At 39.2% G+C, this 72,089-nt stretch overlaps 2 protein-coding genes and 1 long non-coding RNA gene across 4 annotated transcripts; 2 read left to right on the forward strand and 1 right to left on the reverse strand.

The window, feature by feature from the left end:
* Window positions 1-21,793: 21,793 nt before the first annotated feature.
* Window positions 21,794-26,766, reverse strand: LOC132636277 (uncharacterized). Of its 2 annotated transcripts, XR_009581167.1 has the most exons (4): window positions 25,754-26,766; window positions 24,796-24,871; window positions 23,133-23,202; window positions 21,794-22,501 (listed from the first exon to the last, which is right to left on the reverse strand). It is a non-coding gene; the product is annotated as an uncharacterized LOC132636277 (long non-coding RNA). The 2 variants fall into 2 exon arrangements; XR_009581166.1 differs by lacking the exon at window positions 21,794-22,501 and having other exon boundaries at window positions 22,914-23,202.
* A 14,952-nt stretch (window positions 26,767-41,718) lies between these two features.
* LOC132637704 (uncharacterized) lies at window positions 41,719-52,670 on the forward strand. The gene is made up of 5 exons (XM_060354756.1): window positions 41,719-41,983; window positions 42,375-42,670; window positions 42,714-42,782; window positions 42,840-42,989; window positions 52,107-52,670. Exons 1-5 carry the CDS (start codon window positions 41,719-41,721, stop codon window positions 52,668-52,670), a joined length of 1,344 nt encoding a protein of 447 aa, XP_060210739.1.
* A 54-nt stretch (window positions 52,671-52,724) lies between these two features.
* LOC132637705 (uncharacterized) lies at window positions 52,725-53,434 on the forward strand. Its single transcript, XM_060354757.1, has 2 exons — window positions 52,725-53,137; window positions 53,185-53,434. The coding sequence occupies exons 1-2, from the start codon at window positions 52,725-52,727 to the stop codon at window positions 53,432-53,434; spliced, it is 663 nt and encodes a 220-aa protein (XP_060210740.1).
* Window positions 53,435-72,089: the final 18,655 nt, after the last annotated feature.

Below are 72,089 nucleotides of genomic sequence, written 5' to 3' on the forward strand. Positions count from 1 at the left end.
CTGTTTATAGATGTGGTGCACAACACACCGATAAACAAGACTCTACTAGACACGGTCTGTAGACACTCCGAGGATGAATTGCTCTGATACCACTTTTGTCACGACCCAACCTCGTGGGCCATGACTAGTGTCCGACCTGGACACCCGTATACGTACCTGTTAGATATAGTCAAACTGAAACCACGAACAATATGGAAACTTACGAAGAACTCCGAAGGTCCATAACGTCATCATATATATATATATATTCAGATAAACTGTCTCCTGAGGAGTCACAACTGATCAAATCATAAAATGATACGGAACAACGGAGCTCTCCAAAACAGCTGAGTAGAAGTCCTATGCTGAAGGGCACCAAACCAACTATCTGTACCTGCGGGCATGAAACGCAGCCCCCCGAAGAAAGGGGGTCAGTACGGAATATGTACTGAGTATATAAAGCATCAAATACGGTAAAAAGGATCATAACTGAAATAAGGAGTACAGAAACAAGTACAATGTCCAGAATACCAAAAACACTTGCCCTTTTGAAACATAAATCATGCATGTCAATATCATGTATCATATCCGGCCCATTATGGGACTCGGTGAATAAGGTCGCCACCCCATTTTTGGCGCCATAACACCATAAACACAGCATAACGCCATAACACAACATAACTCCATAACACAGCATAACTCCATAATATATTTATGTATCATATTCCGGCCCTCCAGTGAGGGACTCGGCGAACAATGCAGTGAGACTGCGCACGATAACATACCCGGCCCGGGACTCGGTGAAAGACATATTGAGGCATGCACGAGCAGAGTAGTCAGCAACCATATGCAATTTAAAACATTATCAAGACTCAAACAGAATAAGAAGGGATTAACACCTGAGTATCAATAGCGACAATCATATCAAATATCCCTCGAATGTCATCATAAATAATCTCAAAGAGCCTTAGGAATCATAGACATATGTCAATATAGTATGAAACAGCTTATAGAAGTCAAAGACATTAGTTATCGTAGAGTTTCTAGGAATAGGAGCTTATATATGTCGACTATTATCCAACGTATAGAAAACTGAAGAGGGAAGCTCAATCACTTAAGAGCTCTAACATCAAGAAGTGAATAAGAATCATGAATCACACTCAAGACTTATGATACGATTACCCCAAATCTCATATCTTTCATCACTTAAATCTAAGACATGCCAAAAGAAAGAAGGGACAGCTTTACATACCTGTTAAAGGTTATTCGTAATCTCGTTCGCTTCGTCGCCTCTTTAGCCTATTTCATATAAAGGTAACGCTATCGTCAGTAACTATACTTCCTAGCTCATAAATCTGTAACCAATCGCCTATAGAACTTATTCCTTAACCTATACTTTCTCGATTAGGGTTTTTCATTAGTTAAGGACTTAACGGAAATCGGGCAGCATTTCCCCTATATATTCGCCTAACCCGAATTTCCAATTATTCTCCTGTTATCACAGAAATACCAACAATAGAGATATACATACAAAATTCTTACAATTCATCCCATAACAATTCCAACAACCCAACAATCCTTCTTAATCCATTTCAACCCACAATTTCGCATAACATCGATTTCATGCAATTTCTTACTTCCAATTTCATCCAATCCAATTTTAATCCTTCCATTACAACACTATTAATACAATTATACTATAAAACAAGAAAATCTTACCAAATTTTTCTCGGAGGAATTTCTACGCTCAATTGCTCCAATTTTACAATTTCGTCTTCTCCAACTTAATTTCCAATGTTGCTATCACCTCCTTGAACATGTAATGCACTTGAAACTTGATTAAAACATTCAAGGATCAAATTTTTTTCTCAACACCATGGCTGGCCAAGAGCATCCATGGAGGAATTAATTTCTTTCTCTTTGATTTTTTTTGGAAAATGAATGAAAATTATGAATTGTGTTCATCAAACTTTCTATATGTATGGTGGCTTCTAGGAGGACACGTGCCCCCTCCCTTGTTAGTCACTAATCCACTTCTTGGATTTTATTATTATTATTTTTTTAATTTCGGGTGGGGCCCACTTAGTAATTAAGCTTAATTAATTTAATTAATCACTAATTCTTACTTAGTAACCTAATCATAATTAATTAATTCCTAATCTCCAATAATATTCCTACACTAAATAAAATTTATAAACAATTTATGTTCTAATTAAAATTGAAAATTAAAGGTTCCTATTTCATGTCCGAAAATAATTCCGCCTTTAACTTGAGTCGATTTGCTTGCGAATAATTCAACGTACAAATATACGGGGTATAACACAATCCAAACACATCCGAAACTCATCGGAATCTAACCAAAATTTGTGGACAAGTCCAAAATCATCATATGAACCTGCTCGAATGCCCAAAGCATCTGAACAGGACCGTCTGGACCCGATTTTGACCGTGGTCAACTCTAAATCATCTCAAAAGCTAGCTTCTCAACCAACCACCCAAATCACACCCGAACCTCTCGAGAACCGAACCAACGACTCAACCAAGTCATAAATCACATTATGGATCTAAAGAAACTTTCAAAATTTGATAATGGGCACGTTTACCTAAAAGTCAACTTTTTGTCACACTTCTCAAAAACTTAAATTTTCTTCTCCGATCACGTCGGGAATGGTGCCACCCATCCTGACAAGTCATAAACATCAAACAAAACTCTACAAAAGCTGACAGCAGCTAAGGAATCTCTAATATTACAACACGAAAGCCTCCACAGCACAACGTACGCCAAAATCACTGCCCGTTCATCTTATCAGTTAAAACTTTTTCTAACTTAGCTAAAAGATCCAATTTCTAGAGTTCCATACTCGAGTTTCTCTCACAACTGATCCCCAAAATAAAGAACTGCTTTTGCTGGAATTCTCTAATTCGATAAAACCATTATATCTGTCCGAATAGCTGCTCTCGGTAAAATATCGTTAAGTCCACTCGCAAACCCGGATAAAGCTCTGTAAACCTGTCATACCTCAAATCTGAACTGAAACTCATCGAATCCATGGCGGTGATTTATTAGAAACCTATAAGCCTTAACATGTCGGTTACTTGAATTTTTTTTCTCACTAGTCACTGATCACGAAACCTCACAGAACTTCGTCATATCACTTAATCCATTATATCACTTAGTCCTTTTCTGAAAACACCCTTTTTAAAGTGTACTCATGATCACACCTCGTTTGAAATATGTAAGACAACATCTCCACAACCTATACTGATCCAAGAAATCTCGAAGATATACCTTATTTTTACCGATTCTCGTTCAACTATACTTTTTCCTGACTCTTCAATTCCATAATTCCAATCAAATCACAATAATCATCACCGTCTAACCATTTCTCGACCCCACTCAATAGAATACCGCATAATCATAAGTCTTGAAAACTAGCCGAGTCAATCCTGGAGATAGTAGTATGCCACGCACTATACACTCTAGAGTTCCCTTAACTCACTAAACTCTAAAACTGCTAAGTCTAGCGTATCTCATTCGCAGTCCTATTAATATCCCCACGTACCTCCACCAAGGTACCTTTGCTCAAATTCGCATAACTCAAATCCTGAAATGTTCTCTACAACTCGAATTAATTCAAACCTCATCATGGATTTACCACTTTGAATGTCCCAATTGCCGAACCAGAACACCCCTAGCCATTCGCGCGATTATCCTTTTTATTCGATCAACTCAACCGAATAGTAACACTAGTAGTAGGAACTAGCTGAACTTACACAATAGGTAAAAGGCTCTCAACCCTAATTCAATATTATATGCAACACCCGGTAGTTCCTTGAGTACTAGAACTTTGCACTTGACCAACACTAAAGTCTTTTTTATTAGTCAACCACCGTCTCCCATTGGCCCACGACATAACCAAACATATAACCTCGACATTGAGCCTTTATGTCTATTCTACCATGCATGACCGCAACATAATCCTCAAGTCAACTAGCTTTCGATTCCACGATATCCTTATCATTCCTCTAAACATGAAGCCCCGATGGACATACCCTTTACTGAAGGACCAGAACCATAGCTGCTCAATATTTTAAGTCTCTACTCGTCAAAAGTAACATTTCTTTCCGATCTAAAACTAACAACCACCTTCCTGAAAGAACCCACAAACCATTATCATATAGCGACATTGTAGCTCAACTTAACTTTCAGGACCGAATATGAAATCCACTCCTACATAAATTGCAACCTTAACCTGACGAGCATGTCAGATACCAATTGTTCCCTTTCTAATAGCGGAGATTAATCTATCCAAATCCTATTTCTTATGCCTCCATCCCATTAACACAAAGGCACTCAAACCCAAATATCCTAATAAATCTTACTTTGCTACGTGTTTCCCACAAAATTCGTCATTCATGTCCTTATTCTCAACATCTCTTCTTTTTACACGCGGTCACTATACTTTTGCCCAAATCCGATGATCCTTACCTAAATTACACTCCTGCCACACGCCATTATAATACCCCGATGAAGTTTAAACTCATGCCCAAAACCAATCATATCACTAACACATCATACTTGTTAAGTCGTAAATGCACTTCTGCGACTTCCGAGAAACCCATCGCTGAGAACATGGAGATCATGTAACCCTTTGTACCATCTCTCCCATTTCACAAGAAACCCACACAATGACCGAGTCTCAACCACCATCCCACACAATGGAAGCCTCAAATCATAACTAAATACTGAACTTAGTCCCACGTCCGAATTAGGAAGACACATCTAGTATCATACCAAGCCATGTCATCACAAGGCCTGCTCGCATAAGAGTTTAGGAAATGATTTTGCACCATTCATGGAAGAATGAGACAAGAAAGTGAAAATACCAATTGGAATCGACTAGATACCAATTTAAATGAAGTAGCATGAAAGAATGAAAAAAGATGAAGTTTCCTAAATGTTATGTAGCCTCTCTCAGATAAGTACAGAGCTCTTCATACCGATCCACAAGACTCTATTAGACATGCTCTTGTACTTGTAAGACCGGTAATCTAGGGCTCTGATACAAACTTGTCATGACCAAATTTGTAAATCGTAATGGCACCTACACTATCCCCCTAGGTAGACGAACCATTCCTAAATCATTTTAGCCATTTATAAGAATTATGTGGAAATAAAGAATAATCTAGCTAACAGATTAATATTATACAAATGATAGTCCAGAAGTAATAATAATCCAAAAATATGGTCTGGACTAGTACAAGAGCCACTATTACATAGATATAAGTAAGTACAAATCTCAAATATCAATACTGTCTCAGAAATACAAAGTAGAAAGTTAATTACAAAGAAGAATCTTCGGGTTGCGGTCTAGCCAAAAATCCCACCTTGGAATCTCTATCAAGTAGACTCGGATCACTCTCGAGGATGGGAACTGGAACTTGTAACTGACTCTGCACTCAAAGAAGAGTACAGTAAGAGTAACATCAGTACAAACACCAAGTACTGGTAGGTATCATAGGCCAACAATAATTAGTTCACATATATGAAGAAAGAAATCAACAAGTGGGCAGATAAGCAATCAAGCATACTCACAAATCACATTATCATAATAATCAAGGACTTCCGCCCACACATGCGTCATACAGAAACTCACTTTCCAAGTCATAAGCCTAGGTGAAGATTCTAAACCTCAAGTCTGTCGATTCTCAATAATCTCAAATTGACAATCACAAATCCAAGTTCTAAACATAGGCAGACTCAGTAATCTACATCTGGTCCAGTCTAAAATAAGATTTATGCCACAACAATGGTACAAACAAACCATACCAACTCAGAATAAAAGATCCACATGATGATGCAGGATAAAATGTAACGATATGCAATGCAAAGCACAGGCCAAATACCTCAAACCTGTACACACATGCTAAAGGTATTGATCGCACAATAGTCATGACCAGTGGGGGACCTACGGTGTCCACGCACCACTCGCTCTGGAACAGACCTCGAATCACGAGTTCACACAATAGGTCACATCCTCACCCCCTGTCAAATGTGCCTTATACATATCACAAGATATGCCACATCCTCACCCCTAGCAGATGTTCCTTATGTATATATATAGTATACAAGATGAGTATTCAAAATATGGTTTAGGTATAGAAACCCCAATTTGGAACATCAACACAACTGTAAGCATGAGGAATGACAATGAATGCATAATAAGCAACTATGGAATAAATCGACGAACTAGTTCAATCAGCATAGAGAGTCTATGACACCCATTACTTCCAAATACAAGTACACCTCACAACTAAGTCTTGTGTCACCAAGGTGCTCCATTTTCTCATTTATCATCATCAGTACCAAGTCATAATTTGATATCAATATACATGTGAAATGAGAATATATGCCATGCATGATATCATTATCAATAGTAAATCATAATGAACATTTCAACCGTGTATTATCATAATTATATAACACGATTCAGGCCTAATCTCATTATCCTTCCTTTTTCTAATAATAAATGACACAACTAGAGAGAAATGAGTGCAACACATATCACAACACAACAACTAAGGCAACAAGCCCAATCACAATAACATGGCAACAAACTACAATCAGCAACAACTAACCTAATAGAATTCCATCCCAACTCCATATTCGAAGGCCTAGTATTCTTTCCCCGTCAATATCTAACTCCCACATATGTTTTACTAATTGGAGTCTAACCGAAAGGTAAGCCGTAACCTACCTCATTGCCGAGCTGGAGCCATAAACAAATCAAGTTGAGCCTTTCCGTTCCTCTTCGGTGAGCCTCAAAACGATTAACGTCTATCAAATCTGAATTCTACGTTAGAATATGAATCCAAGGATACCTATATTGCCATAGTTTTATCCAACACCCAAAAATGGACCCAAAATAACCAAATCCGAGCGACAAGGACAAAACTGGGAATTTATTTCAAAATTAGTTTACCCATAGATTAATTAGTCTAGATCCAGAAAACCCATTCAAAAAACCATCATCTTGATCATCAAAATCATGATTTTCCACTTTTCAACTTTTAGGTTCAAACCCTACTTTTCCCCAATCAAATCAGATAAAATCGAAAACCAACGAAAATAATCATGGGGAAACACCAAAACAAAGGTTAGATACTTACTCACTCATTGAGACAAGAACAACACCGCAAAAATCACCTCAATCTATGTCACGCCCCAACTAGGGGAATCGTGTGGGTACCTACCATCTCCCATCTCGGTAGGCGAACGCTTTCCCAAATCATTCATTCAACCACCATAAATTAATCAAGGCAATCGAATATAAGTCTCAAACATAGATAATAATAAGGGTAGTGAGTAAGTGCAGAAATAATACAGCAATCCCAAGGAATCTGGTCTAAGGCCGTACAAGAGTCACTACTACAAATACTATAAGTCTTACTATGAATACATGTCTGATAATGGAATACTGTCTCAGAATATCAAAATAAGACAAGTAACTAAGAAGAGGCATCCGGGTAGTGAATCCATCCAATGCTCACCATGGAATACTCGTCAGAAGGCCTCGGGACTCAGTCACGAGGCGCAGAAGTCGATCCGGTCACAAACTCTGCACTCAGAAAAAATGCAGTAAGGTAGAATCAATATAACAACATATACTTAGTAGGCATCATAGGCGGACAATAGTTAGAAAATCATATATAGTAGAAAGTGACTGAAAAAGTAGGCATGCTCACAATCCGATAAAACTCAAGTCAAACCAATTACCGAATCCAGTATCAAACCACCAAGTCTAGTAAATCACCTCTAGTCCACTATAAATCCAATCCATATCTCAAGAACTACTATCAAGTACGTGTATCACCAAGAATCAATCAACAAGTCCAAAAATAATGCCAACAATAAATATGAGATGAATGCAATGCATATGCAAGAATACACACACGCTTCGGGCGGAATATCTCGTCGCCTTGACAATCATGACCCATGGGGGACCGCTAGGTCCATGTACCTGCTGCGGAATGCATAGACCGATCCAATAGTCAGTGTTGCGGAACGTGTAACTCGATCCCAATTGGTGTTGCGGTACGTGCAACCCGATCCTAGTTAATGTTGCGGCGTGCAACCCGATCCCATTATTCATATATATATATGTGTGTGTGTGTGTGTGTGTGTGTGTGTGTGTGTGTGTGTGAATGAGTGAATGCATGATAACAATGCAAACAAGATTATATAATCAATGGTGCCACACATGGACACAAATCTCACTCACTATAACAATGTCATAATCCTTACTTCCTTTCCGACAACCTCATTAATGATAAATATGTTTTCTGACACACAAGTAATCACTAAGTATCACCTCTCTAGAATCAATCACGTGGCAGCAAGCCAACAATTCATAATAAGTAATAACACAATGGAACACAATAAGGCGACAAGCCATAAATCACAACAGTACCAACCTAAGTCTTCCATCCCAACTTCATACCCGAAGGTTTACATGCTTTCTCCAACAATCACTATCTATACATATAATCCCTTAACCGAAGTCTAACCAAAAGGTAAGTCGTAACCTACCTGGAAAGCCGAACATGAGTCTTGAACAGTCACACCTTGGCTTTGCCTTTCCGTAATGCCTCCAAGTACTCAAAGTCTACATAATCGAATTCTATATTAAAAACCATGAATAATGACGCCCATATTGCTATACTTCTAGCTAGGTCAAATTCTAACCCAAGAAAATTGGGGAAACTGGCCCATAAGGGTAAAACGGGGAAATTGAAAGATGGAACATGAAATTCAAACTCTAGGTGATCAAACCCACTAATTATTTGCTAAAACAACTCAAGATTAAACCTAATTCGGATTTAAAGCAAAACCCCCAAATTTTGGTGTGAACCCTAATACTTCAATCCTCAAATTAACTATTAATAAGGGAAGAAATAAGCTTAACAACAAGGAATTCATCCAATTCTATGGTTATTCTAGTCAATTTCACCATCAATTTCTATTTTAGAAGTCTAAACCCGTTTTAAGAATTTCAACACAAGATTGATCTTCTCTATCTAGATTCCAATGATTCTATGCATGGAATAGGAATCTAGGAAGGCAAATGACAAGGGCTAGGGTCATAGATCTTACCTCCAAGAAGAATCAGTCCACAAGTTGTTCTATTCCCCCAAAGAGTGCTTAGAAAAGTGATGAGAAGAAGTGATAGGCTTTAAGGGTCTTAATCTTGAGAAGAGAGAAATAATTCTGCCCGACTACGGCTGCAGCGGTCATGGCGCCGCTGCAGAGCATGCGCTATGACGCATTGGTGGCTTGCCAAAACATGCATACACACATAAAAATGAGCTACGACTCAACCGTGGCCTCAGATTTCCCAACGGAGGTTTATTTGATCAAGTCAAGCCCTAATGACCTAAAGTCAAACTCCCAAACCAAGGTCCAAATGCTCCCAATAGCATAGGGAACCGAAATGAACACACTACCAAGTCATAAATGAATGTCCATACCTCTCGAAATAGACGAATTTCCAAAAAAGGTCCGTTCACTCAAAAGTCAACTTTGGGTCAAACGGATTCCACTTTGAGGCTTAAAGCTCCAAAAGTCACTCTGAAACCCACTCAATGACCTAGGGAAAGGTCAATAGGGTAAAAGGGTCATTAGCACTGTAACGACCCACCGGGTCGTAACATCAGATACTAATTAAATAATCGCTCGTCCTCGAGCGATAAGGAGTAAAAATGGGGAAAAGTACCTGAATCAGCGAACAATGGAGAATATCTCTCGTGCATATCCGACTCGGTCTCCCAAGTAGCCTCCTCAACGAGACGATGCTTCCATTGAACTTTGATCAAAACAATCTCTTTGGACCTCAGCTTTCTAACCTATCTATCCAGAATCGATATAGGCTCCTCCTTATAAGATAGATTCTCATCAAGCAACACAGAATCCCAACGAACTACTTCTTCAGCATGGACACATGGATAACCGGATGAACACTTGATAGGCCCGGTGGCAACGCCAAGTCATAAGCAACATCTCCAACTCTACAGAGAACCTCAAATGGGACAAGGTACCTTGGGCTCAACTTGCCCCTTTTCCCAAATCACATAACACCCTTCATGGGCGAGATCTTCAGAAGCACCTGCTCGCTGACTCCAAACTCTATGTCCCGAACCTTTCGATCCGAATAGATTTTCTGTCGACTCTGAGCTAATAGAAGCTTTTCCTGAATAAGCTTCACCCTATCCATGGACTCTCTCAACAAATTTGTGCCCCACTGGCGAACCTCAAATGCATAAAACTAACAAATAGGAGAACGATACTTCCTACCACATGAAGCTTCGAACGGAGTCATATCAATACTGAAATGGAAGCCGTTATTATACGCAAACTCTTCTAGGGGAAAGAACTGGTCCCAATGACCACTAAAATCAATGACATGTGCTCTCAACATATCCTCGAGCACCTGAATAGTCCCTTCGGACTGACCATCAGTTTGGGGATGAAAGGCTGCACTAAGGTTCAACTTAGTACCCAACTCTAACTGAAAAGCCTTACAGAAATTAGAAGTAAACTGGGGACCTCGATCCGAAATAATGGAAATAGGGACCCCGTGCAATCACACAGTATCATGAATATAAATCTGGCCTAACTTCGCTGCAGTGTAAGTAAGCAGAACTGGAATGAAATGGTGGACTTAGTCAACCAATCAACAATAACCCAAACTGATTCCAACTTGTCCAGGGTCTTCGGAAGACCCACCACAAAATCCAAGGAAATCCTCTTCCACTTCCACTCGAGAATAGGCATCCTTTGAAGCACCCCACCAGGTCACTGGTGATCATACTTCATTTGCTAACAATTCCCACACTTAGTCACAAAATCTGCAATATCACTCTTCATCCTCCCCCACCAGTAGTGCTGCCTCAAATCTCGATACATCTTCATGGCAACCGGATGAATGGAGTACCTCGAATTATGGTCTTCAATCAAAATACAAATGAATCAAGTCACCAACATGAGGAACGCACATGTGTCCCTTGATCCACAGAATCCCTCACTATCAAGCATGGCCTCCTTGGCCTTACCTCTCAGAACCTTATCACGAATCTTACACAACTGGCATCCTTAAACTACTAGGCCCTAACCTGCTCCATTAGGGATGACCTCGCCTCAACCTAAGTTAAGACTCTGCTCGGAACAGAGATGTCGAGGCTCACAAAGTTGTTAGTCGGAGTCTGAACCTCCATGGCTAATGGACGCTCAGAAGCAACCAATCGGGATAAGCTACCCATACTCACTGACTTGCGACTCAATGCATCAGCAACAACATTAGCCTTTCCTGAATGATAAAGAATAGAGATATCGTAGTCCTTCAGGAGCTCCATCCATCGGCGGTGCCTGGAATTGAAATCTCCCTAGGTAAACACGTGTTGAAGGCTACACTGGTTGGTGAAAACCTCACAATGGACCTGTCACGACCCAACTAGGGGCTGCGACAGGTACCCGTGGCTAACCACCGAGCACCAATCGTTCTATGTCTCATCATACTCATTTAATACTCTTTTATCACTTTTATACTCAAATCGTAAGAAAGTCATATTCCATATAAAACATATATACTTATATATATACATATGCCTCTTGGCCATCAAAATAACATTTATGCTAAATAGCATTTCGTGAGACCATCTAACCCACACTGCGCATCTACGAGCCTCTACTGGAGTGCTAGACATATGGACGGGACAAGACCCCGTCATGCCCAAAATACATATACATATATATATACACAAAAGTATAACCCGATTAGCACCTCCGGAATAATGGAGTGCTCCTGAAAATCTGCTGATAGCTCCTATAGGTCTGCGCCGTCTCCCTGTCTACCTGTGGGCATGAACACAGCGTCCAAAGAAAACGGACGTCAGTACGAATATTGTACTGAGTATGTAAGGCATAACAATGAAAATACGTCAATGAGATAAATGAAGCATCAATAAGGAGCAACTGTATATGACTGTCACTTATAAAAGGAATAGCACCTGCTGACTTACTTCATATCCATCATCATATCATATATTGCTGCGGAACGTGCAGCCCGGTCCATACATCATCATATATATAAATATATTTCCGTGGAACGTACGACCCGATCCATAAATAATATAGTATATTAGTGCCGAGGAACGTACGGCCCGATCCATCACCCATATATCCCGCGTCCGGGCATCCCGCGTCCGGGCATCCCGCGTCCGGGATGATATCATAAGATACCAGCCGATCAGGTGGCTATGCGTCTATAGCGCCTCACCTTTCCCCATGTCCCCTATGTACATATACATATCATATACACACATAATATACGTAGCATGCATGAGAGCCCAAGGAAATTTATGTTTCTATCGGAGTGACGTAAGGTCGGTAACCTCCGACTATATTATGGACATCTATACGTATCCTGCCTCACCATGAAGGAAGTAGTGTATAAGGTGAGTGTATGTCATAACAGACATCTGTAACTTAATAGTGTTCTGCCTCACCTTGAAGGGACAATACATAAGGTGAGTGTATACAATACATGACATACTTAACTTAATGGTATTATGCTTCACCTCGGAGGAAACAATGTATGAGGTGAGTGTATACAACATACGACATCATTAGCGTTATAGGAATGTCATAACATGAACTCGAGAGTCTTTAGACTCAAGCTTATCATCATTGCACTCATAACATATCTCTTATCTCATATAGCTATTCATGATCATAGACTCTTGACTTTCTGTGGTATATATAGAGAATTCATGTAGAGAAAGGAGAATCATACCATCGGATTCATGCCATAGAAAGAAAGGACTAGCCTCACATACCTTTTACATTTACTATTCTTATCACTTGCTTGCTTCCCCTATGATGCACTCATGTATACCTTCAAGAGAATTCATGCCGTCGTTAGCTAAGCAATTATAAGAGCGGACTACTATTTTTAGGGAAAATTGGGCAGCATTTCCTTCGTTTCTACTACTTTTCCCATGTTATATTTCAACTCCCAACACTCACAATATCACAATCCACAATCGTCATTTATGTACATTTAGCAAAATCTACCATTTTCTTCCAATTAACTCACATTTATTGTTTATGGTTCATCATCGCGTTTTCGCATATCTAATTCTTATTTCGTGGTCTAAATATCATTTATAACGTGTTTGTAATCTCAACATATCCATTTTCATGATTTTCATATAATCTCATCCATTCAAGACCCACTTCTCATGCTTTTCTACAATTCAAGTATACTAGCTTTCCAATACCTTAAATAATATGGGAAAGTCATGAAATTTACCTCAAATGATAGTGGAACAAGCTTGGAGTAGAATTCCTCCTTTTGCACCAAAACCCTTCTTCACCTTCCTTGGGATTTCTTGAAAGAGATGAACTTTCAATCAAGTTTTATACACCTGGTTCCATGAATTTTGTGTTGTTGATCTTGATTTACCTTTGATTTTTCTTGTGGATGAATATTGGAGTGGGTTCTAGAGGGTTCTTAGAGAGAAGTGGTGTGGAAAATGAAATGAATTTATGAACTTGGGTCCTCTTTTTAATGGCTTGAAATCTGATCCTTCGGGCAATTCTACGCCCATTTTTACGGACCGTCAAACTGTTTGACGGACCGTCAAAATGGTCCGTAAAATTGCCCAGCAAAATATGGGTTCCTGTGACCATTTTACGCTGGTCTGGGTCCATTTTACGGACCGTAAAAATGTTTTACGGTTCGTCAAAAATTTCTACGGACCGTCAAATGGTCCGTAGAACTTCTCTGCTCAGACAGTCTGTCGTAGAATGCCCATAACTTTTTCTCCCGATATGCTGTGAGGTCCCACGACCTATGATTAGAAAGATATTTCAATTATCTACAACTTTCATCATGTTGTGGTTTTCCAAAATTCCAACTTTATAATAGCCTTTTGGCCCCTCCAAACCAGATCATCCGAAAATGTTTTCCTTAACTCGCCCTTTTGGATGGCTTATGCCCATATTTGGCTTATGGGTCCTTCTTAGGACTTGCTCAACATTCCATGTACTACTCATGTACATCTTCATATATCCCTTATAAAACTCCGGTGTGTGTGGGCCCCACTTAGCTTATAGCAACGAGGGCTTTTCGGTAAGTGACATATGAACCAATTCAACCCATATGGTCTCCCAATGTCATATGTATACCATTACTACACTCTTATAATATAATCTTTCTCCTCAATCCTTGCATAGATTTGCCCTTCCTTCGGCCCATACTAAGCTGGCTACGACCTTGGTAGCGCGAAATTTTCCAAGGTGTAACAGGACCCCATACAGATAGTGCCTCCAAATCTTCAAAGCGAAGACTACTGCTAATAACTCCAAATCATGGGTGGGGTAGTTCTTCTCGTGAATCTTCAACTGACGGGAAGTATAGGCAATGACTCTACCCTCCTGCATCAACACAGCACTCAAACTAACACGAGATGCATCACAATATATCGAGAAATCCTTACCCTCCACGGGTTATGCCAGAATCGGGGCTGAAGTTACAAAGGTCTCGTGTTGCTGAAAGCTCTCTTTACAAGAATCAGACCACTGAAATGGAACCTCCTTCTGAGTCAATCTAGTCAATGAAGAAGCAATAGAAGTGAAGCCTTTCACAAATCGACGATAATAGTTGGATAACCCCACGAAGCTACGAATCTCAGTGATAGTAGTTAGCCTTGCCCAATCTCTAAAAGCCTCAATCTTCTTTGGATCAACTATGATCCCCTTCTTAGACATAACGTGGCCAGAGAATGCCACAAACTCAAGCGTGAACTCACGCTTCGAAAACTTTGCATAAAGCTCCTTCTCCTTCAATAATAACCCAAGAACAATCCTCAAATGAGGCTTATGCTCCTCCTTACTCTTCGAATACACCAAGATATCGTTGAAGAACACAATAACGAAGGAATCAAGATATGGCTTGAAAATGCCATTCATCAAAGTCATAAAAGCAGTTGGAGCATTAGTAAGCCCAAATGACATCACAAGAAACTCATAATGACTATAACAAGTCCTAAAGGCCATCTTCGGAACATCCTCGGCCCGAATCTTCAGCTCATGGTAGCTTGACCTCAAATCAATCTTTGAAAATACCGAAGCACCCTGAAGCTGGTCAAACAAGTCATCAATATGAGGAATGGGATACTTATTATGAATGGTGACCTTGTTCAACTGATGGTAATCTATGCACATCATCATCGTACCGTCCTTCTTCTTCACAAATAAAATAAGAGCGCCCCTAGGGGAGACACTCAGTCTAATAAATTGCTTACTCAAAAGATCTTGTAACTGCTCCTTAAGCTCCCTCAACTCGGGGGGTGCCATTCTATAGGGAGGAATAGAAATGGGGAGCGTGCCCGAATCCAAATCAATACAAAAATCAATGTCGCGGTCAGGTGGCATATCTGGTAAATCAGAAGGAAAGACCTCCGTGAACTCACATACAATAGGCATGGACTCAAGGGGCGGAGAGCCAACGCTCGTATCACGAACATGGGCTAAGTAAGATAAACACCCATTGCTAACTAACTTCTTTGCGCGGAGATAGGAAATGATCTTCTTTGGAGTAGGGCTCGGAGTACCCCTCCACTCTAATCTAGGAATCCCAGGCATGGCTAATGTGACTGTCTTGGTGTGACTGTCCAAGATCGCATGGCATGGTCACAACCATGTCATACCCAAAATAATATCAAATTCTACCATATCCAATATCATCAAATCTACCCAAGTATCGTATCCCATAAAAGTAACCAAGCAAGACTGAAAGACTCGATCAACAATGACTGAGTCTCCAACCGGAGTAGATACATGAAAAGGCACATCAAGATGGTCACTAGTCAAATCTAAACCAATAGAATGATAGGTAGATACATAGGAGAAAGTAGACCCCATATCAAACAACACCAAAGCAGGTCGTTGACGAACGTAAACAGTACCTGAGATAACAGCATTAGAGACCTCTGCCTCGGGTCTACCTAGAAAGGAATAGCAAAGACCACCACCACGGCCACTCTGGCCCAACTATTCCCTCCTCTGAAGGCCTAAGAACCACCTCTACTAAACTGGTATCCACTCTGAGACTGATGAGATCCACCCGGCCTGACTAAGCACCACCTCTGGCTGAAGAACCACCCCAGCCACCAGCTAGTGCTGAAGCTCTCAAAGTCTGGAACCGGGAACCCTGCTGTAATACACTCTTTCTCGCTCTAGGACAATCTCTCATAAAGTGGCCAAAATCACCATAAACATCACAAGCTTTGGAGCCTAGAGGCTGATGCACGGAAGCCGACGAACCAGAGAGACCACCACAGTTAGCTGGACGAGAGCAAGAACCACCATGGGACTGCCCAGCGCCATAACCATTGGGTCTAGAAGGACCACCAGACGAAGCCTGTAATGCCACACATGGACACATATCTCACTTACAATAACAATGTAATAATCCTTACTTCCTTTCCTACAACCTCATTCATGATAATTATGATTTCCGACACACAAGTAATCACTAAGTATCAACTCTCTAGAATCAATCACGTGGCGGCGAGCCAACAATTCACAAGAAGCAACAACACAATGGAGCACAATAAGGCGACAAGCCATAAATCACAACAGTACCAACCTAAGTCTTCCATCCCAACTTCATACCCGAAGGTTTACATGCTTTCTCCAACAATCACTAATTATACATATAATCACCTAACCGAAGTCTAACCAAAAGGTAAGCCGTAACCTACCTGGAAAGCTGAACAGGAGCCTTCAACCGTCACACCTTAGTCTTGCCTTTCTGTAACGCCTCCAAGTACTCAAAGTCTATTCATAATCAAATTCTATGTTAAAACCCATGAATAATGTCGCCCATATTGCTATACGTCTAGCTAGGTCAAATTCTAACCCAAGAAATTGGGGAAACGGGCCCACTAGGGTAAAACAGAAAATTGAAAGATGGAACATGCAATTCAAGCTCTAGGTGATCAAACCCACTAATCATTTGCTAAAACAACTCAAGATTAAACCTAATTCAGATTTAAAGTAAAACCCCCTAATTTCGGTGTGAACCCTAATACTTCAATCCTCAAATTAACAATTAATAAGGGAAGAAATAATTTTAACAACAAGGAATTCATCCAATTCTATGGTTATTCTTGTTACACCCCGTATCTTCGAAGAAGCACTTATCAAATTTGAAGCATAAGTACGTTGAGTTATGGTTAAGTAAAACCACTTTGGAATATAAGAAGCAAGCATTATTAAGTATATTTAATGAGTGAAGGATGTATATAAGGTATACCTGAAGGTTTTATAAGGAAATGAGTGGAAGAAATGGAGTAGTACGACTTTGGAGAAAGGATGGGTAAAGTTTCGTGTGAAAAATTTGGTCCAATTTGAGGGAAGAATATATATTAGCATATGAAGTGTTTTGAAGTGAAGCAAATGCCTAAAATGTAGTTCGTCGAGTCTAGTTTCCAATGCAACAAACCGTTCATCGATAGGACTTCAAAGTAGAGAATTATGGACGTTACAAGTTTGGCTGACAAAGTAGAAACGCATGCTACTGTACTACTACAGTGACCCGACCCAAATTGGACCCTTATATAAAGGGTAATAACCCCTTTTTTCATCAGATTTTTCCCAGAAAAATTCTAGAAAAACAGTTGAGGGTGTGATAATATCAAAAAGTGAGCAATTTTCAAGTGGCGGAATATTAGTTTCGGTCCGGATAGCGCGTGGTTGTGATTGTAATCTTGTTTTGCGGTGGATTTTGACGTGGATTCGAAGCGGATATCGGAGATATTGCTACTTCAACAAGAGTAAGGTATGGATCTCTTTCTATTTACGCTAATACCGGTTCATTCACGAAGATAGACTGGTTAAATAATTGTATAGTAAGTGGGTTAGTTACGGAAGTTGGAAAATAGCGTGTGGGCTGTTTTATGGTATATATTAGTGTTGGAAATGATGTTATTGATGTTGGTATTGTGTTGTTGTTGTTGGTTGCTGAATTGAGGTTTCGTGCTAGGCATATAAGCAGAGGAGATGCTGACAAAATTTCGGTAGCTTCTAGAAAGATTTATTTGAAGGCTTAGGATAAGTATATAACAATGGGCCTAATTATAGTATCAATGGTCTTATATGTAGACTTGCGGGCTCGAAGGGATAAGCGTAGGTAGTTGGAGGCTGAACAGGTATGTTAAGGCTCGTCCCTTTCTTTCAAAGGCATGATTCTTATATTATGATCTCGTACATGTTTCCATAACCACCTTGTTTCCAAGAGCTAGAAGTTTATGACTCTTAAAGCTTCTTATGATGTTAAAGATGAGAATGTTTTTATGAGGATTACGATGATGATGATTTTATTTTTAAAAATTCAAGTTATGATTTCAACGATGATATGAAAATGTTGAGCTACTTCCTGATTTTCTCAATTCTATTCATTGTTGTTGATCTCATCTTATGAATTGTCCCTTCGAGGTGAGATATAGCGATAATGGTTGTTCCATAATATGAATTGGAGGTTACCGACCTTACTTCACTCCGATAAAGTTGCAGCTTTCATATGAGCTTTCTTGCATACTATTTACATTATGTATATGAACATGGTATATATGGATCGGGCCGTACGTTCCTCAGCACTAACTTATATGGATCGGACCGTACGTTCCTCGGCACTAACATATGATGATCATGGATCAGGCTATACGTTCCACAGCACTAACATTTATGGATCGGGTTGCACATTCCGCAACACTAATATTTATATTATATGTGTATATATATATATATATATAAATAGGTGCTTGTGTACATATGATTTTAAGATGTACAAGTTATCCCTCCCATTCCATGTTACCTTTCATATCCATATATGTTGTTATTTATGCCTTACATACTGAGTACATTATTCGTACTGACCCCCTTTCTTCGGGGGCTGCGTTTCATGCCCACAGGTACCGATACTCAGTTTGGTGATCTGCCAGTCTAGGACTTCTGCTCAGCTGCTTGGAAAGCTCCATTGTTCTGGAGCTTGAGTCATTTTGGTACAGATCCTTTTGACATAGACTTTGTTATACTCTTAGAGGTCTGTAGACATGTGTGGGTTGTATATATGGTTTGGTTAGTTATACAGATGCAGTTCGTTTTGGATATTCCCGCGTATAGTGGCAGCCTTGTCGACTCACATATTTTGTTGTGTTTAGTTAACTGTGACTCCTTGGGAAACAGGTTCATTCTGGTATATGGCATTAGGAGTTTACAGTATGCTTTTGCAAATTTCCACATTGTCCTTAGTATCAGTCTGATTATATCTAACAAGTTCGTATATGAGTGTCCAACTCGGGCACTAGTCATGGCCCATCGGTTTGGGCCGTGACAATTCTAGTCAATTTCACCATCAATTTCTATTTTAGAAGTTTAAACCCGTTTTAAGATTTTCAACACAAGACTCATCTTCTCTATCTAGATTCTAATGATTCTATGCCTAGAATAGGAATCTAGGAAGGAAAATGACAAGGGCTAGGGTCATAGATCTTACCTCCAAGAACAATCAGTCCACAAGTTGCTCTATTCCCCCAAAGAGTGCTTAAAAAGTGATGACAAGAAGTGATAGGGTTTAAGGGTCTTAATCTTGAGAAAAGAGAAACAATTCTGCCCAACTCCGGCTGCAGCAGTCATGGAGCAGCTACAACGCATGCGTTATGGCACATAGGTGGCTCACAATGGCGGCCTTCACCAAAAATTAGAGCAGCAAGGAACCCGTTAAGACAGCTAATTACCACAACTCCCCAGTCCGCAACAGCCGTCTCCCAGGCGCTATAGCGTGACCGCTACAGCGGTTATGGTACCGCTATAGCATGACCGCTACAACGGTTATGGTACCGCTGTAGCGCCTACACCAGAACAAAAATATTCTGGTTTTGACCAATCTCATCCCGAAATCCAACTGTCACCTGAGCCCCACCGATAACAAACAAGCATTCACACACACATATAAAAACGCGCTACGAACTCACCCTCCTCGGATTTCCCAATGGAGGTCTATTTGACCAAGTCAACCCCTAATGGCCTAATGACAAGTTCCCAACCCAAGCTCAAAATGCTCCCAATAGCATGGGGAATCGAACCAAACACACTACCAAGTCATAAATGATGTCCAGACCTCTCAAAATCAACGGAATTCCGAAAAAATGTCTGTTCACTCAAAAGTCAACTTTAGGTCAAACGGATTCCACTTTAAGGCTCAAAACTCCAAAAGTCACTTTAAAACCCACCCGATGACCTAGGGAAAGGTCAACAGGGGTAAAAGCACTATACAATCTGAGCTTCCTAACTTGTAAGAAAAGCAACTAAATTCCAAACAAATAGAGAACAGAAAAAGCAGCAACTGCTTCGGTCGTGCTAATAGATCACGAATCTCACTTTCGACCAGTCCAATAAAATCCTTGCGAAATTCCACCCAAGCTAGCCTTTTGAATCACTCAATTTGGCTTTAAAATGAGAGAGATATGATGTTTTCAAGTTTTGAAAGAAAGCAGATTTTTTAAGGGCGAACTTAGGGGCAAAATTACACCAAAAACCTAGCAGTGAATTTCTTTAGTAAAATGGTCATATCTCCCTCATACGATAGAGAAACGCAACGAGTCTTGTTGCTATAGCTCCAAAATTATGATACAGATCTAACGGTTCAATCGAAACACAAAACAAAGGTCGTTTGCTCATTATGATACCCTTTTTACTCAAAACAACGTTGAAACTAAACATAAACACTATCCAACCCAAACACATTCGAAACTCATTGAAATCTAACCAAAATTTGTGGACAAGTCCAAAATCATCATACGAACCTACTCGAACTCTCAAAACATCCAAATGAAACCATCTTGACTAGTTTTTTATCGTGGTCAACTCCAAATAATCTCAAAAGCTAGTTTCTGAACCAACCACCTAAATCACACCCGAACCTCTCGGGAACTGAACCAACAACTCGACCAAGTCATAAATCACATTCCGAAGCTAAAGGAACTGTCGGAATTCGATTACTGGCATGTTTACCCAAAAGTCAAATTTTGATCAAACTTCTCAAACTTAAGCCTTCAAAATTCTAAAATTTAGATTTTCTTCTCCGATTCTCATCCGATCACCCCAGGAGTGGCGCCACCCATGCCCACAAGCCATAAGCATCAAACAAAGCTAACAGAAAAAAAAAATCTTGGATCCAGGTCTTATTTCTTCCCCTGACCATCTTTTCACCATAATTAGGCATTTTAAATATTAAAACCGACTTAATTGTCAAAAAACAAACAAACGAACTCTAAAATTAGCTCCGTCAATTTTTAAAGGTCATAAATAATATTCCCAATCTAAAGGAATCTTCAGATCGCCAATTAGAGCACATTTCCCACAATAAACAATTTATCCAAATAATTAAATGTCGAAATTTACAAACTGAAACCTTTCCCAAAGTGAACCAAATGATATCCGTTTGATTTCAAATTTTGGTAGCATGTCAAAATAATTATAACGGAGCTTCTGGAATATACGACACGCAAACTAGAAGACCGATTCTCAAAACGACTGACCTGGTCGTTACATCAATCATATATGCAATTTAGAATTTCCTCTCCCGAGTTCAGTCCTAGATTGGTAGATAGTATTTTATTGGTCATCAAGTAATCAAACAATTAAGAACAATATTGAATAAATAAATCAATAAGGATAATCAAACCTCAATTAAATCTTCAGTTACAATATTCATGAATACCTCGCAACCCTAAGAAACGAGAGAACTAGTCACTCATGTTTGTGACACAATCACAAGTTAAAAAATCACTCAGACACTAGAAATAGAAGAAAAAAGATATAAACTCGATGAGTCCTCGCTCCATGGTGCTCTACCCTTATAATGATCTTCGTAGGCCAAAAGTCTCTTCAGAAACATCCTTGCAATGTATTTATACTGTGCTAGAATGTCTTTGGACCAAAATTTCCTTAATGAATCAAATAGATCTCAGACTAAGCAAAAAACTCATTTTACATGGTGTGGCCTACGCTGCATCAAGTCTAGTCTTTAGAGAGCTTAGGCAGTCTCAAACATGCCCTAATTTTGCATTGGCGTGAGGCGGGGCACGACGCGTGGCACATCGTGCCACTGGAGATTTTGAGAAAGGTCTGATTTCTTAGACAAGGTTGGACTTTGTACTTCCATCTGGTAGGGCACAGCACATGGTTCATGCTAGTGCATTTTTCCAAACGACTTTCATGCGTATTGCCAGTGTATTTTTCCCAGCGCCTTTCATTTTCTTCCATTTTTTTCATGCACGTTTGGTGTTTGGGTCCTAGACTTGATCCCTGTCTATGTCTTGAACTTCTACTTGGACTTTAAAGCTCATTTTTCATCCATGTTAGCACCAAATCATCTCTTTTTCATAAAATCATCTCCTACACAGTAAATTACAAATATTAAGTACAAAATAAAAACAAAATCATCACCTTAAAAACAAAAATCAGATCAAAATATCAGGCAAAACATAGCTAAAAACATGTACTTCTAGCTATGAATCGGAATTCTTACAAAATATTTAACTTTTTTATAATTTTATTTTATTTCTGTTAAAAGTATGATTGTAGCTCTTAAATTTTCCTATAGCTTTAATCCTTTAGCTATACTAGGAGTACAACTTATAACTTGTTCATTGTAATTGTGTCACGACCCTAATTACCGATCATGCGGGCACCTACCTTATTATCACTAGTAGGCGAACCCTTACCCGTTAATTCATTAATCATTAGCCAATTTTAACTTCTTTAATCATTTATACTTAAACAATCAATGATCATGTGAATGAATAAATAAATAAATAAATAAACAATTCATAATTAATAGATAATATAAGTGCGGAAGTCTTAACTATTACACCCCCAAGATTTGAAAATCATCGTACAAGGACTCTAACTAACAATGTCTAAAGAATGAAGTATATCCCAAATATAATAACAAAGAATGTCTGGAATAAAAATAGACATCTGGAAAGAGAGATCTTCAGGTGGCATGGCATGGATAGAAGCTCACCCTCGGATCTGATCAAGCAAACTAGCTTCAAGCTAGAGATGTAATCTGGATGAAATCTCTGGAACACAATCTGCACTCAAAAAGGGTGTAGCAAGGTAGTATCAGTACAAACACTATGTATCGGTAAGCATCATAGGCTGATTAAGATTAGTTCACGCATATAAGTATAAAATCAACAGGATAAACAGATAGGCACTTAATACTCAAATCCAAGTCACAGAATATCCCATAACGGAGTCACAACCTAAGATGAAGCTTCTAAACCACAAGTCTGTCGAGTTTCAATAATCTCACCTGATAATCACAAGTCCAAGTTCCTTCCCTAAGTAGAGTCACTAATCCACAATTTACCTCAGTCAATGATCATATCAATACCACAACAGCCGTTTCAGCAAACATAACAAAATCAGAACTAAACGAGCCATATAATAATGCAGAATAAAATGTAATGATGTGCAATGCAAAATATGATGATGTGCAATGCAATGTAATGCAATGCACTGGCCAAATACATACTGTACACACGTGCTACTGATGTCATAGCTCAGTAGTCATGACCTGCAGGGGACCCATGGTGTCCATGTACCACTCGTTCTGGATCCACTCCTCGGACCCGAGTCATAAATCCTCCACCCCGGAAAGAACCACGGTCGCGGCCATATCAATATACCTCTCGTCTCCGGAACTGACCTAGGACCACGAGCCCATAATCTAGGTCACATATGTGCCTTTCCATATATACATATACACCACTCGTTTCCGGAACCAAGCTCGGACCACGAGTTCACAACTAGCCTCAAATAGCATCACAAGCTCAACAAGAAGATTATATTAACTTCTTCGCAAATTACACATCACAATGTATGTCTCAATGTATTTCAGTTCATTAGTATGTATGGATTATGAACAACTAGCAATATCAATGTCAAACACAAGGCATCATGCCACAAGTCTTTCATAAATCCTTACCGAACCATTTTCATCATGTATGAGTGTATGAATGCATAAATGAGTGTAAACATAGTAAATCAATGCAAACCAATAAATCAAAAGTGAAGGTACAAGTCACAAGCCAGGAGTCGTACCAAGACTTAGATCAACTCAACCATGAAATGGATCATACAAACTGTCTCACCCAACATAAGAGCCTATGCCCCTATTTACTTCCACATATAGCAAGTACGCCTCACATTAAGTCTTGTATCACCAAGAAGCTCCACTTTTCTATATATTATCATCAACAGTAAATCATACATCAAGTTTTCATCTACGTATTGTCATAAATATATAAATCACAATTCAGGTCTAAACCCAAAATTTCTTCCTTTCTCCGATGATATGTGTCACAATAAAACAGAATTGAGTACAACACAACAATTCAGATAATAAGTCTAATCACAATAACGGGGCAATGACCCACCATCAACAACAATCAACCTAATAGAAATCCATCCTGAATCGCCACAGTATGCATACAACTACACCTCATATTTCAGTACATAAAGTAATGGCGACGAGCCCACAAAATCAGAAGTCATACCAACCTAGCTAATATCTAGCCAAAACACCATGTCTGAAGATTTAATCATGCTTTCTCCCATCAATTATACACAATACATACGTTTCGTTAATCAAAGTCTAACTAAAGTAAGTCATAACCTACCTCAAATGCAGAACAGGAGCCACGAACTACTCCACACGAGTCTTCTATTTCCAAAGCGCCTCATAACGGTCAAAGTCTAACAATATGATGCTAAGTAAGAAACAAACCATGTATTTAAACAAGAACAACAATTTGGGCATGAAGACCCACTTACTTCTACCCCTTTTTAATGGATGAAACCATCCTTTAATGGTGAATTTATCATAACTTCTATCTCTACAATCATTAACCTTCAATTTAACTAGTTTCTCCATGAATGACTCAATTTACACTCGAACCTTGCGGAACCCAACCAAATGACTTTATTAAGTCATATATCATATTAACTCGACTTGGGGAAGGTTCAACAAGGGTAATTAGGTCAAAAGCACTATAACCACTAAATGAATCGTTACAAATTGTTAATTTTTCATTTATTCAATTGCACGTTTTTGCATTTGAGAACATTTTAATGAGAAATTTAAAGGTTAATACTTCCAACAAGTTAAGTAAAATGATTTTTTCGTTTAACTATCTAGTATTAAAAAATTTACAGGCTCGACTAGTCTAGATTAGTGTCATAGATCTACAAAGGGGAGTAAACCGCTCCCTATCAAGAAGTTCTTTACTCATAGCACTTGAAATCAAACCTTTAATTAAGGGTGGAGGGATTGTGATCATCCCATGACACCCCTTGGTGGTATTAAGCCATAAGATTCAAATAAAAACAATAGGAGATTCAAAGTAGATTTGCTGATGATATAATATTCTCGTCCCAATTAGAAAAAGAATTAAATGAAAAATATGATTGACTAAAATTGGCTTCTGTATTTATAACTTGCTATCAATTAGTGATGTAAATCGGTATCATATTTTTAGAAAATAATAGATTGTCTAGTACTATCCATAGCATAAATAATCGATTGGCAGAATGATGTTCCAATAGTATTGCTGTAAAATACAATTAGACCAAAAGTACCTTTTAGCTGACCCCCAAATAATGCATTGAGTGTCTTCTCCACTATACCCATTGACTTTCAATGTAAAAAACCGCCCTAAGTCAATGAAATTATCCATAAAAATCCCTGCCCCATCACCGTCAGTCCCTTTCTTTCCATCACTGCTACAACCAAAAAAAGACCCCAAATCCAATATATAAATCTCTTCCAACATCTAAAATAAGGAAAAATTCCAAAGAAGAAATACATGAATACATTTATTATAGACTGAATTTACAATTTATGTTCGAGATAAAATTAAATATATATACTCTAGATAATTAATATATAATAAGTGTGTATATATTATACATTGAAGTTACCGTGAATATATATTGATCATTCATTGAGTATATCGATTATTCATCAAGTATTCATAGATTATACACTAATGACAAAATATGTGATTCCACAATTGAAATTTCAAGTTCATCAAGCAATTAACAATTGCTTGAAAATGCTACCAAGGTTAGAAAAACCATCACGACTCCACCTTGAGGTCACTAACAACTTTCTATGTTCTTTGAAACACCATCCATCACCGCAGATCCAAACATATGAAATTTTACATCGGGACACCACCATTAAAGCTCTTTCAAACACCTCAAATCCACCAAACTCCACTAAATTTTCACCATCTCGAATAAAGCTCTATCATAACAACTTTAGATTTGGGCGACCCTTACTAACAATATCAAACACTAAATCTTGTCGAAGAGATGGGTGGTGGAGGAGATGAAAGGTGGTGAGAGAGAAGAATAGAAGAATGGCAAAGAAGAAGAGAAGATGAAATGAAGAAGAAAGGACAGGCAGAGGAGAAGAAGAAGAAGAGATATCACAGAGAAAAAAGAGGAAAGAGAACCCATTAAAATTTGTGAATTTTGAGACCCGAATATTTATTCTGGTTAGTTTATAATGTGAGACTTTTTTTAAATGAACTTAATTAGGCTACTATAAATAGGGCAAAAAGTCCTAAATACATGGACATGAAATACCTTTTGAGCCCGTTTGGATTGACTTACCGCTTAAAGCTGTTTGCAGCTTATAAGCTGAAAAAAATAAGTTGGGGTAGTCCAACTTATTTTTTTTGGCTTATAAGCTGTTTTCAGCTTATAAGCTGCTTTAGATAAACTAAGTCAAATGTGTCCAATTATTTTTTTGAGCTTATTTTAAGCATAAAATGACTTTAAGCTGGCCAGCCAAACACTCAAAAAAGCTGAAAACAGCTTATAAGCCAACTTATAAGCCAATCCAAACGGGCTCTTTGTATCGATAAGACAAGTTGCTAAAGTGAAGAGAAAGAGAGCATATATGACTAAACATAAAGATTCAACATATTCTATAATTTTATGCAAATAACTTAGTCGATCGAACAACAGTAGTTAATTTTTCTGAATAAACATAAATAACTGCAATAAAAAATTACGAAAACAAGAAATGGAAACAAAAATGCAACAAATTAAGGCGAACACTATGAAAGAATAACCATAGAACAACATAAGTATAACATTCTCAATTAAGATCCTTGGAATGTCCATCATCTTCAACATTGGTGTGATCGTCTTCGGTTTGTGCAGGCTCTATATTGCTTTTGGCCCTAAAGCCAAAATCATTTTGGTTAGTATCCATAGTTTCAACCAACCATGTGTCACTGATCAATCTTTCATTGAACTAGTTGAAGGGGTGATAGTTTTGTTCACGAGCTTGAAATCGAAGGGAGGATTTGGAGGTTGATTGAGTTGTTCCTTTCTTTCATTAAGTTTAGCCATCTTAACAGTAGACAAATTCAACAATCCTTTAATTTGTCTAGTGTCAAAATCATAAATACTCTTTCCCTCTATAAATTGGTTGAAGAGGAGGTCCATTTTCTTCTCCTCACTCATTTTCTCTATTTTTCTTATTTTTTCTTCTTGCTCATTCACTTTTTTAACAAATAGGTTTCATGTTTAACTAAATCCTTAAGCCTTTCCCCTCAAAAAATCTTAAGTACCTCAGTAATACCTCCTTAGCCAAAGTTGTAGATTTCCAAGCAACTGGTTGGATTTTTCCTAGGTAAAAAATAATATGGCAATATCTACATCACATAGAATAGAAACCTCTTCTGCTTTCTTAAATAAACTTGTTGCTCTTCTATCTAAGATGGAGTTCCTCACATTTTCATTACAGTTCTTGGTATGCCTAAGCCTCTTTCTATCCATTTTTGATACTCAAATATATATATAAAAAAAAAAAAAAAAAAAAAAAAAACAGTTCCATTAGGAGTAGAATATATGACACATGAAGAGGTGTGTGGCTTTTATTGATGCCTAGCAGGAATTGTTACTTTAGTCAAATTTAGAAATTTCAAGTTGGTACAGTTAATTTAGTCCAAATAGGGTAATATTATAGTACATTTACCTTTTATAATCATGAAAAAGGATATGCTTTTAATTTTTTATCATTCATAATCATATCATTATTACTTTGCTATATGGTTATTATTTTCTCCATATAAGGAAAAGTAATAGTTTTCGACACGTCCCAATAAGGAGAAATATGATCAGCACCTAATGCCACTAACATGCATCAAGTTCAAAACCATGCATATTGTCTCAAACCAAATTACCCTCTAGCTGTGATGGCACCTGACGAACCTTAAGCCAGGAGAATCAAAACTAAATATGCGGAAGCATCAATTGAGTCTTAACAAAATAACATACCATAAACATAAGATGAATCTGATACAAGTGTGAAAGCTATAAAACCCCAAAATTCGAACATAATACTAAACACCCCAATACCAATTGTCGCATTGTCATGAGCAAGCCTAGAAAGAAAATGTCACCACCAGAAAAATCATAAGTCGTGAAGGTACGTACCCCTAATAGGTATGTAAGCCAACAACCAATTAATAAAATTACTTAGGCGAAAAGTAAAGTGAAAACACAAAATATCCATAATCATGTTTGTACTAATAAATAAACTGCAAAATAACAAAATACCACCCAAGACTTGTGTCATGTGTATAAGAGCTACCACGAGTATCAACACAAGTCTGAATGACCAAAATACACTGTCTATGGAAATAAATAAGACTGACATGAATAAAAATGGATAGAAGGAGGATGGTGGTGCAGATCATCCAAGCAGCTCACCGTGATCTCTAAAAGTGAAGCCTCGGGCTCAGTACGCTCCACGAGAACCACTCATGCTCGGTACGGAATCTGCACCACAAAGAGTGAAGCAAGTGTAGTATGAGTATGGAAAGCACGTGTATTCAATAAATCTCATAGACTGAAAATGAAGAAGTTGTGATGAGATTATTAAGAAAATCTTATTTAACCTTACCAATTTTACCTTCATATCGAACGTTTAAATATTAATAGAATAAATATTAAGCAAAGTATCTAGTAGAGGCAGATAATCAGGTAAGCAAATAATCAGTTAAAGAATCTATGAAGCAAAGAAATGTCATACCATGCTTTTACATTGCATGACGTTTATTATACACGGAGCTCCACGAAACTCTACGGGAGACGTGACCCATTGAGGACTCGTGAGGTCCTTATAACCCGACACGGATGGTCTTCACGTGTCAGTGAGGATGATCTCAATGCACTTCCAAACAATTCCGGCATGATATCCATGTTCTTAAACTTAAATTCATATTTGATCACAAATCAATGTATGACATGATAAATTATCGATGTAAGAGAATATTGAAAAATGAGTCCTCTTTTCCACTTAAACCCTTTAGTAATTGCATGAATATCAGATACATCTCAATTACAATCATGTATAGAGCATAACTACACAACTACCTAGACTATCACAAATATATAAGTCCGATGAAGTGATGACTGCACGTAAACAAGAACCAAATCAAATAACTACCAGCTAATGCCCATATGCTTTGGCATCTCAGATTATTATTATTATTATTATCGTTATTATTATTATCATTATCATTATTATCATTATCATTATCATCATCATCATCATCATCATTATCATCATTATCAGTATCATTATTATCATTATGATCATCATCATCATCATCATCATCATTATGATCATTATTATCATTATCATTATTGTCATTATCATTATTATCATTATCATTATCATTATCGTGATCATCATCCTCATCATCATCCTCATCGTGATCATCATCCTCATCACCATCGTCATCATCATCATCGTCATCATCATCGTCATCATCGTCATCATCATCGTCGTCGTTGTCATCATCATCATCATTATCGTCGTCGTCGTCGTCGTCGTCGTCGTCGTCGTCGTCGTCGTCGTCATCATCCTCATCATCGTCGTCGTCGTCGTCATCCTCATCATCATCACCATCGTCGTCGTCGTCATAATCATCATCATCATCATCATTTATTATTATCATCATTATTATCAGTATTATTATTATTATTATTATTATTATTATTATTATTATTATTAAATCATCATCATCATCATTTGTTATTATCATCATTATTATCATTATTATCATTATCATTATTATTATTATGATTAAATCATCATCATTTGTTATTATCATCATTATTATCATTATTATTATTATTATTATTATTATCATTATGATTATCATTATTATGATTAATTATTCTTCTTATTATTATTATTATTATTATTATTATTATTATTATCATTATCATTATTATTATTGTTATCATTTTTTTATTATTAGCATTATCATTATTATTATTATTATTATTATTATTATTATTATTATTATTATTATTATTATTAATAATAATTATTCTTATTATTATCATTATTATTATTATTATTATTAATTATTCTTATTATTATTATTATTATTATTATTATTATTATTATCATTATTATTATTGTTATCATTATCATTATTATCATTATAATTATTATTATTATCATAATTATCATTATTATTATTATTATTATTTATCATTATTATTAATTATTATTATTATTATTATTATTTATCATTATTATTAATTATTATTATTATTATTATTATTATTATTATTATTATTATTATTATTATTATTATTATTATTATTATTATTATCATTATCATTATTGTTTTCATCAATCTTTACTTGTCGAAAACGTGTCTCAAAAGATGTATAGAAAGTCTTAACATACCTCAAGTGTCACGACCAGTTAGGTCGTTTTGGCTAATTTGACTAATTTAGCCTATTTGACCCTTTCCCTAGCTTCATCATAATTTATTTAACTTGTGGGGGTGGTTGGCATGATTCTCGAGGCAGTATGATTTGAGTGACAAAATGGAGTTTTTGGGAATTTTTAAGGATTGAGTTGACCAAAGTAAACGCCGACGGTAAGCGAGCCTGTTTGGAAGTTTTGTCGATTCCATTAGTTTTGGAATGTCAATTATAGCTTGGTTGAGTTGTTGGTTCGGTTTCGAGGGGCTAGGGGTATTTTGGTCATTTGGTTGGAAAAATAGTTTTAGAGCTTTTGGGGTTGACCGGGTCAAGATGACCTTTTTTGAAAATTCTGAGTGCGCCAGTGAGTTCGTAGCGAGCTTTTTAGCGAAGATGCATATTTGATTTTTATCCAAGAGATTCCGGATGAGTCTCAGGATTTCAAGGTGAAGGAGTCAAAAATCAGAAAATCTGGTTTTAGCTATTACTGGAGTTGTTAATCGTGATGCCACATGGCGTGACCATGAGTTGCTGACAGTCTGGTCATCGTGGTCTAGAGGCTTTCGTCGTGATCGCGATGGTTTATTTGTCCACGACCTCGCGATCGCGTGGATGGGTCCCGCGATCGCAAAGACGGGGTACCTGGGCAGATTCTAAAAAAACCCCATTTCATTATTTGACTCCTCGTTCACATAATTATCTTTTAGGAGCTCATTTGGAGGTGATTTTGGGAGATTTTGCAAATATCATCTATTGGGTAATATTCTAACCCTCTTTTTGTGATTATTCCACGAATTAGTAAGGATTGTCATGTTAGGATTCATGATTTAAGAGTAGAAAATTGGAAATTTTGAACCCTAGTCTTGAATTATGAAATTCTTCAATTGTGTATGAAATTGTAGATGGATTTGATTGATTTTTGGTATATAGACTCTATATATAACGACCTGTTTGGTCGTTATAGCACTTTTGACCCATTTACCCCTGTTGACCCTTCCCAGAGCCCTAGTAGTACAATTTTGACCCGCGGGGATGGGTGGTATGGTTCTCAAGGTGATCAGGCGAGATTTTATGATGTCTTTTGTGAAATAGAGCCTTAAAGTGAAAAATGTTTGGTCAATAGTTGACTTTTGGGTAAACGACCTTTTTTAGAAATCTGTCGATTTTGAGAGATCCGGATGGTCGTTTATGATTTAGTGGATGATCAGTTCGGTTCCCGAGTCACTCGGGAGCGTTTTGGGTTATTGGTTGGAAAGTTAGTCTTTGGCCATTGGGTATTAACCCGGTCAAATGGACCTTCGGTGGGAGTTCCGAGACCACAAGTGAGTCTGTAGCGTGGTTTTATGTATGGTTGCATTTCTGGGTTGTATCTGGGAGGTCTTGGGTGATTGTCGGATTTTGGGATTGAGATTGTAAAAACCAAAAGTTTTCTGGTGTCCGGTGTCCTTCGTAGCAGCACCAGATGCGCTGTTGCGGACCCACCACGGTGGGGGCCTGGTCCGCTATGGCGAGAGTGAGAGTTTCATGGTGAGTCGCCACAGCTGACAGGGATCCACAGTGGCGGATGCACGGTAGCATATGAGGGTTCACTGTAGCAGACGGCCAACCGCTACAGCGAATGATAGGACCAGAATCCTATTTAATTTCCTAGTTAAAACCCTTCATTTCCTTTCCTTTCATTTATTGTTCCTAACCATCTTTGAGGTGATTTGAAAGAAGTCTTGGCTGATTTCGGTAAGTTCCCTAACCTAGAATTCATTCTTTTACCTTCCCTAAACTTGAATCCATGCTAAAAATTCTATAGAACTTAAGAAGGAAGATGGGTTTTGATGTCTATGTCATTATTTGAGTTTAAATCTTTCTAAATGAGATTTTTTTATGGATTTGACTAATCTAATTATGGAATTTGATGATTTAGTAACTAATAGGCTTGAATCTTCCATTATTGTTGATGAATTGAAAACTAAAAGTTAGGGTTTATGCCCAAATTGGGGATTTTGACTTGAATGATGGAATTGATCTATTCTTGATTTAATCTAGCAATTGAGTAGTGGAATTGAACTTCTAGAATGTTAGGTTACCAATTTCACCTTTGAAATACCCATTTTGCTCTTGTGGGCCTGTTTTCCACTTTTTTCATGATTGATATTGATCAAAGGATAATATAGTAATATGGATATTGTTCTTCCTTGTTTCTAAATTAGAATTCAATTATGGACAGACTTTGAGTACTTGGAAGCTCTCTGAAAAGGCAAAGCAAAGGTTTGAATATTTGTGGCTCCCCCTCGGCTACCAGGTAGGTTACGGCTTACCTAAGGGTAAGACTTCAGTTAGCGAAGCATATGTAGAGTTAGTGATTGTTAGAGAAATCATGTTACGCCTTCGGGTATGAAGTTGGTATTGTTGTTTTATTGTGGCTTGTTGCCTTGTTGTGATCTATTGGCTTGTCGCCATGTGTGTGATACTAGACTTGATACTTAGTTGCCTAATCATGATTATGAAACTGCATCTCTCATTTATTAGGCATTATCTGGTATAGAGGAAGGATTTGACTTATTCTTGATATTGTGGTATGTGTCCATGTGTGGCACGATTAGTATTGATATATTCTTATTGGGATTGATATATTCTCACTATCATTGATATCAGTCATACTCATGTATTTGGATCGGGTTGCACGCCACAACACATATATATATTTGGATCGGGTTGCACGCTGCAACATCTATATTGAATCGGGTTGCACGCAACAGCAGGTACATGGACTTTGCGGGTCCCCTATGGGTCATGACTGTCGAGGCGTGGAGATATTCCACCCAAAGCATCTGTGTACGGAGATTACATTTTCCATTGCATTGCATATGCATTCATTATTTTCATCTCATTTTGCATCGATTGATTGGATCTGTTGGTTGTACTTGTGTTGTAGTTATTATAAGGAATTGTGGAAAATTTGGCAGATTTGTGTTTAGGTGCTTCACCATAGGCTATGATTCGGCTATTAGATCTTTCTGTACTTGAATTGCTATTCTTGGACTGTGTTGTATTACACTTGGTTGTGAGCATGTCTATCTTTCAGTCTCTTCCTTTATATATGTTAGCTAATTGTTATCGGCCTATAATACCTACCAGTACATAGTGTTTGTACTGATACTACCTTGTTGCATTCTTTTATGAATGCAGAGTACGTGAAAGGTTCCACATCCTATCTTAGTGACTGATTCCCGAGGCCTTTGTTGACGAGTATCTAGGGTGAGCACATGGATGGATCCGCAACCCGGATGACTCTTTATTTATTACTTGTCTTATTTGTTATACTGAGACAATATTTCACTTGTTCAGACTTATGTATTTCATATTCAGACTTGTAGTGATGTAGTAGTGGCTCTTGTACGGCCTTAGACCAGATTCATTGGGATTGTATGTATTATTTCCGCACTTATCTATTTATCCTTATTTATATCTACGGTTGAGACTTATAATTCTATTGTCTTAATTTCTTTATTGTGGTTGGATGAATAATAGGAAAGGATTCGCCTACCAAGGTGGGAAATGGTAGGTGCCCGCATGACTTGTGATTTTGGGTCACAACACTATAAGTCATGGGTAAACTAATTTTGGACTGAATTTCCTATTTTGTCCTTTGAGGCTCAGAATCCTATTTTGGGTGGCTTTTGGGCTTGGGATTTAAGTATAGCATTACGGATACAGTTAGTCTTGTATTCTTACTAGATACCGTATTTGAACAGATTGGGATCGATCAGAGGCTCTACGGAAAGGCAAGGCTCTGTTGTGACTGTCAGATTCTATATTCAGGCATGTTGAGACTATGAACCTTATTTTAAAGCATCGTGTTGGTATAATGGTCTAAATAAGAGGGATAAATGGGGTAATTAAGGGGGTCCCGATGCTTGTAAGGTGACGAACACTTGTATCGGGTACTGATGCCATGATGAGGGAATTTGCGTACTTTAAATTGTATAGTCCGGTCTGAATGCCACACTTTGGGCATTAGCTGATAGCATAGATTGTTGAATGACTTGTCGTGGGCATGACACCCGTTTATTTATTTATTTATTTATTTATTTATTTATTTATTTATTTATTTATTTCATCTATGCTTTCAACCTGTCTTATATGTGCTTAAATGTTGTCATCACTTCTGAAATACTTGTTATAAAAGTGGAAAAGAGGTTAAAGATTGAGTCTTTATTACTTTACATTGATTGTTGCTGTTAACATGTCATATTCATGCTTTCATATGGTATCTCATATATATTACACCTAAGGATACATATGTTGGGTCCGAGAGAAATGATTTTGGATGGTTGGTACAAGCATATGGGCCAATTGGCTGAGTGATGTAGCTGATATGAGCCGATTGGCTAGTGACAGGTAATGCAAGCCTAAGAATGGCTAAATGATGTGATTGACAGCCAAATATGGCTAGGAAACCCGAAGGGAAATGGTTCCGGGTGGTATATGGACCTCGCGAGTCCCCAAAAATCATGCTCCCTATTGAAGGAGCGTGTGTGTACCGAAGATGGAAAGTCCTTGCATTGTATATCACCTGCATTTCTCATCATTTCTTCTATTTGTGTTGTTTGGTGTGTTTAATTGATATTGAATTCTTGGACTGCTTGAAATAGACTTGCTGGACTGTACTTAAGGGTTTAGATGCTATAACCTAGGCTTGAAATTAGAGATTGATATGATTATCGGATTATTATGGAGTACTAACCGCAGTTAAGTGTAGAAGTACTAAGTTTGTCACACCCCAACCAGAGGGGCATGACTGGTACCCGGACCTAACATACCGAGCACCAACATAACGTACCAGTATATATATATAACCGTGCATGTCATACGCCTTCAGTGGCATTCAGATGTAAAGGTTGACTCTCTTTTATCTCATGTTACCTTCATGTCTTTATTATGTTGTTCTTCATGCCTTACATACTCAGTACTCTATCCGTACTAATGCCCCTCTCCTGGGGCGCTGTGTTTCATGCCCGCAGGTTCAGGTAGACAGGTTGATGATCCTCCTCTATAAGTTGATGTTCAGCTGACATTGGAGCGCTCCTCTCATTCCGGAGTTGCAGTCTAGTTTTGGTACGATATTCTTTTATGTACATACGGGGTATGGCGGGGCCCTATCCCGACTTCTTTATGGTAGGTACTCCAGTAGAGACTTGTAGACAGTCCTGATTTAGCTAGGTTTTGTGTGGCCCCTTCAGCCTATATTTTCGTTGTATGGTACTTCTCAATGACCATGTCGACTTGCTCAGCTTTTGACTAGTATAGTGTTACATCCGACATTTTCCCTTATTCGAAAAATTCAAGATAAATGGACTTGTGATGAATAAGGCCACTATTGGACATTTCTTGGTATGAATGTGTAGGTTATGAATACGTTGGTGTGGAATTACGGAAGGAGGCGAAGGGCAAAATTGGAATTTTGGAAACTTGTTCCATAAATTACAAAATTAGCCAAGTTGGACTCAAAAAAAAAATAAGAGAACAAGGCCCAAACTTGGAGGCCCAACCGGCCATATTGGCCCAAAATCCATGGCCATAAGTCATGTGATTAGTCACATGACTAGTTAATATAAAGAGGTAATAATACATGTTTATCCAAAGAAGCTTCAAGAAAAAGAATTGAGAGGAAGAGAAAGAGGCATTTCGGGTTTGAAGGAGAAAAAGAAAGAAAATTTTTTTGAGGCCTAATCTTTGGTTTAAAAATCAAGTTCTTGTGGGAATATTACCAAGTGCAAAGCCCTCTACAAGTTGGTATAAGTATTGTGGCAAGAAAGCAATTCTATCCTCCAAGTGAAGAACTTGAAGAAAGGTGAGGATTTAATGCTTTTGTTATGTTATAAATGGTATATGTATGTTGTAGTATGTGTGAATGAATGAAAAACATGGAAATTTTGTGTGTGGAAAGATATGCATGTTGGCCGAATATATGTATATGTATTACATGTCTTGAATGATTTGAATTCATGTTGTAATTTAGTTGTAGTGTGGTGGAAATTGTATTAGAAATGGAAGTGGAATGAATTAGTGAAAATTGAAGAATGTAGGAGGTGGCCGTGTGGTATGGTCATGTGTTGATGGAGTATGAATTTGATCTTGTTTGTATATTAAGTATGTTATGGTGAAGTGAATGGAAAAGATAACAATCTTTATTGTTTTGGAAAAATGGTTATCAAGTTGTTGTAGGAAAGTATGCAACTTTGTTATGATTTATGTAAAAATGGAAATGAAGGTATCAAGAGGCAAATTATGATTATTGTTGATGAATTTGGAAGATGGAAATGTGTTATGAACTTGTATGTTGAAAGTTAGGAAAAGATTGGAAAAGTAGTGATTTAATGGAAAGTTGGAATGTTTGTGTATCTTATGAATATTATGTGAAAATGGTATGGATGCCTCCGGTGTATGTCGTAATGATTTTGATGGATAATGGATATGAAAATAATAAGTTTGGTTTGGAAATGCAAGTTTGAAACGAAAAATGTTTCGTTATGTCGAAAGATGGCTAATGATGCCTTAGTGTATGTTTTAATGTCCATTGATGTTTTGATGTCATTTCTGGGTTGTTGTGTTGATGAATTGAGCCGAGCTAAGTCTCGGGGATGTCGTATATACAGAGGAAATGCTGCCGAAATTTCGGTAGGCAAGTATGTGTAAAGTTGGAATATGGAAAGAATGAAACTAACAAATGGTAAACTTGACCATTTCCAGATTTTGGACGAAATTTGGGTTGACGCCAAGCGAGCGTAAGGCGCTATCGAGGTATGTGAAGCATTTCCCTATGTTCCTAGGCATGTTCTGGATGTGATAGGCTCGGCCGCGAGCCTTAAGTACGACTCCGTTCCCCGGAATTCGAGACGGAAAACCGCTCCAATTCCTTCAATTCAATTGAAGCTATTTTCTTACAAATTGCCTTTAAAGTGAATTTTTGTACAAAACTTCCCCAAACGGAGTCGGAACACTTCCAAACGACCATGGATGACCTCATAAGGTCTATTAGCAATAATTTACCTATGTAGCCTCGAGTTGGTCCGAGGCGGGCCCACAAGGCCCGATATCTTCTGTAAAATTTTAAATATTTCCGTTTTGTCCGATTTTCTCTAAAAATCTTTTGGACTACTATTTTGTGTATGATATAACCATTTTTGTGCGATTTATACGAAATGATTTTTGAACATCTGAGATTCTGATTCTGATAATAATCTGTCGTGCCTTCCCGACTAGGATGTAGGCTCGTACTATGCATACTATCTGGATACTATGATTTGACTCGCCATTTGGAACCCTTCAGGTTGATCGAGTCTGTATGTTGAGTCTGTATGTAAGTAGTTTCTCATTTATCGGTTCGTGTCTGTCTCAATGCATTCTTTCACTGCGACCCGGGCCAGGTTCTGTTATCGTGCATATTTCTCTGCATTGTTCACCGCGTCCCTCGGCGTACGGGCCGGGATCTGTATGTCTGTATGACATTATGATTTGTGTATGGGGATGGCGGCCAGGATGGCATATGATCTGATCTGATTCTGTCTGTCCACCGCATCCCGTACTAAGAGGGCCGGGTTCTGTTACCGCGCCCCCAGACAGGGCCGGGATCTGTATGAATGTATGCGTGTGCCATCTATATTTATATAAGCACATGCCTCTGTATGATTCTGTATGACTCTGTACTACTCTACATGCATAATTCTATCTGACATACTTCTGTCTGTCCGTCTGAATTACGACTATGTCTGTATGTCCGTATGGATTCTGATTCTGCTCATCTGTCCGTATTAGGATTCCGTCTGTCTGTCCGAACCATGATTCTGTTTATCTGTAAAGAACACGATTCTGTATGTCTGTCTGGATCATGACTCTGTCCGTCAGTCTGATTTATGGTTTTGTTCGTTATATTTCTGTGACTCCGGTTCGGCCTATGTTTATATCTGTTATGTTCTGCTTTACATACTCGGTACATTTTTCGTACTGACCCCCGTTCTTCGGGGGCTGCGCTACATGCCCGCAGGTACCGACGCACCAGGTGATACGCCGCCAGCGTAGGTTTCTGATTCAGCTGTTTTGAAGAGCTCCTTTGATCCGGAGCGTATATTTTTGGTATATATCTCCTGTCTTCTGTATACTCTGTATGTATGGATATTCTGGGTACGGCGGGGCCCTGTCCCGTCATATGACTCTGTATGTCTGTAGAGGCCTGTAGATAGATGTGGGTTACGGGTTTCGTCTGTATGTTAGCCTTGTCGGCTTATCCGTATGTTTCTGTATGTTCAGATATATATATGTTTGCGCGCGTGCCGTAGTTGTATCGGCTTACTTTTGTAATTTCTGTTTCAAAAAAAAAAAACTGTATGATACGAAATTCGGTCGGGTAGGTATGTACGGGTACCCAGCTAGGGTGCCAGTCGCGGCCCACGGGGTTGGGTCGTGACATATAGTTGCATAGTATGTCTTCTTGGGCTCATCCCTTTCTTAGTATATTTCTAATATGTTTAGCAAAATTTCATCTGGTGACCCCTGAGGTCCACTTTTGTTCATGATTATGATAGGAAAGTATGTTTAGCGGTGCTCGGCAGGTAGGGCCCGTATGCTCATCATGGCCTCCAGTTTGGGTCGTGACAAACTTGTTATCAGAGCAGTTGCATCCTAGGGTTGTCTACAAGCCGTGTCTAGCAGAGTCTTGTTTATGGTGTGCTGTACACCACACTTATAAACAAGAGGTTGCAGGGTATTTAGGAAGATTTTCCTCCTTTCTAATCTTAGATCGTGCGACAGAGTAGCACCATCAGGAATTTTTTCTCTAATAACGTATTGTGGTTTCAGTGATGCCTGTGACGAGGAAAGCTTTAGCCAGCCAGAGAGGAAAGGCTGTGACAGATTAGGGTACTATTAGAGTGCCACCAGTAGCTACAGGTCATGGCGAGTCTCAGAGTGAGGACCCATCCCAGTCTTCTCAGAGACCTTCCGCTCCAGCAGATCCCAGAGGGGCTGCAGCAACAGTACCCCCTGTTCCTCCATATGATGTCTCAGGCCAAGAGATGCGAGAGGCTATTCAGTTGTTGACTCAGTTATTAGCCGCTCAGGCCCAACATCAGGGTACTGGTTACATAGTCAAAAAAGTTAAATTTCAAAGAAAGCTCAAAAAAGCTCTCAAAGAAAACCCTAAAAAACAAACCTTAGTGCTTGTCGTCAGCATGGCTACGGCCACCGTCGGTGCATGGACACCCCTACTTGGGGGTGACCAGCATCGGCCTCATGAAGAACCACCACCAAAACATCTATATGCCCAGATTTTAAACCCTTTGATTGAAACAACCACTATAAAACCTAACCCAAACCCTATTCAAGAGAAACCTTTAACGAATGTGTATGGTGAGCCCATGGTGTTGTGGGATGAAGCAGAAGTGAATGCAATGATAATACAAGAGAAACTCCAATACGCAGTGATAGGTAAGTTCTCATATGGATGGCCTGAACTTGGAGAACTACGCAAAATAATCCCTCTTCAATGTGAGATTAAATATGAGTGCCCCATTGGATACTTGTGTGAACGACATCTGCTCCTCATATTATCATCCATGGAAGACTATATTCATGTGATGTCCAAACCTGCATAAAACTTGAAGGATAAGGATGGATTCTATCAGAAAGAGTGCAAAATTGGAACTTTGGTTCCATCCTGAATATGAAACCTCAACTGCCCTTGCATGGATATCTTTTCCTTCATTAGCTCCTAACTTTTTTGTTAAGGAGTCTCTTTTTACAATGTCTAAAGCAGTAGGGAAACCATTACATGTTGATATGGCAGCGAAGAACAAGTCTAGGCCTAGTTGTGCAAAGGTGAAGGTGGAGGTTGATTTATAAAAAGACTTCCCTAAAAGAATAAATGTTGGTATGAAAAGGTCGCTCACTGGAGAGATCATTGCAAACTGGATTGATATTAAATATGATTACATGCCAAAGTATTATAAATCATGCAGACTACAAAGGCACAATGAGAAGCAATGCTTTATACTTCATCCAGATTTAAAACTAGCTAAGGAGAACAAGGAAGAAGAACCTGCAGAGATAAGTTTTTACTGCTGCAAACATGAAACAATAAGAGAAGATGACAAAGGATGCTACATGCACAAATCTTGTGATGGACAAAGGAAAGAAAGCAATGAATAATGCAGTGCCAGCAAAAGATGATTGGAATCATGGTAGGAGGAATAATGAAAGGGCACAGAAGAGGACTCAAGATAATATGAACAAGAAGGTGGAGCATAAAGGAGTGATCAATGGTTGGGGGATTTTAAAGGATAAGAGAATCTTCAATAATCCTCAATCAGATGATGTTGGTAATAATGTGGAAATAAATAATTCTTCTGCAGTCCTTGATGAACAAAATGAGAAGGCAATCAACTTGGAGGAAAAAGAGAGGCAAAACAAAGGAAACTCTGAACCAGAAAAAGAGTCAACAAAGCCTTGGGTAGAAAAATCTTTTGGTAAACAAGCAAAGAGTAGTGTTCCTATTGAAGATCAAGTGGAACTGTCAGATATTATACGGAAAAATCAGAAGGAGGTTCTAATGGTTGATGCGGATGGAAGCAGTGGTTCAAAGATGATAAAGGAGGCAGTAGTATCAATCAATGAGGGAGTAGATAATACTGATCAACTAGAAGAACAGGTCATCAATAATACTAATCAATACTAACACAGAGTTAGGAGAGACAGATGGAAAGCCTGCAGAATCAGTGGAGGGACAAGAATCAAATGGACAAATGTCTAGTACAAGCCAGGAAGTAGTGGTGGAAAAGGGTGAACATGATAAGTGGAAAGAGGATAAGACAGAAGAAGAGGGAACTGAGGAGAAATCATCAAATATCAGTCCTATTAATCATGCAAAGGAGCCTGGTAGAACAGTCCCAAAGACTCAGACAAGTAATCCCCCTCAGGAAATTAGAGATGAGGATCTTAAGGAAGATTGCTTAATGTTCAAGTTGACTAGGTGTCAAGAGAAGCAGATCTCTCTCCTAGACAGACAAGGCAAATGAGAAACTCTAAGGCAAAAGGAGGAAAAGAAGGAACCTGTTCCCCCAGTCAAACTGTTATCAAAAAGGCAGGTAGCCTCCAAACTCTCTTAATCATGATGAATAAGCTGTGGAATATCAAATCAGTTAATACTCAACAATCTTTTGAGAGATCAACTAATCTGAATAGAAGAAATAGATACAGTATTATTAGCCTGATGGAACCTTTTGAAGATGTTGCACAAGTAGAAAATTTTAGAAGAAAAGTTGGGTATGGAAACAGCTTTTCTCAATATCTCAGGCAAAATTAGGTTATTCCTTTCAGAGGATGTATAGGGTTCAGAGGAGATTGACAATGAACAGCAGATTACTTTGAAGATGTTTCACCAAATTTAAAACTATCATAGTCTTAACATTGGTGTATGCCTCTTGTGATGCTGGAGAAAGAAGAATGCTATGGGATTCTATTAGCCAGGTTTCTAATCCTTTTGATTTACCTTGGCTAGTGGGAGGTGACTTCAATGTCATATCTTCAGAAGAAGAAAAATTAGGAGGTCTGCCAGTCTTGTACAATGAAGTAGCAACTTTCAATCATTGTCTTAGCAGTTATGGTTTACAGGATCTTGGATACGTAGGTAGTACATATACATGGTGGAATGGAAGAGCTGAAGAAGCACGCATTTTTAAAAGGTTAGACAGGATGGTTTGTAATGATAAAATTGCTAGATGTAATGCCCACTATGAAGGTAATTCATTTGATAAAAAAGGGATCTGATCATTCTTCTTTGGAACTAGAGTGTTCCACAACTGCTGAGGTGATCATAAAGCCTTATAAGTTCTTGAATTTTTAGGTCCAACATGAGAGTTTCTAGGAGATTATCAAGCAACACTGGCGTATAGATTTTGAAGGAAATCCATGTACCAAGTTTCATCACAAGCTCAAAAAGGTGAAGAATGCATTGAGAAGTTGGAGCAAGAACACATATGGCAATATTTTTCAGCAAATTGCGTCACTTGAAGAGGTAATCAAAGTCCATGAGGAATAGTTTGAAACATCTCCAACAGTGTAGAATAGAGAAAGACTACATAGGGTGTAGGCAGACCTTAGTAGATTCTTATACTTGGAAGAAAAGTTTTGGAGACAGAAATCAAGACTAACATTGTCACAACCCAAATTACCGATCGTGCGGGCACCTACCTTATTATCACTAGTAGGCGAACCCTTACCCGTCAATCAATTAATCATTAGCCAATTTTAACTTCTTTAATCGTTTATACATAAACAATCAATGATCATCCAAATGAATAAATAAATAAATAAATAATTCATAATTAATAGATAATATAAGTGCGGAAGTCTTAACTATTACTCCCCCAAGATCTGAAAGTACGTACAAGGACTCTAACTAACAATGTCTAAACAATGAAGTATATCCCAAATGTAATAACAAAGAATGTATGGAATAAAAATAGACATCTGGAAAGAGAGATCTTCAGGTGGCATGGCATGGATAGAAGCTCACCCTCGGATCTGATCGAGCAAACTAGCTTCAAGCTAGAGATGTAATCTAGATGAAATCTCTGGAACACAATCTGCACTCAAAAAGGGTGCAGAAAGGTAGTATCAGTACAAACACTATGTACCGGTAAGCATCATAGGCCGACCAAGATTAATTCACGCATATAAGTATAAAATCAACAGGATAAACAAATAGTCACTTAATGCTCAAATCCAAGTCACAGAATATCCCATAACAGAGTCACAGCCTAAGGAGAAAGCTTCTAAACCACAAGTCTGTCGAGTTTCAATAATCTCACCTGATAATCACAAGTCCAAGTTCCTTCCCTAAGTAGAGTCACTAATCCACAATTTACCTCAGTCAATGATCATACCAATACCCCAACAGCCGTTTCAGCAAGCACACCAAAATCAGAACTAAACGAGCCATATAATAATGCAGAATAAAACGTAATGATGTGCAATGCAACATATGATGATGTGCAATGCAATGTAATGAAATGCACTGGCCAAATACTTACTGTACACACATGCTACTGATGTCATAGCTCAGTAGTCAGGACCTGCAAGGGACCCATGGTGTCCATGTACCACTCGTTCCAGATCCACTCCTCAGACTCGAGTCATAAATCCTCCGCCCCGAACAGAACCTCGATCGCGGCCATATCAATATAGCTCTCATCTCCAAAACTGACCTCGGACCACGAGCCCATAATCTAGGTCATAGATGTGTGTTTCCATACATACATATACACCACTTGTTTCCGGAATGAAGCTCGGACCACGAGCTCACAACTAGCCTCAAATAGCATCACAAGCTCAACAAGAAGATTATATCAACTTCTTCACTAATTACACATCACAATGTATGTCTCGATGTATTTCAGTTCATTAGTATGTATGGACTATGAACAATTAGCAATATCAATGACAAACACAAGGCATCATGCCACAAGTCTTTCATGAATCCTTACCAAACCATTTCCATCATGTATGAGTGCATGAATGCATAAATGAGTGTAAACATAGTAAATCAATGCAAACCAATAAAGCAACAGTGAAGGTACAAATCACAAGCCACATCATATCAAGACTTAGATCAATTCAACCATGAAATGGATCATATAAACTGTCTCACCCAACATAAGAGTCTATGCCCCTCTTTACTTCCACATAGAGCAAGTACGCCTCACACTAAGTCTTGTATCACCAAGAAGCTCCACTTTTCTATATATTATCATCAACAGTAAATCATATGTCAAGTTTTCATCTAGTTATTGTCATAAATATATAAATCACAATTCAGGTCTAAACCCAAAATTTCTTCCTTTCTCCGATGATATGTGTCACAATAAAAGAGAATTGAGTACAACACGACAATTCAGGTAATAAGTCTAATCACAATAACGGGGCAACCAGTCACCATCAACAACAGTCAACCTAATAGAAATCCATCGCGAATCACCACAGTATAAATACAACTACACCTCATATTTCAGTACAAAAAGTAATGGAGACGAGCCCACAAGATCAGAAGACATACCGACCTAGCTAATATCCAGCCAAAGACCATGTCAGAAGACCTAATCATGCTTTCTCCCGTCATTTATACACAATATATACATTTCGCTAATCAAAGTCTAACTAAAATAAGCCATAACCAACCTCGAATGCAGATTAGGAGCCACGAACTACTCCACACGAGTCTTCTATTTCCGAAGCGCCCATAACGGTCAAAGTCTAACAATATGATGCTAAGTAAGCAACAAACCATGTATTTAAACAATAACAACAATTTGGGGAAGAAGACCCACTTACTTCTACCCCTTTTTAATGGATGAAATCATCCTTTAATGGTGAATTTATCATAACTTCTATCTCTACAATCATTAACCTTCAATTCATGGGTTTCTAATCAATTTTACTCTTTTCCATAGATTTTAGAACAAAGATTCCATTTTTATTGGAACCCTAAGTCTCAACATGCAATTTCAACCATAAGAAATCAAATTCCTTTCCTAGAAAGTGATAATCTATACTCCTAGATGATTAATCAACAATAAAATCAACAACCCACCAATTATTTTAGGGTTTACTAATTCTAGGGTTCTAGGATTTTCACCCACCATTGATGGACCTTAAACTAATCATGGAACTTGAAGAAAAAGGAAAAGGAACAAATAAAGGTGGAGAACTTACCATCCAAGATGCTTCCACCAAAGAATGGAATTAATTTTGCCTCTTTCTCTCTTGAAAACTGACTTTGGGGTCTTGAGGTTAATGGTTAGGCGTTGGGATATTAAAATAGGGCCTTTCTGCCCCGTCAGCCGCTGCGGCGGTCACCGGACCACTATAGCGGCCTCTTGGTCGCTATAGCGGACCTGCTGCAGCAGTCCGCACTAAAATGGGCATAACTCCCTCATCCAACGGCGAAATGCGACAATTCTTTTTCCTATAGCTTCGTAATTTCGATACGGATCTAATGGTTCAAACCTTACTCAAAACAAAGGTCTTATAATCAATCTGGAACCGTTTCTATGCACAGACCTCCGGCGAAAACACCGAATACGAGCGCGACAAAACCCAAACCCTCCTAAAACTCTTTGAAACCTCACCAAAACTTGCAGACAAGTTAAAAATCATCATAATAACATGTTGGAACTTTCAAAACATAGACATGGGGTAATCATAACCCGAAGTTGACCGTGGTCAACTCTAACTCGTCAACTTAACTAATTTCTCCATGAATGACTCAATTTACACTCGAACCTTGCGGAACCCAACCCAATGACTTTATTAAGTCATATATCATTCTAACTCGACTTGGGGAAGGGTCAACAAGGGTAATTAGGTCAAAATCACTATAACGACTAAACGGGTCGTTACATCAGATACCAATTTACCCATCGTTCATCCTCGAACGAAGAAGGGGAGTACGAAGGTTGACGATAACCCGAGGACATGCATTATAACAACACGGAAGCCTCCACGGCACCAAGTGCGCCCTAACTACTATCCGCTCATCTTATCAGCCAAAACTTATTCTAACTTTTGCTCAAAGACCCAATTTCCTTATTTCTGTACTCGAACCTACCACAGGAATTGCTAGAACACATAGGCGTCATCTAATATATCAGAGTCTGATCATACTAATCCAAATTTATACCTCTAATGATTACAACTTCTCTAGAGCCTTATGATCACCAACGCAAACAACAACCTTTCTTAGATCGGTAAACTAAGATGGCATATCTCAACACGCTTTGTTTAATACTAACTAAGTCAACATTTTACCTATCAACCATTCAAGCCGAATAACAGTTTATCACGAACTTACCCGAACCTCTCTATTTCTATCACTTACTTAATACTACAAAAGGACCACGTGAAACCCAACAACCTTATCTATTCCACCAACTCATTTATCCTTTTTCCTTGAGACTAATTTGTTAGGACACTCTTCATAACATCTTGCCCTATCGGAACTGTTTAACATCCTTATATTTCTCACATTATGGCAAATTTACTATTTATTATGAAGTCACAACAATATGTCATCTCTTAGACAAATCTCAACTACCATCAATTTACTACTTATTCCTCATGTCTATCTCAACAAACCAAGACTTAGACACCTATTTCACTAAGTCCATACTTAACCCCTTTTTTGACTTAGACAACTAATTTAACTAAGATCACCATTACTTAATACGACAAAACATAACTCAGAGATCTCGAAAATAAGCCTTACCTTAGCAAGATGTCGTACAACTCGGGAACACAAACCAACAAACATATATTCAAGCTCAATAACCACATAGGTAATTACGAAAATATAGTACAATAAATAATATCATCTCTGATCAACCGTAAATGACACAATAACCACTAGAGTTTTCATTTCTGTTATCCAACCAATGTCCCCTATAGCATATGACATACTAGAACTTACCAATTCATACATAACCCTCGAGTCGACTTCACATTGTACAACCTCAACATAACTTCCAAATTATTAGCTCTTATTTCGAACTATCCCCCTTCTTATCCTTAATCAATCTTAGTCTAGATTAGAGATTTTACTACTTCATGAAATCCCATCTTACTATAGGCAAGACTCACTAATTAAACTAATATTTAAAGCCTATTATTCAATTCTCAATGCTAAGGTAGAAACTGATCTTCTCCAACTAGTCCCCATACATTTGCACCATTAATTCAAGCCTAAGATGATATATAATCAAAAGATAAGGCAAGGGAACTCACCCCCAGAAGAAACTAATTCAAGTTAAAAAAAAAAAAAACACGGCTCATTGTTTCCTGTCGACCGCTGCGGCGATCAAACCACCGCTGCAGCGGTCTCGCTATAGCGAACCAAAAGATTCCTGACCATCGCTATGGTGGCCCATGTTCCGCTATAGCGACACCGCCATAGCGGGACACGGCCCGCCACAGCGGACACATGGACCATGGCTGACCACTGACGGCGAGGGGCTCATCGCTGTAGCAATACCGCCGCAGAGGTACAAACCCCGTCGCAGCCGTCCTATTTGGGCAGTAAGCTCGATATTTGCCCAGCTTTCCACTCTATCACCGAACATTTCATCCGAGGCCTCACACATACGAATAAAACATGCATATTAATGTAAAAAGACCATACAGACTCACCCGTGGCCTCGAAATCCCCAACGGAGGTCTAATTTCCTACGTCACCCCTTCCCCCCAAATGGACTCAATACAACCAAACACAACACCAACACCTTGAGGGCATTGTATATCCAAGTCTGGTCAGAATGTTATCCAAAGGAAGTTTGCAATGCCACACTCTCCATGAGAAGAAAGATATCTTGATTGGCAACCATAACGCTCTAACGCACGTCGTTATGGCGCTTTGGACTTCAAGTCGCAACTGGAAACTGAACTTGGATCATGCGTCCGAATTAGGAAGACACATTTAGTACCATACCAGGCCATGCCATAACACAAATTGCTCGCATAAGAGTTTAGGGGTTTCGACCATTCATGGAAGAATAAGGCAAAGACGTACAGATACCAATTGGAATCGTCTAGATACCAATTTGAATGAAGTAGCACGAAAGAATGAAAGAAGTGGAAGTCTCCTAAATGTCCCATAGCCTCTCGCAGATAGGTACGGAGCTCTTCATACCGATCCGCAAGACTCCACTAGGCACGTCCTTGTACAATGAGATTGACGAACCTAGGCTCTGATACCAACTGTCCCGGCCCTAATTACCGATCGTGCGAGCACCTACCTTATTATCCCTAGTAGGCGAACCCTTACCCGTTAATCCATTAATCATTAGCCAATTTTAACTTCTTTAATTATTTATACTTAAACAATCAATAATCATGTGAATGAATAAATAAATAAACAATTCATAATTAATAGATAATATAAGTGCGGAAGTTTTAACTGTTACACCCCCAAGATCTGAAATTCATCGTACAAGGACTCTAACTAACAATGTCTAAAGAATGAAGTATATCCCAAATATAATAACAAAGAATGTCTGGAATAAAAATACATATCTGGAAAGAGAGATCTTCAGGTGGCATGGCATGGATAGAAGCTCACCCTCGGATCTGGTCGAGCAAACTAGATTCAAGCTACAGATGTAATCTAGATGAAATCTCTGGAACACAATCTGCACTCAAAAATGGTGCAGCAAGGTAGTATCAGTACAAACACTATGTACCAGTAAGCATCATAGGCCGACTAAGATTAGTTCACGCATATAAGTATAAAATCAACAGGATAAACATATAGGCACTTAATACTCAAATCCAAGTCACAACCTAAGATGAAGCTTCTAAACCACAAGCCTATCGAGTTTCAATAATCTCACCCGATAATCACAAGTCCAAGTTCCTTCCCTAAGTAGAGTCACTAATCCACAATTTACCTCAGTCAGTGATCATACCAATACCACAACATCCATTTCAGCAAACACACCAAAATCAGAACTAAACGAGCCATATAATAATGCAGAATAAAATGTAATGATGTGCAATGCAAAATATGATGATGTGCAATGCACTGGCCAAATACACCCTGTACACACATGCTACTGATGTCATAGCTCAGTAGTCATGACCTGCATGGGACCCATAGTGTCCATGTACCACTCGTTCCGGATCCACTCCTCGTACCCGAGTCATAAATCCTCCGCCACGGAAAGAACCTCGATCGCGGACATATCAATATACCTCTCATCTCCAAAACTGACCTCACACCACGGGGCCATAATCTAGGTCATATATGTGTCTTTCCATACATACATATACGCCACTCATTTCCGGAACGAAGCTCGGACCACGAGCTCACAACTAACCTCAAATAGCATCAAAAGCTCAACAAGAAGATTATATTAACTTCTTCACTAATTACACATCACAATGTATATCTCGATGTATTTTAGTTCATTAGTATGTATGGACTATGAACAATTAGCAATATCAATGTCAAACACAAGGCATCATGCCATAAGTCTTTCATGAATCCTTACCAAACCATTTCCATCATGTATGAGTGTATGAATGCATAAATGCGTGTAAACATAGTAAATCAATGTAAACCAATAAAGCAACAGTGAAGATACAAGTCACAAGCCAAGATTCATATCAAGACTTAGATCAACACAACCATGAAATGGATCATACAAACTGTCTCCTCCAACATAAAAGTCTATGCCCCTCTTTACTTCCACATATAGCAAGTACGCCTCACGCTAAGTCTTGTATCACCAAGAAGCTCCATTTTTCTATATATTATATTCAATAGTAAATCATACATCAAGTTTTCATCTATATATTGTCATAAATATATAAACCACCATTCAGGTCTAAACCTAGTATTCCTTCCTTTCTCCGATGATATGTGTCACCATAAAAGAGAATTGAGTACAACACGACAATTCAGGTAATAAGTCTAATCATAATAACGGGGCAACGAGCCACCATCAACAACAGTCAACCTAATAGAAATCCATCCCGAATCGCCACTGTATGAATACAACTACACCTCATATTTCAGTACATAAAGCAATGGCGACGAGCCCACAAGATCAGAATTCATACCGAGCTAGCTAATATCCAGCCAAACACCATGTCCGAAGACCTAATCATGCTTTCTCCCATCAATTCTACACAATACATACGTTTCGCTAATCAAAGTCTAACCAAAGTAAGCCATAACCTACCTCGAATGCAGAACAAGAGCCACGAACTACTCCACAAGAGTCTTCTATTTCCGAAGTGCCTCATAACGGTCAAAGTCTAACAATACGATGCTAAGTAAGCAACAAACTATATATTAAAACAAGAACAACAATTTGGGGAAGAAGATCCCCTTACTTCTACCCCTTTTCAATGGATGAAACCATCCTTTAATGGTGAATTTATCATAACTTCTATCTCTACAATCATTAACCTTCAATTCATGGGTTTCTAATCAATTTTACCCTTTCCCATAGATTTTAGAGCAAAGATTCCATTTTTATTAGAACCCGAAGTCTCAACAAGCAATTACAACCATAAGAAATCAAATTTCTTTCCTAGAAAGTGATAATCTATACTCCTAGATGATTAATCAACAATAAAATCAACAACCCACCAATTATTTAAGGGTTTACTAATTCTAGCGTTTTAGGATTTTCAGCCACCATTGATGGACCTTAAACTAATCATGGAACTTGAAGAAGAAAGGAAAAGGAACAAATAAAGGTGGAGAACTTACCATCCAAGATGCTTCCACCAAAGAATGGAATGAATTTTGCCTCTTTCTCTGTTGAAAACTGACTTTGGGGTCTCGAGGTTAATGGTTAGATGTTGGGATATTAAAATATGGATTTTCTACCCTGTCGCCCGCTGTGGCGGTCACGAGAACGCTATAGCGGTTTAGCTATAGCGGCCTCTTGGTCGCTATAGCAGACCTGCTGCAGCAGTCCGCACTAAAATGGGCATAACTCCCTCATCAGGAGGCGAAACGCGACGATTCTTTTTCCTATAGCTTCATAATTTCGATACGGATCTAATGGTTAAAACCCCCCTCAGAAAAAGGTCGGATATTCAATCTGGAGCCGTTTCTATCCACAGACCTCCGGCGAAAAAACCGAATACGAGCACGACAAAACCCAAACCCATCTGAAACTCTTTGAAACCTCGCCAAAACTTGTGGAAAAGTTCAAAATCATCATAATAACATGTTGGAACTTCCAAAACATAGACATGGGTCATTCTAACCCGACGTTGACCGTGGTCAACTCTAACTCGTCAATTTAACTAGTTTCTCCATGAATGACTCAATTTACACTCAAACCTTACGGAACCCAACCCAATGACTTTAGTAAGTCATATATCATACTAAATTGACTTGGGGAAAGGTCAACAAGGGTAATTAGGTCAAAAGTACTATAACAACTAAACGGGTCGTTACAAACATGGTTTCAAAATGGAGATAGAAGCTCAAAGTTCTTCCATGCTTATGTAAAAGGGAGGAGAAAGAAGATCAGAGTGGATAATATCCAAGATGCTGATAGAAACTGGCTAACCAATCAAGAGGAGATCTCACAAGAAACAGTCAGGTTTTTATCTGAAACAGTTTGAAGAAGATAGAATCCCTTCTAAGTTTGGTCTATTAAAGCATATCCCTACTCTAGTCACAAAAGATCATAATCATAAGATAGAGATGCTACCAACTGAAGAAGAAGTCAAAGACGCAGTTTTTGCCTTGAATGGAGAAAGTGCTTGTGGTCCTGATGGATTCACAGGGTCGTTCTTTCAATCCTGCTGGAAGATAGTCAAACTAGATGTAGTGGATATGGTGAAGGAATCCTTTGTGGGGCAAGAACTACCAAGATTCATCACTCAAACAAATATGTTTCTTATCCCTAAGAAAGAGCAGGTGCAAAGTTTCTCAGACCTGAGACCAATCAGTCTCAGTAATTTTACAAACAAGTTCATCTCCAGGGTACTGCATGAAAGATTAGTAAAACTACTGCCAGGATTGATTTCTGAAAATAGATCAGCTTTTGTGAAGGGAAGGAGTATCATGGATAATGTACTACTCACACAGGAGATTGTCAGAGAGATAAACAAGAGAACCAAAACTGCAAATGTGGTGGTTAAACTGGATATGACCAAGGCATATGATAAAGTCTCTTAGCTCTTCCTCACCAAAGTTCTTAGAAAATTTGGTTTTAGTGAGGTGCTAATTGACATGGTGGTCAGGCTACTATCAAACAACTGGTATTCAGTTCTCTTGAATGGGCAAGTACATGGATTTTTCAAGTCATCAAAGGGAGTAAAAAAAGGTGATCCTCTATCCCTTACTCTCTTCATTTTAGCTGCTGAGGCCTTATCAAGGGGACTAAATGCATTGTACAAAAAGCCAAGGTTTTTGGAGTATGGTATGACCAAATGGAGTCCAAGGATTAATCATTTATCATATGTTGATGACACAATTCTCTTTGTCTCTGCTGACCAATACTCGGTGAAACTGATGATGAGAGTGTTAAATAGATATGTGAAAGTATCTGGCCAGTTGGTGAATTTGAATAAGAGTGCATTCTATGTTCATGAAAAGGTGCAGAGTGGCTTGGTTTCAAGGCTGAAACAAACCATAGGAATTAGGCAAGGCCTTTTTCCATTCACTTATCTTGACTGCCCCATATTTACAGTAGGAACAAAATTTCACACGATGATATAGTTGTGAAAAATATTACCAAAAGGATGCATGCATGGCAAGGGAGACTACTGTCATATGGAGGAAGAGAAACACTAATATCTCATGTATTACAAAGCATGCCAGTATACCTATTATCAGGAATGAACCCTCCAAAGGGTGTGATCAGACAAATGCATAGTATCTTCTCAAGGTTTTTCTGGTCCAACACTGGTGACAAGAAAGGTGTACATTGGGTTAAATAGGAGACACTGTCATTGCCTAAGGATGAAGGAGGACTGGGGATCAGATCATTATTTGAAGTTAAAAAATGCCCTTTTCTGTAAACTATGGTGGAATCTCAGAACATAGCTTTCATTGTGGAGTTCTTTCATGATAAATAAATACTATAAAAAGCTTCATCCTGTGATTGCACAAGCTAAAGAGGCATCTCCTAGCTGGAGAAAATTAGTGATAGTAAGGGAATTAGTGGAGCATCAGATATGGTGGCAAGTGAAAAAAAGGGAATTCTAGCTTCTAGTTTGACAACTGGACAAACCTTGGTGTATTATATCATGTCCTACCTGATGATAGTATGGAGGAGGAAATAGAAGTTCAGAATTTTGCTAGTACAGAAGGATGGAATGCACAGGTTCTAAGTCAATATATACCAGAAAAGTATGTGAAACATATGATAGACACTATTCCCCCTCCTCAGGTAACAGCTGAATTAGACAAAAGATGGTGGTTACTAGAGAATAATGGAAAGTTTTCAGTTAGAAGTGCTTGGGAGTATGTGAGACATAGAGAAGTGGAGATGGATAACTATAACCAGATGTGGCAGAAACATCTTCCATTTAAGTTCTCATTCACACTTTGGAGAGCTTAGAGATATAAAATGCCAGTTGATGATGTACTATGCAGAAGAGGAATTCTATTGGCATCAAAATGCTGGTGTTGCACAGAACCAAAATAAGAAATAATGTCACATCATTTTCTAACCTCTCCTAAAACATCAAAACTGTGGAGAATGTTTGCTAATTTTGTAGGTATTCAACTGGTGGGACGGCACATTCCATATATGATATCAAAATGTTGGAAAAAGAGTTGCAGACCTATTCTGAGGCCTATAATTCATGCAATCCCTGCAATCATAATTTGGAGTCTATGGAGGAGAAGAAACATCATTAAACATGGGGGTGCAATAGGATTCAGTATCCTATTCTATCAAATCAACAGAACTCTTTGGCAATTACTGCAAACAGCTTATCATATTTCTACGGCATCAGCAACATTAGGTAGTATGGATGGAGATTTTGTTCAAAGGAAGTGCAACATCAGGCAAATATCAGTACATGGTTTCAAGGATGCAACAAGCTCAACAGTCTTATTTTATTGCCTTTTGGACCTTCCTTTCTTGCTATTTTTGTTCTTCCTTTATTTTTGCCTATTTTGGCTTTTCTGGATTTTTGTACTTTTATTTGATGATCAATAAAACACATCAATAGGCAATTCCTATTGATATATTTGATTAAAAAAAGGGTACTGGTTATGGTGACAGGGGTATCAGTGCTAAGGTTTGAGACTTCATCAATTTTGACCCTTCAGAATTTTTTGGATCGAAACCAGATAAGGACCCGCAGAATTTTATAGATCGGATGGTGAGGACATTGAGGGTAATACATGCTTCTGACACTGAGTCAATAGAGCTGGCTTCTTACCTATTATGAGATGTTGCGGTCCATTGATATAAGAACTAGGTGTCATTGAGAAGGGCTAATGCACCCCCACCCATGTGGCAGGAGTTCACAGATGCCTTCCTTCGGAATTATTTGACGCCAGAGATTCGATAGGCCCGAGCTGATAGGGTCCTGAACTGTAGACAGGGGAACATGAGTGTTTAGGAATACAGTCTTCGCTTTAATCCATTGGCCAGATATGCTCCAGCTGCTGTAGATGAGATGGAGGATCGGGCTCACCTGTTTGTGATTAGTTTTGGACCGCACTTGATTGATGACTGCACGATAGCCTCACTTCAAATAGGCATGGATATTTCACACATTCAGGCGCATGCTCAGAACCTTGAGGAGCATAAGCAGTAGCGGAGGGCCAAGCGTGAGCAGGATAGGGGCCAGAGTAAGAGAGCTAGATCATCAAGCTCTGTCAATGAGTTTAGAGGTAGTCAAAGGTAGCAGTATCCTAGGTATTAAGCCCATTCTGTGGCTAGTGCACCTCCGCAGTTCGAAGGTCAAAGATTTGATCGATCTACTTATTCAGGACCAGGTAGAGTTCCAGAGCCTAAGGTTCTCGGTATAGAGATGAGTCATGCCAGATAAGGCCACCTTTACCCCGATATACTCAGTATGGTAAGCTACATATTGGGAAATGCCGCTTGGGTTCAGATGTTTGTTATACTTGCGGTCAGCCAGGCCATATCATACGTGAGTGTCCATCGAGAGGTGGTAGAGGTGTAGTTCAGCCGACAGGATTTGCAGCAGGTTTTTCGTCATCTGTACGCCCTCTTGGGCAGGGTTCTCAGACATTAGCCTGTCGTGGTAAAGGTAGAGGTGGAGTGTCCAGTTCGAGCAGTCCTCAGAACTGTATCTATGCATTGGCTGGTAGACAGGATCTTGACTCATCACCTGATGTAGTCACAGGTATATTATCAGTGTTCTCCCATGATATATATGCATTGATAGATCTAAGTTCTACGTTGTCATATGTTACTCCTTTTATTGTTGTTAAGTTTAGGGTGGAAACCGAGTTGATTAGACCTTTTGAGGTTCTACACCTGTTGGTGATCCCATGATAGCTAGATGAGTGTAAAGGGGCTGTGTAGTTATAATCTATAATCATCATACCGAAGCTGATATGATTGAGTTAGATATGGTGGAATTCGATGTTATTATGGAGCTGGACTGGCTAAACTCTTGTTATGCTAATGTTGATTGTAGAACAAAGATGGTCTGATTTTAGCTTCCAGAAGAGCTAGTGCTGGAATGGAAAGGTATTACAGCATCGCTGAGAGGTAGGTTTATTTCCTATCTCAAGGAAAAGAAAATGGTCACAAAAGGTTGAATTTATCATATAGTCCGAGTTCAAAATGTAAAAGCAGAGTCACCTGCTCTTCAGTCTGTTCCAGTGGCTAATGAGTTTCCCGATGTGTTTTCAGATAAGCTTTTGGGTCTTCCGCTAGAGCGGGAGATTTATTTTTTTCTATTGATGTTTTACCAAATACGAAGTTAATTTCTATTCCTTCTTATAGAATGGGACCTGCTGAGTTGAGGGAGCTGAGGAGTTGAAGGACTTGCTCGTGAAAGGTTTTATTAGGCCTAGTATATCGCCGTGGAGAGCACCTGTGTTGTTTGTAAGAAAGAAAGATGGCTCGTTACAGATATGTATTGACTATAGGCAGCTGAATAAGGTGACAATAAAGAATAGAATACCCACTTCCAAGGATAGATGATTTATTTGACCAGTTGCAGGGTGCCAGATGTTTCCCGAAAATAGATCAGAGATCAGGCTACTATCAGTTTAGGGTTAAGGAGAAGGAACGACATTTCTAAGACAGCATTCAGGACCAGATATGGCCATATTGAGTTTCGTGTGATGTCAGTTGTCTTGACTAATGCCCTAGCAGTATTTATGGATTTGATAAACCGCGTATTTAAACCTTTCTTGATCAGTTTGTGATTGTATTTATCGATGACATTCTAGTTTACTCACGACCAAAGGCGAAGCACATAAATCATTTGCGCGCGGTACGCGGAGTCCTTCAGGATCGGAAGCTATATGAAAAGTTCTCTAAATGTGAGTTCTGGTTGAACTCTGTGGCTTTCCTGGAGCATATTATATCAGAAGAGGGCATCATGGTCGATACGCAGAAGATAGAAGCCGTGAAGAATTGTCCTAGACTCATGACACCGATAGATGTTTTGTAACAACCCGTTCGATGATTATAGTTCTTTCGGCATTTTTGCCCATTTTCGTGCATTGATTAGCTCTCTTTTGACCTGAGGGGCCCGCTGATATGCTTCCCGAGGTTTCTAGGCCAAATTCGAGCAACTTTTGTGAAACTATAGATTTAAAGTGAAAAATGGTTAACCCAAAGTTGACTTTTGGGCAAATGAACTTTTTTGGAATTTCGTCGATTCCGAGAGGTCCGGATAGTCGTTTAGAACTTGTGTGTGTGTTTGGTTTGACTCCCAATGCACTTGCGTGCATTTCGAGACTTGGGATGAAAATTTGATTTAGTTAACTAGACCTCCGTTGGGAATTGTGAGGCCACAGGCGCATTCATAGCGCATTTTTATGTAGGATTATGTGTCTGGTATGTAAGCAGATGGACTCTGGAATTAGTCAGAAAATCAGATCGTAAGGAAATCTTGGGTTAAGTTTCTGGTGTCTGGTGCCCGCTTTAGCGGCAGCAGCACCGCGGCAACGGCACTACTGGAGCGGTAGCCCCGCAGCTGGAGTGGTATATGACTTTTAGTCATTACCGTTGAAGCGGACAGGTAGTCGCTGGGGCGGTGCCGCTAGGGCGGTAACCCCGCCGCTGGAGCGGTATATGACTTTTAGTCATTACCGCTTCGCCCATTTTGTTAAATATTGACTAATCTAGGCTCATTAATCATAGATCTTCCTCTTTTAACATTGAATTTCGGATTTTGAGATTTAGGGTTTATACACAATTTGGGGGATTTGCATGAACTCATAATAGAGGCTAATTATTGAGCTAAATCAGCAATTAAGGGTGGGATTATGATTGCCTAGTACTTAATTTGGTATTTTGCCCGCGAATTTTTCGTTTTGCCCTTGTGGGTCAGTTTTCCTAATTTCTAGGGTTAAAATGGACCTAGTTGATATCATAGCAATATTAGTATCATTCTTCATGATTTCAAATATAGAATTAGATTATGTGTAGACTACTTTGGTTCTGAGCTTCAGAGGAAAGGCAAGGCAAAAGAGTGCCTTGTTGGTGTTGCGGTTCGACGGTCCAGGTAAGTTATGGTTTACATTTGGTGAGACTTCGTATAGTGAATCACATATTTAGATTATGATGTCGGAGACAGCATATGAACCTTTGGGTGTGAAGTCGGGATGGATATTGCCTTAGGTTGGGCCCTGATGTGTGTTGGGACTAGCCACCCCGTTATATGTGCTTTGATTGTTCAATTGTTTTGGCTTGATGCCATGTGTAGTTGGTAGATATCGACTTTTGTTTATCGTCTGGATTTGGATTAATTGACATACCATGTTGGTATTTATACCGGATATATTGTTGGCGTACCCACTGTTGGTACTTGACTTATTGATAAATGTTGGCATACCCACTGTTGGTATTGTGATGTGATACGTTGTTGGCATACCCCGTTGATGTACTTGTAATATTGAACTTGATAATTGATGATTGACATATGCATTGCACGCATTTTCTCAGATTTATCATGCATGGCCGATACCCGGTGATGATCCGGTATCGTTGATTGAGCGAAATTGATATTTGATAAACTCTTTTACTTGAGTGATTGTGAAAAGGCCGATATCCGAAGATTCATTCCGGAATCGTTGTTTATATGAAACTGATATTTTGGTGAGCTCTTTTTACGTGAGTGATTGTGAGAAGGCCGATGTCCGAGGTCCAATTCTGAAATCGTTGATTGTGTGAAACTGATATTTGACAAACTCTTTTACTTGAGTGACTGTGAGATGGCCGATGTCCGATGATCTATTCCGGCATCGTTGTTGCATGGTCAATTTCGATGTTATTGCGGAATTATTGTTAGTGCATGGACTCCGTGGGTCCCCCAGGGTGGTGCCGGTGAGACTCCCTCTGTGAGCAATTAGCCAGGGTTTCGTCTGTCTGTTGGGCAAAGATCCGGGATGTGTGGCAATTAGATTTCGCGAGTCACACTGGGTTGTGCTACCGAGACGTCGATATTTTCGTCTGGAGTACATGTGTACACCTCATTTGCATGGCATGGCATAGCATTCATACCATTATTGCACTGCATTGCATTATGACTTGATCGAGATTTTGTGATGATTGGATTGTGATGATTCTGTTATGATGACGGATCGTGATGATTCTATTGTGGTGATTGGATTGGATCGAATACATTCAGACTTGACAGATTTGGATTTAGATGCTTCACGTAGGCGATAATGGATATCTGGTTGTGACTATAATGTCTTATACTTGCTAGATTCCTTGTTTATCTGCTTTATCTTCTGAATTGTGTTAACTATACTTAGTCGGCCGATTATGCCTACCAGTACTGTTGTTTGTACTGACCTGCACTTGCTGCATTCTTTTATGAATACGGAGTACCAGGTCGGATCTACTTCTCTGACCCGTGGCTGAGCGACTCTTCAGCTTCCACTCGAGTTTCCAAGGTGAGCAAGGCGTCCGCTGACCTTGAAGACTTTCTCATTTATGTCTTACTTTTATTCTAGAGACATAGATATTTTGTTTTAGTACTTCCAGATTGTATTATTCTCATTAGATGCTCTTGTATTATTCATACTAGACCATGGGGGTATTTACTGTCTTCGACACTTTTTACTACTAACTATCTATATATATCGTGAGACTTACGTATTAAATGATTTCCGCTACTTAATTTTCTTCATTTTATGTATTAGTTCATGGTTGGAATAAGGGTTCGCTTACCAAGGTGGGAAGGTAAGTGCCCGCACGGCCTAAGCAAAATGGGTCGTGACAAGTTGGCATCAGAGCCCTAGGTTACCCGGCCTTTAATACAAGAGCGTGTCTAGTAGAGTCTCGTGGATCGGTACGATGAGCTCCGTACTTATCTGCGGGAGGCTATAGGACATTTAGGAAACCTCACCTTATTTTTTCCTGTCGTGCTACTTTATTCAAATTGATATCTGGAATGATCAAATTGGTATCTAACTCTTATCTCTTCTCTCACAGATGGTGAGGACTCAAGCTACGATGGCCCAAGGTCAGGTGCCAGAGCCTGCAGCTACGGCTGGCACCCGAGGGCGCGCTACAGCCAGAGGAAACGGCAGGGCGAGAAGCCGCGGGGCTGCCCCAGCCAGAGGTAGAGCTCCGACGGTAGGCCAGCGACGAGAGAGATCCCCATCTCCCGAGCCCGCGTATCAGCCGGGTAGAGACCAGGCAGCAGAGATGGCGTGGCCCCAGCACGGACACAGCCTGAGGTTACTTTTGACCAGGTCGTGCATGACACTATGGCTAGGATTCTACTTCACCTTGATGCCCAACAGGCAGCCGCCGGTGTCACTACTCCAAGCGGGGGTTCACAGACTAGGGTTGGGGCGCAGACCCTTGACCAGGGACCTACACGGGTAGCACATCCAGCCATAGCTATGGCTCCTCGCATCGATACTATACTGGCCCCTGGTGAGGATTTTAGGCCCATGGATAGCGCTATTATGACTGCTGCTGATCAGGACCTGGTGGGGAGGTTCAGGAAGTTAGAGCCACCGAGGTTCTCTGGTACTTCGTCTGAGGATGCCTATGAGTTTATTCTTGATCTGCATAAGTTGTTGTACCGTATGGGGATAGTAGAGACCCACGGCGTTGATTATGTGTCCTACCAGTTTCGCGGCGATGTGAAGATGTGGTGGAGGTATTTCGTGGCGTACAGACTTGAGGGTTCTCCTCCTTTGACTTGTACTCAGTTCTACCAGGCCTTCCTTGAGAAGTATGTGCCCCGGTCTTTGAGAGAGGCTCGTAGGGAGCAGTTTTTACACCTTGAGCAGAGGGGCATGTCCTTGGAATCTTGTGTGACCCGTTACCTCTATTTGGCCCGATACTCTACTCCGTTGATCCCCACCAAGGCTGATAGGATCAGGCGCTTTGTTGGAGGACTAGTGGGCTCTTTACAGATTCTTTTTCTTCAGATGGAGTCTATGGGGGCTTCCTTCCAGTCTATTATCGAGCATGCTTCTATGGTTGAGGGCGCCAAGGCCCGTGCTTTTAGTGGTGGTGACAAGAGGCCACGTCAGACTGGCAGTTTTGGGGGTTCTGGTACGAGGGAGCTGGTTAGTTTTTAAGGCCACCTCAGCCCTATTCCGGTCATCCCGTACATTCAGCATTACCGGCTTCCTCTAGTGCGCCACCTAGGCAGAAAGCTCCTGAGAGTTCGTTCTCTAGACCAGTGGACAGGGCTGCTTCATCCGGGTCTTCAGCTTTCGTGTTTCAGCACTCGACCCCTCTTACCTGTTTCTCTTATGGAAGGGTTGGTCATGTTGCCAGGAGATGTCCCCGACCTAGGCGGGATTATCAGCCACCGAGGACTCCTGTATCATCCGGTGGCTGAGGAGGGACTTCTCATAGAAGCGGTGCTCAGTCAGGCCGCGGTACTTCCCATGGTTCTAGAGGTGGGTCCCAGCCAACTAGAGGTGGTACTCAGAGTGCGAGAGGGGGATCCCAGACTAGGCGTGGTGGAGCCCATTTTTACTCATTTCCTAGTAAGCCCGAGGCAGAGGCCTCAGATGCTGTGATCTCAGGTACCATTTATGTCCGTCATAGAGCAGCATCTGTGTTATTTAATCCTGGATCCACTTATTCATATGTATTTGCATTACATGCCGTTAGTTGGGATTTACCCTATGATAGCATAGATATACCTATTCATGTGTCTACTGTGGTCGGAGATTCTGTGGTTGTTGATCGAGTCTACCGGTCTTGTTTGGTTACTTTTATGGGGTACGACACTTGGGTAGATTTGATGATTCTTGATATGGTGGGCTTTGATATTATATTGGGTATGTCTTGGCTTTATCCTTACCATGCGAACTTGGACTGTCACGCCAAGACAGTCACTTTAGCCATGCCGTGTATTCCTAGGCTTGAGTGGAGAGGTACTCCTAGTCCCGCCCCGAAGAAGACCATTTCCTTCCTTCGGGCGAAGAAGTTAGCAAGTAAGGGGTGTTTAGCGTATTTGGCGCATGTTCGCGATACGACAGTTGCATCTCCACCCCTTGAGTCTATCCCTATTGTGAACTCGTTCACGGAGGTATTTTCGTCGGATTTGCCGAGTATGCCACCCGATCGCGACATTGATTTCTGTATCGAAGTGGACCTGAGCACTCGTCCCATTTCCATCCCATCATATCGGATGGCACCTGCCGAGTTGAGGGAGCTTAAGGAACAGTTGCAGAATTTATTAAGCAATGGGTTCATTAGACCGAGCATCTCCCCTTGGGGTGCTCCAGTGTTATTCGTGAAGAAGAAAGATATGACAATGAGGATGTGTATTTATTACCGCCAGTTAAACAAGGTCACTATTCAGAACAATTGCCCTATGCCTCGTATTGATGATCCGTTTGACTAGCTTCAGGGTGCTTCGATGTTTTTGAAGATTGATTTGCATTCCGGCTATCACCAGTTGAAGATCAGGGCGGAGGATGTTCCGAAGACAGCCTTCCGGACGAGATATGGCCACTATGAGTTTCTAGTGATGTCTTTTGTGCTTACCAATGCCCCGGCTGTGTTTATGACTTTGATGAATGGAAATTTTAGGCCGTTCCTTGATTCATTTATTGTGTTTATTGATGACATCTTGGTATATTCCAAGAGTAAAGAGGAGCATGAGAGCCATCTTCATACTGTTCTTGGTTTGTTGAAGAAACATAGCTTGTTTGCTAAATTTTCCAAGTGCGAGTTCTGGTTGGAGTCTGTAGCATTCTTGGGCCATGTGGTGTCCAGGGAGGGGATTATGGGTGATCCACAGAAGATTGAGGCTATGAGGGGTTGGAAGAGGCCCACTACGGTTATTGAGATTCGTAGTTTTGCAGGTTTGGCTAGCTACTACCGTCACTTTGTAAAGGTTTTTGCTGCCATTGCTTCATCCTTGACCAAATTGACTCAAAAAGGTGTTCCCTTCTAGTGGACGGATGATTGTGAGGGTAGAGTGATAGCTTATGCTTCCCGTCAGTTAAAAGTTACACTCGAAAAATTACCCTACCCATGATTTGGAGTTATTGGTCGTAGTCTTCGCTTTAAAGATTTGGAGGCATTACTTGTACGGTGTCTATTGTGAGGTTTTTACCGATCACCGTAGCCTTCAGTATGTATTTACCCAGAGAGATCTTAATTCTAGGCAGCGCCAATAGATAGAGCTCCTGAAGGACTATGACATCTCTATTCTGTATCACCTTGGTAAAGCCAATGTGGTGGCTGATGCCTTGAGTCGCAAGGCAGTGAGTATAGGGAGTTTAGCTCGATTGATTGTTTTCGAGCGTCCGTTAGCCATGAAGGTTCGGACTCTAGCCAACAGTTTCGCCTGTCTTGACATCTCAGCCCCGAGTAGGATTTTGGCTTGTATAGAGGCGAGGTCATCATTATTGGATCGGATTAAGGCTCATCAGTTTGAGGATGCTCAGTTGAGCAAGATCCGAGATAGGGTCTTGAGGGGTGAGGCCAAGGAGGCTATGATTGATTCTGAGGGCATTTTGAGGATTAGAGGATGCGTGTGCGTTCCTCGTGTTGGTGATCTGATTCGCTATTCCATTCATCTTGTAGCGACTAAGATGTATCGTGACTTGAGATAGCACTATTGGTGGTGTCGTATGAAGAGAGATATAGTTGATTTTGTGGCTAAGTGTGGAAATTGTCAACAGGTAAATTATGAGCACCAGCGACCCGGTGGGGTGCTTCAGAGGATGCCCATTCCCGAGTGAAAGTGGGAGAGGATTGTCACACCCTATACCCACGACTCTGTCTGCAAAGTCTCTAACTTCGGAAAAGACATCATAGCATAATACTTTGACCCGGCCACACTCCAGGGCAAAATGGAGCTTGCCAATCCCGCTGGAAAATCCTCTACTCATCTGGGTGTACCTGCGCGGCATGAAACGCAGCCCCCGAAGAAAGGGGGTCAGTACGGAATATGTACTGAGTATGTAAGGCATGGAATATAGAAAACAGAACCATAATCGAAACAAACAGTACAAGAGTGAGTACATTATCCAGATTACCAAAGCGCTTATTTTCCGATCACAAATCGTGTATGCAGATGTCATATGTCAGAAGAAGTACAGAGACACAGAATGCCAAAATGCTTACTTTCCAAACACAAATCATGCATGTCATCATCATATATCATATCTGCATATAACGTGCCCCGATCCCTCAGTGAGGGACGCGGTGAATCATATACCATGTATGCATATAACGTGCCCCGGCCCTCAGTGAGGGACGCGGTGAATCATATATCATGTATCACATATGCATGTAACGTGCCCCGACCCTTTATTGAGGGACGCGGTAAGTAGAATCATATATGTCCATATCATGTATCATGTATGCATGTAACTTGCCCCGGCCCTCTTTTGCGGGACGCGGTGAATAAATCATGTGCCTTCTTGGCCACCACCCCGTCATCACATCATAATGTCATCATATCATATACATAACATGCCCCGGCTCGCAAGTGAGAGGGACGCGGTGAACAATACAGAGAAACACGCACGAGAACATACCCTGGCCCGGGACGAAGTGAATGGACATACTGAGACTTGCACGAACAGAGTAGTGCGAAACCATATGCACATAAATCAAGACTCAATAGATACGTACACTTACCGACATCTGATGGCTCATAAACAAGTATCGGGTCAATCTGAATTAGTATAAGAAAGTTATAAGCATTTGAAGTACAGAACGTTCTATGAACATTTCAGAAGCCGTTTTTGGAAAATCAAAGAAACAACCATATCAAGTACTTTTCAGATATCGTTATGGATCAAATTAAATATAACTCTTGGAGCCATATGTACGTGAAAGTTACGGACATTTTTGCCACAGAACTTTTACGAACATTTCAAAGCAAATCCGAGATCTTTTACGGAAGTTAGGGACATTAAAACTTACAGATCTCTTTTAGAAACACAATTCTTTAAACTTATCTCGTTATTCAGTCATATAATAAGCTCGATCATATCAGACTTACTTATATCAGAAGTGAATCAGAATCGTAGACAACCTCGGAAACATATCAAATAGAGCTTCGGAAATCATGGATACATATCAAAAAGGTGAATACGAATCATAAACAAACTTAGAATCGCAGAACAGAATAACCCCAAGATGCACATCATACCTTATTTGGCTCTAGGACATGCCAAAGAAAGAAAGGGTAAGCCTTACATACCTGTCCCACAACCAACTAGCTATGCTTATTTGTCCAAACTTGCTAGTCTACATACAAAAGAATTTACATAATCATTAGATTCATTGCCATTCACTTGCCTTAGTCTTTCAAATGAATTCACTTATATTCTACCGAAATTTCGGCAGCATTTCCCCTGTAAATACAACATCCCCGAGAATCTAACTCGGCCAATTTAACAACAACAAACCCGAGAATGCAACTCGGCCAAATTATCAATAACAATACCAACAATCATATCTTCCAACTTCAACAATTTATTCAAAATACATTCCAACATTAGTAGCTCCTTTACATAATTCAATAACATTTCCTTTATATTCAATTCATAATTGTTCGCATATTCCAATACTAATCTGAAACCATCCTACAATATTCAAGAACACTCCAACAACCCGCACAACATTTCAAACGGCCCAACCAACACATACACTACCCGAATTCTTCCAAATTCAACAAGAACAATTACAACACATTTCCTTTCTTCCAAATTCATAGACTACATCAACAATCTATACTTTACCAGTATCATTCATTCTTGTAATCACAAGAAACCATACTAATATCACATTAACTTCTTCCATAATCCACAAACGATTACAACTTCATTTTAAGCCATCAAACTTTCATTTTTATTATGGAATTCACAACAACAACAATCAAACTACTAAGTAAAATCAATTCATATTTTCTACTCAACACAATCCCATTCGGCCATACCCCAACACACATATTTTCATGAATTTCATCCCTTTCTACACACTACAACATACAAAACCATCCATAATATATAAATGAAGATTAAATCTTACCTTTTCCTTTAACTCCTCACTTAGCTAGGGTTGTGAACTTGCAAGAATAGATGTTTCTCTTGCTCCAACAAGTACTTCACTTTGCTAGGGACCTTCCAATTAGTAGGAAAATAATTTTTGAAAATTTTTTCTCAAGGTTCTTCTTTTTTCCAAGTATGGCCGAATGGCCTTTGGTGTTTTTCTCCTTCTCTTTTGTTCTTCATGTTTCTTGAAATTTCTAGGAGTGAAATGAATAAGATGACTAATAAGTCATCTTTTTGGACTTATTTATTTTGTCCCCATATGGGCTTTGGCCCATTTATTATGGACGGCCCAAGTGGCCCCCTTTAATTTCCAAGCCCATTCTTTTTATCTTGCAATTCATGAAAAATAATTTTCCAAATTCCAAATTTACCCTTAGCCTTCCTCCGTATTTCTATGAGTCGTCTTGCGAATTTTCCTTTTTACCCTTTGCCTTTCTCAATATTTCCATGCCAATAATATTCATAAACAACTTGCATATTAAACAAGATCGAAATATAGCCTCACCCTTAACTTCGTACCATTATCTTGAATTATCCGAACGTACAAAATGCGGGATATAACACCCTCCCCCCCCCCCTTTAGAACATTCGCCCTCGAATGTTCAACTGATCTTATGGGCTGTCATAATACTTCGGGAGGGTTCCTTCGCATAGTTGTCTTTTCTTCATGCTCGTTCCTTATCCTTTACCCTATCCCTTTTATAATCAAACTCTTTGGTCTTTACATGAATCCTCGTTCCGTATCATAGGTTTTTCTAATCCATTGTGCCAACTTATTATCCTTGTCCTTCCCAGGTCATCTATTGACATAAGCATACTTGTCTTCGATGTCTTTGTATTGGCGCTCGTTTCGTCCATCGTTATTCTTTGTTGACTCTCCGATGTGGGTTCTTTACAAATATGATTGAGTATCGTTTCGCGTCGATGATTCATATACTTTCATAGCGCATATTCTCATGTTCCGTACAATTAATGGTCCATGAACTATTTTCTAGTATCCAATGAACCCTTTTATCTCCTCCACCAACGCTGCGTTCTTTCTTGTTTTCAAAAATTTCCAATCCACCAATCGTAGGTACTTTTATTACCATAGTCATCGTCATCCGAAATATCCTTTGATTCCTATCATTTTCTCCATTATTCTTTGTAAACTTAGCTTGTAAGCATCTTCTTGCTCTTTTTATTACTCTTTTCCGCATGTCGCTGCGTACTTAGATACTACGAAATTTTTGCTCGATACGGGGAATTCAAATTATGGTCCAACCATATCATAATTCATGTCGGCATAAAGTATTCTCTTAAGGTGTCTTTCATCCTCTCCCTTCATGTCGTCCTCACGGTATACTCATTGTCAATTCGTTTCTATTTCTTTCATGTATTTTCTTGGTATGCCGATATGTTTCGAACTCTGGCCCCGAGCTAATAAATTTCCTTTCTTGGCGCTTGGAAATGTCGTGATCCCTCTTAAGCCTAATATAACATGATCTCCATCCCCCCTTTAAGGGGCTCCCTATATGCCAACAACCCTTTTGTGAAGTCTTCGTTCATACCTTCCTCCTTATCTTTCTTTCCAACTCTATGCATAACATATCGAAACTTCTCATCTTAAGTTTTCCTTTTAGTCTTGTATATATCATCATTTTGTCCACATTTCCATATCCTTTCATCCCTACTTATTGAAATTAGTTCCCGAATCTCACACACTCCTCTCTTGTTCCATATTACCGTACTCTATCCTTTTCCCATGTCTGCCTTTGAATCTTTATCTAAATAGTCTCGTACCTTGCCGGTAATTTTCTCTCGGGGGTTTCACTCACCGAGGTTTTCTTACCTTTCACCTTTTTCCGACATTTTGATCCCCTTATTTCCCATCTCCTCACTCACTTTCTTTTTCAAATATCATAGTATTAAGACTTTTCTATCCTTAACCTATAGTGAAAATAGCGGCTTATCTTATAACACTTGCGCCATTCATTTTCTTACTACCACTCAGGTTTCGGTATCCTTTACTCGATTGAGGCCTTCTTTACCGTAGCGCCGGTCGTTGGGACACACGTGTCCACCAATACAATCATATGTGGGATATCCTACGCATTCATATATATATATATATATATATATATATATATATATATTTACTATCAACTAGCCCACAAAATACTTCCAAACGCTATTCAAGCCTATCCAAATTCCAGAGTCGTGACGTACTTTCTGTCTCTTCTCTAATCTAACCTATCGCGTGCCATGTGGCCCTTTTTAGTCTCCAACCATCCCGTATACTCTAATTTTCCTTAGGTCACTCTAACTTCTCATTTGTCTCTTATGCCAAAATATATAGAATTTTTAGTTCACTTCCCAGGGGGTCACCTATCCTAAAATTACTCCCACCTTAGCACGCTTAACCTCGAAACTTTGGTGGGATCCGGTGCCTTAATACTGATATAATCGCGTCCACTTCCTCACATGGCCCTTATTACCTGATCTGAAGCGAGTCGAAGTCTTATAGATCCCGAGACACTCTCGTAACACGTCCTTTCTTTTATGATTACCATTTTACCCTTTTCGACCCTCAATGTTCACCTTTTATTTCCGTGTATAACTACCTATCACCTCTGAGTATGGTTATCTTTTACCCCAGATTTCCAGATTCCCAATGGTAGGGAACACGCTTTCGTCGCCGTTACTTATGCATGCTCGATTATTAGCCAATTCGGACTTCCACTCACCATCCTTACATAATAATCAACAACAAAACCGATTATCGACTTTCTAAATCTTTCAACAGATCTCGCTCCTCTTAAGCCCCGAATGTTATCCATTTTAACCCTTCGGACTGTTAATCATCATTCTCACAATCGTTCTTCACGTCATGCCCAAATCTGTAGCTTCTCTAAAATGTCACATCCCACTTATCGTCTGTTTACGATGTTTTCTTTCCACGCTTTTTCTTGTTAAGCATACCCAACAATTCTGGCAGAATTTTCTTTACCATTCTTACTATTCAGAATGCACACACAGCAAATACCAACGATGCCTTACCGAGCATACGACTATATGTCACATTCTAGCCATCCAGAACTTCCAATTTCGAGCAACAGAACAAATATATCCAGGCTTATTTCTATGACCTTCCGTATCGTTACTCGCCTTCTTTCGTCGTATGTAAGGCTTATATAAGGAATTTAATTTTCCTATGACTTGGCTCTATCGCACGATCTATGACAGAAAGAAGGTCAACAATCCCTAGATGCCCCGTAGCCTCCTGTTTATAAATGTGGCGCGCTTCACACCATAAACAGGACTCTATCGGACACGACTTTGCAGACAACCCCTAGGACAAACCTGCTCTAATACCACTCTGTCACACCCTAATCCCGCTAGGGTGTGATGGGCACCCGACCCCATATCCGGAGCCGAGCGAACCCACAGACTCTTATTTCATACATAATCTCCTCGGACTCTGAAATCAAATAATAGTGAAATATATAGTAAGCTTTCAAAATCTTTCTTTTATCGATGTTTTCAAATCAGACAAAATCTGTAATCATATAGAGTTTATCACATAATACATATTGGCTGATGGAGCCGCTTACAAAACTGACATACTATACCCACGACTCTGTCTGCAAAGTCTCTAACTTCGGAAAAGACATCATAGCATAATACTTTGACCCGGCCACACTCCAGGGCAAAATGGAGCTTGCCAATCCCGCTGGAAAATCCTCTACTCATCTGGGTGTACCTGCGCGGCATGAAACGCAGCCCCCGAAGAAAGGGGGTCAGTACGGAATATGTACTGAGTATGTAAGGCATGGAATATAGAAAACAGAACCATAATCGAAACAAACAGTACAAGAGTGAGTACATTATCCAGATTACCAAAGCGCTTATTTTCCGATCACAAATCGTGTATGCAGATGTCATATGTCAGAAGAAGTACAGAGACACAGAATGCCAAAATGCTTACTTTCCAAACACAAATCATGCATGTCATCATCATATATCATATCTGCATATAACGTGCCCCGATCCCTCAGTGAGGGACGCGGTGAATCATATACCATGTATGCATATAACGTGCCCCGGCCCTCAGTGAGGGACGCGGTGAATCATATATCATGTATCACATATGCATGTAACGTGCCCCGACCCTTTATTGAGGGACGCGGTAAGTAGAATCATATATGTCCATATCATGTATCATGTATGCATGTAACTTGCCCCGGCCCTCTTTTGCGGGACGCGGTGAATAAATCATGTGCCTTCTTGGCCACCACCCCGTCATCACATCATAATGTCATCATATCATATACATAACATGCCCCGGCTCGCAAGTGAGAGGGACGCGGTGAACAATACAGAGAAACACGCACGAGAACATACCCTGGCCCGGGACGAAGTGAATGGACATACTGAGACTTGCACGAACAGAGTAGTGCGAAACCATATGCACATAAATCAAGACTCAATAGATACGTACACTTACCGACATCTGATGGCTCATAAACAAGTATCGGGTCAATCTGAATTAGTATAAGAAAGTTATAAGCATTTGAAGTACAGAACGTTCTATGAACATTTCAGAAGCCGTTTTTGGAAAATCAAAGAAACAACCATATCAAGTACTTTTCAGATATCGTTATGGATCAAATTAAATATAACTCTTGGAGCCATATGTACGTGAAAGTTACGGACATTTTTGCCACAGAACTTTTACGAACATTTCAAAGCAAATCCGAGATCTTTTACGGAAGTTAGGGACATTAAAACTTACAGATCTCTTTTAGAAACACAATTCTTTAAACTTATCTCGTTATTCAGTCATATAATAAGCTCGATCATATCAGACTTACTTATATCAGAAGTGAATCAGAATCGTAGACAACCTCGGAAACATATCAAATAGAGCTTCGAAAATCATGGATACATATCAAAAAGGTGAATACGAATCATAAACAAACTCAGAATCGCAGAACAGAATAACCCCAAGATGCACATCATACCTTATTTGGCTCTAGGACATGCCAAAGAAAGAAAGGGTAAGCCTTACATACCTGTCCCACAACCAACTAGCTATGCTTATTTGTCCAAACTTGCTAGTCTACATACAAAAGAATTTACATAATCATTAGATTCATTGCCATTCACTTGCCTTAGTCTTTCAAATGAATTCACTTATATTCTACCGAAATTTCGGCAGCATTTCCCCTGTAAATACAACATCCCCGAGAATCTAACTCGGCCAATTTAACAACAAACCCGAGAATGCAACTCGGCCAAATTATCAATAACAATACCAACAATCATATCTTCCAACTTCAACAATTTATTCAAAATACATTCCAACATTAGTAGCTCCTTTACATAATTCAATAACATTTCCTTTATATTCAATTCATAATTGTTCGCATATTCCAATACTAATCCGAAACCATCCAACAATATTCAAGAACACTCCAACAACCCGCACAACATTTCAAACGGCCCAACCAACACATAAACTACCCGAATTCTTCCAAATTCAACAAGAACAATTACAACACATTTCCTTTCTTCCAAATTCATAGACTACATCAACAATCTATACGTTACCAATATCATTCATTCTTGTAATCACAAGAAACCATACTAATATCACATTAACTTCTTCCATAATCCACAAACGATTACAACTTCATTTTAAGCCATCAAACTTTCATTTTTATTATGGAATTCACAACAACAACAATCAAACTACTAAGTAAAATCAATTCAGATTTTCTACTCAACACAATGCCATTCGGCCATACCCCAACATACATATTTTCATGAATTTCATCCCTTTCTACACACTACAACATACAAAACCATCCATAATATATAAATGAAGATTAAATCTTACCTTTTCCTTCAACTCCTCACTTAGCTAGGGTTGTGAACTTG

This window comes from Lycium barbarum, chromosome 4 (genome assembly GCF_019175385.1).
Source record: "Lycium barbarum isolate Lr01 chromosome 4, ASM1917538v2, whole genome shotgun sequence".
NCBI lineage: Eukaryota > Viridiplantae > Streptophyta > Magnoliopsida > Solanales > Solanaceae > Lycium > Lycium barbarum.

Excerpts from the sequence above, each read along its gene's own strand:
- LOC132637704 (XM_060354756.1), top strand. The coding sequence starts at position 41,719 with ATGTCTAGTACAAGCCAGGAAGTAGTGGTGGAAAAGGGTGAACATGAT. Across the intron at positions 41,984-42,374 it reads CTCTCTCCTAGACAGACAAG|TCTTAACATTGGTGTATGCC; the intron begins GCAAATGAGAAA and ends AAACTATCATAG. Across the intron at positions 42,783-42,839 it reads AGTGTTCCACAACTGCTGAG|GAGATTATCAAGCAACACTG; the intron begins GTGATCATAAAG and ends GAGAGTTTCTAG.
- LOC132637705 (XM_060354757.1), top strand. The coding sequence starts at position 52,725 with ATGGTGGTCAGGCTACTATCAAACAACTGGTATTCAGTTCTCTTGAAT. Across the intron at positions 53,138-53,184 it reads AAACAAACCATAGGAATTAG|TAGGAACAAAATTTCACACG; the intron begins GCAAGGCCTTTT and ends CCATATTTACAG.